The sequence below is a fragment of the Portunus trituberculatus genome, chromosome 23 (assembly GCF_017591435.1).
Source record: "Portunus trituberculatus isolate SZX2019 chromosome 23, ASM1759143v1, whole genome shotgun sequence".
Taxonomy (NCBI): Eukaryota; Metazoa; Arthropoda; class Malacostraca; order Decapoda; family Portunidae; genus Portunus; species Portunus trituberculatus.
In genome coordinates this window covers 14,547,863-14,619,951 of record NC_059277.1, presented here as the reverse complement: position 1 = coordinate 14,619,951, position 72,089 = coordinate 14,547,863, and the positions used below count along the sequence as shown (strand labels likewise).

At 40.1% G+C, this 72,089-nt stretch overlaps 3 protein-coding genes across 7 annotated transcripts in view; 1 reads left to right on the top strand and 2 right to left on the bottom strand.

Moving 5' to 3' along the window:
• The window catches only part of LOC123507941 (thioredoxin domain-containing protein 6-like), a 27,585-nt gene extending 10,643 nt beyond the window's left edge, over window positions 1-16,942 (bottom strand). The window contains exons 1-7 of the mRNA XM_045261299.1: window positions 16,740-16,942; window positions 8,846-8,954; window positions 8,402-8,505; window positions 6,529-6,600; window positions 5,294-5,410; window positions 4,553-4,640; window positions 2,641-2,763 (exon numbers count right to left, since the gene is read on the bottom strand). Coding sequence (XP_045117234.1) covers window positions 2,641-2,763; window positions 4,553-4,640; window positions 5,294-5,410; window positions 6,529-6,600; window positions 8,402-8,505; window positions 8,846-8,942 — 601 coding nt within the window. The 5' untranslated portion in view covers window positions 8,943-8,954; window positions 16,740-16,942. The remainder of the gene's footprint in view (window positions 1-2,640; window positions 2,764-4,552; window positions 4,641-5,293; window positions 5,411-6,528; window positions 6,601-8,401; window positions 8,506-8,845; window positions 8,955-16,739) is intronic.
• Window positions 16,943-21,408: 4,466 nt separating this feature from the next.
• Window positions 21,409-44,700, top strand: LOC123507935 (guanine nucleotide-binding protein-like 3 homolog). 2 transcript variants are annotated; one of them, XM_045261290.1, is made up of 10 exons: window positions 21,409-21,577; window positions 26,902-27,015; window positions 27,136-27,298; window positions 28,067-28,196; window positions 32,684-32,937; window positions 34,550-34,765; window positions 35,099-35,279; window positions 43,113-43,255; window positions 43,441-43,729; window positions 44,384-44,700. In XM_045261290.1, the coding sequence occupies exons 1-10, from the start codon at window positions 21,565-21,567 to the stop codon at window positions 44,660-44,662; spliced, it is 1,782 nt and encodes a 593-aa protein (XP_045117225.1). In that variant the 5' UTR covers window positions 21,409-21,564; the 3' UTR covers window positions 44,663-44,700. The 2 variants fall into 2 exon arrangements, with proteins under 2 accessions (XP_045117225.1, XP_045117226.1); XM_045261291.1 differs by having other exon boundaries at window positions 21,427-21,581.
• A 21,746-nt stretch (window positions 44,701-66,446) lies between these two features.
• The window catches only part of LOC123507929 (cAMP-dependent protein kinase catalytic subunit 1), a 697,649-nt gene continuing 692,006 nt past the window's right edge, over window positions 66,447-72,089 (bottom strand). For 2 of the 4 annotated variants that reach the window (XM_045261288.1, XM_045261287.1), the window contains exon 12: window positions 66,447-71,425. In XM_045261288.1, the coding sequence (XP_045117223.1) occupies window positions 71,300-71,425 (126 nt within the window). In that variant the 3' untranslated portion in view covers window positions 66,447-71,299. The remainder of the gene's footprint in view (window positions 71,426-72,089) is intronic. The other 2 variants (XM_045261286.1, XM_045261285.1) reach the window with 1 other exon arrangement.

The following is a 72,089-nucleotide window of genomic DNA, read 5'->3' as shown; positions in this document are numbered from 1 at the left end:
GTCCGTCAGACTTGTCTGTGACGAGTATCTGGACTGTGTGGCTGTTGTCACCTGTAGGTGGTGTCTGGGCTTGTGTGTACACCACCGGATGTGCTGTACACATCATATATTGTAGTAGTCGTAGGCTAGGGGTGTCAGTCTGACAGGTGTTAGGAAGCACTTGTCGTAGTAGGATAGTATAGTAATATATACACTGCGCGTGTTGTCCCAGTCTGTGATTCATCACCGTCTGTGGACAAGGCGTGCGGAGAGGCATTAATACTTCATAGAGAAGTGGGTGGAATTGTCCTTGTGGGCGGTTTCTCTAGGGGGGTATTAAGGCCTCGCCCTGTTACACATAACATCTACCATTTATAAATTCTACTTGGTTGGGTACAGGAGGAGAAGGAGTTGCTGAGGAGATTCCCTTACAGTGGGGGAAGTTATACACTGTTGGCGACCTTGAAAGAACCTGAGCGTTACGGCGGGTGAGTTATAGTAGTGGGGACTCTGTGGAGTGTTATATTCCCCACTAACTGTACCGTAACAAAGCTGGCGATTTTGCCAGGATAACACTCTAGTGAGCTGTAGCAGTTAACCGCAGCCGTGGCGTACGTAACAATATGTACGTATATATGTGTATGTATATATATATATATATATATATATATATATATATATATATATATATATATATATATATATATATATATATATATATATATATATATATATATATATATATATATATATATATATATATATATATATATATATATATATATATATATATATATATAAAGTGTTAAAAGCAGGAGTCCCGAAGTAATACTAAAATTATACTTGGCGCTTCTCAGGCCACATCTTGACTATGCGGTACAATTCTGGTCCCCACATTATAGGAAGGACATAGTTCAATTGGAGTCAGTGCAAAGGAGGATGACTAAAAAGATACAGGGAATGAGGGATATTCCCTATGAAGATAGACTGAAAAAACTTAGTCTGCATTCCTTAGAGAGACGTAGGTTAAGAGAAGACTTGATAGAAGTATTTAAGTCGTATAAGGGTTTTAACTAAGGGGACATGAATGTAGTTCTGAGGATCAGTAGCGGGGACAGAACCAGAAATAATGGGTTTAAACTTGAAAAATTCAGGTTTAGGAGGGAAATGGGAAGGAACTGGTTTTCAAACAGAGCGTTTGATGAATGGAACAGTCTCAGTGGTCATGTAGTCAGGGCTGAGTCAATAGGGAGCTTTTAAAGAAGGTTAGATAAATTCATGGATGGGGAAGATAGATGGAATTAGGTAGATTAAGCACACTGGGACTGCCTCGTATAGACCTGGCGGCCTTTTGCTTTTTCCCTCCTTTCTTATGTTCTTATATATATATATATATATATATATATATATATATATATATATATATATATATATATATATATATATATATATATATATATATATATATTGTTATTCTTATTCTTATTCTTATTCTTCTTATTATTTTTTATTATTTTTATATTTATTATATTTATTATTGTTATTGATTTTTTATTATTATTTTCATTATTATTATTTTCATTATTATATTTATATTTTTTGTATACATGTATTATTCTTATTCTTACTCTTGTTATCATTATTATTATCATTATTATTATCATCATCATCATCATCATTATTATTATTATTATCATTATTATTATTATCATTATTATTATTATTATTATTATTATTATTATTATTATATTTATATTATATGTATTATTATCATTATTATTATTATTATCATTACTATTAGTATTGTTTTTATTGTTATTTTATTAGTGATATGGAATATTATATTTTGGGTAGGAGTTTACTTTTATATATGACAAAATAAGTGTATGTACATATGTAATTACCCAATGTGTTTAACATAAATGGACCTTTTTTTCTCTCTTTTCATGCAGAATAGTTGTCTTTTTGTGTATCTGTAAATTCATATTATGGCCCATAAAGCTATCTATAGCTTACAAAGGGACATTTGTCGTGATAAACTATTTTTTTTTCTGTTAATCCATGTACATAAGACAAATATAATAAAGTGTGTAAAGTGTTTAGTAGTAGTATTAGTAGTAGTAATAATAATAGTAGCAGCAGTAGTAGTAGTAGTAGTACTAGTAATAGTAGTAGTAGTAGTAGTAATAATAGTAGCAGCAGTAGTAGTAGTAGTAGTATTAGTAGTAGTAGTTGTTGTTGTTGTAGTAGTAGCAGTAGTAGTAACATTAGTAATAGTAGTAGTAGTAGTAGTTGTTGTTGTTGGTGGTGGTGGTGGTGGTGGTGGTGGTGATGTAATAATGACAATAATGATAGTAAGTCTTTGAATTTACTGCACATTAATCAATCAATAGCTTGGTGTTGATGCTGCATATGTCTTCCTCTTCCTCCTCCTCCTCTTCCTTTCCTGTCTCCTACTTTACTTACTTGTCTTTTTTCCATTATTGTTCTCTTTCTTTATCCTGTAGCAAGTTAGAAGTGGTCACCAAACAGCATCGCAAGAAACAAAAGGTCTGTCTATTTGGATATCCCTTGTAATCCTCCTCCTTCTCTTCCTCCATCTATTCCTCCTTTTCTTCCTCCATCTCTTCCTCCTCTTCCTCCTCTTTCTATTCTACTCACCTGCAGCCACCACGTTGGAGAGGAAGGTCTCAGCCTGGTCGTGCGAGATGATGTGAGGCAAGATGAATAGAACACCAGTCTGTAGTTCCGCCTCAGATAGCTCAGACGCCGCCTCGCTGTCGTCTGCAACACATTGTAATAGAAGTAGTAGTAGTAGTAGTAGTAGTAGTAGTAGTAGTAGTGGTGGTGGTGGTAGTAGTAGAAGTGGTAGTAGTAGTAATAGTAGTAGTAGTAGTAGTAGTAGTAGTAGTAGTAGTAGTAGTAGTAGTAGTAGTAGTAGTAGTAGTAGTAGTAGTAGTAGTAGTAGTAGTAGTAGTAGTAGTAGTAGTAGTAGTAGTAGTAGTAATAGTGTGGGTGGTAGGGAAACAATCTGATGGAAGGTATGTACACCAGCGTGTGTTTTCCTACCACACACTCTACACATTTGTCTACAGAAGCATAGTAGTAGTAGTAGTAGTAGTAGTAGTAGTAGTAGTAGTAGATTTTGTAATAGAAGTAGTTTATTAAAAAAAAAATTGGTCATACATCAAATTCAACTTCAAAGAAAACTATGAAGAAAAGAAAAAAAATGTCTAATTATATGTAGTACAATTTAAATTATGCAGTGAGATGAACAGGTTGTCCATTTAATGTTTCAACAATTATTTCAGCTATAAATCATCAGAACCTCATGAACTTACTAATGAAACTCAGACAAGTACACATCCTCCTGAAGTAAGTCTGTATTGTTAGTACCAAAATTAAGCAGTGAGTAACTATGTCTACATGACTAACACACACACACACACACACACACACACACAGGATAGAGAGGTGAGCAGGGGTGGAATGGTTTACGGAAGTGATAAAATAAAAAGGATGAGATGGTTTGGTCACGTATTAAGAGAAGAAGACCAGGAAGTGATTGAAGGAGCTTGGCAAAGGGAAGACAGAGAGTGGGATGACGGGATGGAAGGCAGTAGGAATACAAGTGATGGGGGTGATGGAGGAATATATAAAAGATAAGAACAATACTGGAGAAGACTCGTACAAAAGCGTTAGCCATTAACTCTTGGGAGATGGTAAGAGGAGAGGACTGCCCCCTTTCTTCCATGGGTGACAGGCTAACAGTGTGAGTGATGTGTTTGTAGAGTGTGCGGTGCTTTGAACTACTCAGTGTGGGGATTGCCGGCATGCTGTATAGATAGATAGATAGATAGATAGATTATATTAGATTTCAATAGGTTTTACTGACCACAGTAATACAAAGACCAGATGAGATCAAATTATCAGAATTCAGGTTTTAGTCTATATAAAAGTGAAGACAATAATATGTACACACAATGGTGGACGATTCAGTAAAGCAAAACATGTACATACGCACGTAACAAAATATGCGAGCAAAGCAAAAATATTTATAAATTCATAAATAAAATAGAATAAGAACATGTTAACGCTGAACAATCCAATAGATTTTTATAAAGCTCCAACTAAATCACACAAAATATAATGCAACAAAACACACTACAGAATAAGTAAGCTGTGTACTCTAAACACACACACACACACACACACACACACACACACACACACACACACACACACACACACACAGGAGGGAAGAGAAGGAAAAAAAGAGTTTATCTAAGGAAATTAAAAAGTTTAGTTGGTAAAAGTTAGGCGGTTCTTAAAATTAATGTGTTTTTAAAGTTTTTCTTGTTATCCATCTGAAATTTCTCTCTCTCTCTCTCTCTCTCTCTCTCTCTCTCTCTCTCTCTCTCTCTCTCTCTCTCTCTCTCTCTCTCTCTCTCTCTCTCTCTCTCTCTCTCTCTCTCTCTCCCCAACACACCGTTCCTCCTTTTTCCCCTCCTACCCTCACTGCCCCTCCCTCTCTTCCTCTTCCTCTCCCTCTCTCCCCCTCTCCCTCTCTCACCCAAGTTGTGCAGCTCTCCCTCTACGTCGTCCAGATCCTCGTCAGGTTCGATCACCTCCTCAGGCTTCACCAGGGAGTCTAGCAGCACCTGGGGGAGTGGCTGGCTGTAACTGACTGACAGACTCACTCACTCACTCACTCACTGATCTATTGATTGACTGACTGACTGACTGACTGACTGACTGACTTATTGACTGACTGAATGACTGACTGACTGATTTTGCTGAGTGATATTGATTTGGTTTTTTTTATCTATTTTATTCTTTCATTTACCGGCTTGGTGGTATTTTATGTTCTTTGTAAGTCGGTTTGTTTGTTTATCTATTTTTCTTATTTGGTTGACTGATTTATTTATTGGATAAGTAATTTATTAATTTATTTCTTTATTTTCATTTTTCTTTTCTCTGTACATTTTTTTCCTCTTTCATTCCTTTCTTTCGTTACTTCTTAATTTATTTTATTGGGTTCATTTTCCTTCGTGTTGCATTTTTTTTCCTTTCATTCCACTCTCCTTCATATTCTTTCACTCATTTTATCCTTCCTTCCTTCCTTCCTTCATTCATTTCTTTTTCATTTATTTGTTCATTAATTCATCTCCCTCTACATTTACCAATGATTACCTTATATCCATCCCTCCTTCATCTACTCCCTCAGGTCATTCTCTCTCTCTCTCTCTCTCTCTCTCTCTCTCTCTCTCTCTCTCTCTCTCTCTCTCTCTCTCTCTCTCTCTCTCTCTCTCACCACGGGTCTGTCAGCGTTCCCTTTGATGGCAGCCACTTCCACCTTCAGCAGTCTCCTTATGGAATTCAGGAGGCGAGGACCGTCCGCCCCGTGAATCACATCCATAGCTTTGCCTGCCTGTTGGGGGGGAAGGAGGGCGCGGTAGGTGGGGATTAGTGGCGGGAGAAAAAAGAGGTGAGAAGGGGAAATAGTGGGGATGGTAAGGAAAGAGAGGTGGGAGAAGTTATGTGAAGTGGGAAGAATAAAAAGAGACTAACCTTTTCAATACTAAGACGGATTTTTACCAAGAATTTTTGGGTATGATTAGAGTATTTTATAACCATTAGGAAGAGTCTATAGAGGTCAGACGACTAATGACGAAAGTCTTTACTATTTTAATCCCGCACATAAGTTTCTGAAGCTGTGGGTATGATTAGAGTATTTTATTTCCATTAGGAAGGGTCTATAGAGGTCAAACGATTAATGACCAAAGTCTTTACTATTTTAATCCCCCACATAAGTTTCTGAAGCTGTATAAAATCACTAAATAGTAACCAGAATGAATATACGAATGCAGCATAGTATTGAAGGGGTTAATTTGTCTGGATGGTGATGTAAAATGTAGTTATGGTGAAGAGAGTGGGGGAATTTATAGAAAAAAGTAAAATTATATGGAACTGGGGTGGAGATAGGTAGGAAAGTGAAGGAAGAGAGGTTGGAAATTGAGAGTACAGATGTGGTGATGGGTGGGAGGAAAAGTAATGGGTAGGGATTGTGAAGAAAGAAGAGAATGGTGAGTACAGGGGGTGGTAGTGATGGTGAAAAGCATAAAATAGCCTGGTTGGTTAGGTCTCTCTCTCTCTCTCTCTCTCTCTCTCTCTCTCTCTCTCTCTCTCTCTCTCTCTCTCTCTCTCTCTCTCTCTCTCTCTCTCCGTTATTATATGGATTCTTTATGATTGTTTTCTATTTCTGTGTGTGTGTGTGTGTGTGTGTGTGTGTGTGTGTGTGTGTGTGTGTGTGTGTGTGTGTGTGTGTGTGTCCATCTGCCCATTTATTCGTCGGTTTGTCTGTTTGTCTGTTTGTTTCTCATTATTTTTTATTAGTTACATATGTCATAATGTTTGTAATGTTCATGTATGTTTACTCTCTCTCTCTCTCTCTCTCTCTCTCTCTCTCTCTCTCTCTCTCTCTCTCTCTCTCTCTCTCTCTCTCTCTCTCTCTCTCTCTCTCTCTCTCTCTCTCTCTCTCTCTCTTACCCCTAGGATCAGCCACGTTGGTTCTGCTTTTCCTCTAAACTTTTCCAGGAGTTCAATGCGATCCGCGTTTGCCTGAAAGAGAGAGAGAGAGAGAGAGAGAGAGAGAGAGAGTTGTCAGAATTATATAGCAAATAAAAGCAGCAACAAACTTTTCATAACTTACTTTAATAGCGAAATGAGTCTCGTTTCCTCTCTCAAATTACGTACATTCTCTCTCTCTCTCTCTCTCTCTCTCTCTCTCTCTCTCTCTCTCTCTCTGAAATGTAACTTTATCAATTTTGAACCTGTTATTCCTTCTCCTAAGGATATAAGGGCGTTTAAAACATGGAAAGATACAATAAGTCACCCTGCCTACACGTGACAGGCCCTGGATGAAGCACACCTGCCGTCTTTCCACCTGCCATCCTTCCTTTAAAGCTCCCTAACAATTCACCACTGACCACCTGAGTACTGAATCTGTTCCTTTCATCTACCGCGTCTATTTCAGTTGCATTTCCTTCGATTTCTTCGTAGACAACTTGAGTACTGAATTTGTTCTATTCGTCTACCGCGTCTATTAACCCATTCAGTTCCATGACGCATTTTCAGATTCATTCTTCTTACTATTTGGTGATTTTGTACAGACTCAGAAATTTATGTAGGGATTAGAATAGTGACGACTCGTGCCATTGATATTCTGACCTCCATAAACCCCTCTTAATGTCAATAAAATCACTTAATCCTACCCAAAACTCATGGCAAAAATGTATCCCAGTATTGAAGGGGTTAAAGTAGCATTTCCATCGATTTCTTTGTAATGTACCCTTGACTGGACACTTGAATGGGGACAGAGCGTTAGGAGACCCAAACACGCCACGGTACAAGAAGGTTAACAGGAATCACTCGTCTCACAGGAAAGACAGGACATACACTAAATTTCGATGTTAGTAAGATAGTTGTGTCTATATCAATACTCTTATGCCGTCGTAGAATCCATTATACTTGCAATTGAGTCCTAGGCCAGACATCATGCAATATTATAACCTTATCATGCAATAAAAGTTTTTACATTTTTCTTTGTCTCATGCCTGGCAAACATAATTAATAGAGTTGTGGATGTGAATGATACACATCCTGCCGCGAACATTTATTTGTAATCAGTGAACTGTAAAACACCTTTCTAATACTATTTATTTAGCTCAACAAATAGTTATGCTTGTCGTTTTCACACACACCCTTCCTTGGATTTATCTTTCATAATGATAATGATGATAATAATAATAATAATAATAATAATAATAATAATAATAATAATAATAGGATTATTATAGTATTAGTATGTTATAGTAAAATGTTATAGTGTAGAAGTAGTAGTAGTGATAATAGAAGTAGTAGTACTAGTAGTAGTAGTAGTAGTAGTAGTAGTAGTAGTAGTAGCAGTAGTAGTTTTTGTTGTTGTTCTTGTTGTTGTAATTACGACAATGATGAATATAACGAAAAACGAAACTAATTTCACGATAGCAGTATGGGTAACGTAGATAACGAAAGCGATGAAGTAGTGAAAAATAAGGAACAAAGTGTTTGGTAATGCAGCAGAGCTGCCTAGAGCTCTGAAGATTAGATAGTAAACTCACAGAGGAAACAGTTTACAGCTCTGAAGACCGTGAATGCAATAACGAATGGGAAATTCAACAGTCCAGAGCTCTGATGTCCATGTAAACAAAGGAACTCAAAGGGAATGAAACAGTCTATAGGTGTTCAAGGGGGAATAAAACCATTTAAACCTCAGAAAACTATAGATAGAGGAACTTAAAAAGAATGAAACACATCCAAAGCTCTGAAGGCGATAGACAAAAGAGCTTAAAGGGAATGCAAGAGGCGAGGAATGACTTACCGTGGCCAGCGTCAGGAATTCGTCTCCCAGCTCTAGCTTGATCCTCCTGAGATGTCCCGTCATGCTGGAGCAGGGGCCGCACCACTCGCTGTACACGTCCACCACTGCCAAGGATTAGCTGCTCAAGTCACGACAAGGAAGAGATCCACGTTGTCTGTCTTTCATTCTTTATCAATTCAACTGACTATGTATTGCTGTACGTTACTCTGTGCATCTACTCCTGTGTCTGTTAAATTATTTACTTACATGGCTGATTGTTTGTGTATCTATCTATCTATCTATCTATCTGTCTGTCTGTATAACTACTAATTTCTCTATCCAACCACTATTCTATCCCTGTATCTACCTATTTACTCCTTTTCTTCCGTCTACCTGCTCTACATACCCAACTACCCACCTGTGTTCCGCCGCCCTACCTACCACCCGCCTGTCTGCCCGCCTCACCCAGCAGTCCCGGCCGCTTGCAGGCATTGGCCCAGTCCCTGTCACTGTCCAGCTCAATCAACAGCTGCTGCGCCTCCGCCTTCTTTCGCGCCGCCATCTGCTGATCCTTCTGTGGTGGTGGTGGTGTTGGTGGTGGTGGTGGTACAAAAAAATATTAAGATACGAAGGTAAACAGGTTTCAAAGCACACACACACACACACACACACACACACACACACACACACACACACACACAGTTGTAAAGGTGTGGGCAAGCAATTAGTGGGCTACGGTACTAGTCTATTCTATGACTACATTATTTGGCTTCAGCTCATTCCTTTGTTTTATGGGTGTTATTGTTGTTGTTGTTATTATTATTATTTTCGTTATTATTATTATTATTGTTATTATTATTATTATTTTTATTATTATCATTATTGTTATTATTATTATTATTATTATTATTGTTAATAGTAGTAGTAGTAGTAGTAGTAGTAGTAGTGGAAGTAGTAGTAGTAGTAGTAGTAGTAGTAGTAGTAGTAGGTGTTGTAGTAATAGTAGTAGTAGTAGTAGTGGTAGTAGTAGTAGTTGTTGTTGCTGTCGTTGTTGTTGTTGTTGTTGTTGTTGTTGTTGTAGCTGTAGTTGTAGTTGTGTTGTTGTTGTTGTTGTTGTTGTTGTTGTTGTTGTTGTTGTTGTTGTTGTGGCTTTTGTGGTGAAAGTAGTTATTTTACCTATTCATTCATTATTCATATTATTACTATTTATACATTTGCTCTCATTATTATTATCATTATTATTATTATTATCTTTAACATTTTTATCATCATTATTGCTCTTATTATTATCATCATCTTTATTATTATCGTCATTATCATCACTATTACCATTCCTAAGTATAACATGCACATATACAGACAGCACTACACATTCCCGCTACAAAACACATCAACAACCATCACTACCTTGAAACTCACCTCAACTGAACACGGAGATCATATCCACTTTTATCCAGCACTGAAATCCCCTCTATTTACCCACCCGTCAATGTGTTCCTCAGCGGCTTAAGGGATCAGCGCGATGCAAACAAAACGCATCCCTCATTTCTCAACGCTGTGATTTCAAACGCTGTAACTTTTGTGTGTGTTTCCGGAATCCTTTGATATGGTGTGTGATAGGAAGACATTACACGCACACACACACACACACATACATACACACACACACACACACACACACACACACACACACACACACACACACACACACACACACACACACACACACACACACACACACACGGTCCGGTAGTTCAGTGGTTAGAGCGCTGGCTTCACAAGCCAGAGGACCGGGGTTCGATTCCCCGGCCGGGTGGAGATATTTGGGTGTCTCTCCTTTCATGTGTAGCCCCTGTTCACCTAGCAGTGAGTAGGTACGGGATGTAAATCGAGGAGTTGTGACCTTGTTGTCTCGGTGTGTGGTGTGTGCCTGGTCTCAGGCCTATCCGAAGATCGGAAATAATGAGCTCTGAGCTCGTTCCGTAGGGTAACGTCTGGCTGTCTCGTCAGAGACTGCAGCAGATCAAACAGTGAATTACACACACACACACACACACACACACACACACACACACACACACACACACACACACACACACACACACACACACACACACACACACACACACACACACACACACACACTTTCATCACTTTCATCATAAAACTGCAATAACTTCAAGTAAAACCTTTCAAATTATCAAAGAATCATGACAACATCCTTGAAAATCTCAAAAACTAATTCAACTATTACCCTGATCATTAAAATACCCCTGAGAACGACAACAAATTTCACTAATGCCTGTTCAAAGCAGGCGCACACACACACACACACACACACACACACACACACACACACACACACACACACACACACACACACACACACACATTAATCCTATATGTACCATTCTTGTTTTCCTTCTTTTGTTTACCTTTTCCCTTCTTTTTTTTCTTTTTTCCTAATTTTCACTTTTCATTCCTTCTTTCCTCCTTTTCTTCTTTTACAGGTATGATGTGGAAGCTATTTATATATATATATATATATATATATATATATATATATATATATATATATATATATATATATATATATATTTTTTTTTTTAATATAAGAGGGAACAACCAGCCAAGGGCAACAAAAACAATTAAACAAAAAGTCCCACCGAAATGCCAGTCCCTGAAAATGGTGAAGTGAGTTAGCTAAAGGAATAAGGCTAAATGTTTTGAGACCTCCCTCTTAACCTCTTCAGTGCTATAACGCGTTTTCATATTTATTCTGGTTAATATTTAGCGATTTTATACAGCTTCAGAAACTTATGTGGGGATTAAAATAGTAAAGACTTTGACCATTAAGCTTTTGATGTCCATAGACCCTTCCTAATGCAAATAAAATCGTCAAACCATATCCAAAAATCATGTTAAAAATGTGACTCAGTACTGAAGGAGTTAACCTCTTCAATACTGGGACGCATTTTTACTTTGAGTTTGGGTATGATTAGACGATCTTATTCACATTAGGGATGGTCTATGGAGGTCAGAGATTAATAGCCAGAATCTTCACTATTTTAATCCTCACATGAGTTTCTGAAGCTGTATAAAATCACCAAATAGTAAGCAGAAACACCTCATGGTGATGAAGGGGTTGAATGAGGTCAGGTGATAGGGTGACTGCTTGAATCACGAATAATAGTGCTCAGGTTAGGTTTAAAGATGTAAGCGTTCTTTATGTAATGGGCAGCCGTGGTACAGTGGAACCACGCGTGCTTTGGGGTCCGACGGGTCTCCAAGCGCACGGGTTCGAATCCTGTCCACGGTCCGAGTGTAGGTTGGGCTTCCTCACTCGGGGCAACGGTTTCCTAGCGGGTGGGCTTTGAGATAGGAGGTACGACAAAAAAGTATCCCCTGTAGCCCATAAATTCCCATGAAAAACCCACATGGTATAAATAAAAAAAATTATACTAAAAATCACACTTATAGTCTTATCTCCTGGAAGTAATGAGGGTTGGAGAGCAAGTCGAACGAAGGGATAAGGTTGTTCAGTCCACCCTCGCCTCGCCTCGTACATTACAGTGCTTAGCTGGAGGAGTGATGGCGTGACAGTAAGTAATAATGCTGGTATTATGAAATTGGTCATTGTTGATGCCAATTATACGAAAGTCATTAATACTGAAAGAAATGATACGAGCTGATGAATATTGATGATACTGACTGGAAACTGACGAAATAAAATAGCTACTGATTAGATGAAATTTCTCTCTCTCTCTCTCTCTCTCTCTCTCTCTCTCTCTCTCTCTCTCTCTCTCTCTCTCTCTCTCTCTCTCTCTCTCTCTCTCTCTCTCTCACCCTATTACAATTCAAACACGAAATAATAATAATGATAATAATAATAATAATAATAATAAAATAAATCACACAACCATCTATCAATTTCACGCATATTTCCCACATAGTTCACCTTTACTCTCCTTCCATTACCTGTAACCCTTCTGACCCTCACTGCCTTTCCCTTTCCACCAGGTTAGTGCGGAGAGGAGTCTTAATTCACCTTCTACCCCGCGATAATTGATAGAGTTAGCCTGCGCCGTATGGTATCAGGGACGGCAAAGGTATGTGAGTGAATCAGTATGGATGAGTCACTCCTGCATGCGTGGAGTGTATAGTGCAGAGACCTTGGGATGGAAAGCTTGCTGGAGTTCGGTGCCCATATTCATAAACGCCTTTATTATCTCACCGTGACTGTTTTCAAAGGTACCTGGGATGATTACTCGTGTTCTCATGGGTGTTTGGCCTATTGACAATGTAGAATGTCTGTTGAATTATCACTAGATTTATAAAACATCCTTGAAAACTTCAAAACATCATCATAAGGTAGAATTTTGGTTAAACTACTAGTGAAATCACGAAAACCTTCTTGAAAATTACCAATATCTTTCATTAGAGACTGTGTAAATTTGAAAACACCGTTGAACTTCAGTCACCTCCACTAGAGCTTGTTTAGCTATCACTTTCATCATAAAACCGCAATAACTTCAAGTAAAACCTTTCAAACTATCAAAGAATTATGACACCGTCCTTGAAAATCTCAAAAACTAATTGAGCTACTACCCTGATCATTGAAAACACCCTTGAAAACGAAAACAAATTTCACTATTACCTGTTCAAAGCAGTCAAGATGAGACGCCAAAATGTTTACAATATGCATCACACAATTACTCACGTCTCACTTCGGCTGATTTTTTTTCGGTTAAATAATTTTGCATGCTTCATTGTTATATAATGGCCATTACCGTTACAGGAGAGAGAGAGAGAGAGAGAGAGAGAGAGAGAGAGAGAGAGAGAGTGACTTTGTTGTACGTGTCCGTTATATTTCTTTAGAATAAGTAAAAATTATGAGGACATTAGTGACACAACTAGCAAATGAAGCATACTAATTTACTTGGCTGAAAAAAGTAATGCAGTAGAGTGAGAAATACGAGGGTAATTCTGTAAATAATCTATCACTTCTACGGAATACTGTATTGTAACGAGTGTGATCTAGAGGTGAGTGGTTGACAGACAAATAGACAGACAAACACACAGACAGCATGCACGTACATAATATAAAGATTAAACACGGTATTAACTGCATTCTTAGTTATAATTCTCTGTTGAAAGGAATTAGAACAAGATTAAGTAGTAATAGTAGAATTATAGCCTATACAGGGTGTTACAGAAATACTTTTTCTTTTATATAATTCGATTACTGATGTGTGAATAAAGAGGGTATGAATGATTTAAGTTCTTAAATCCCACTAATTCCTTTTGATAATGGGATTATAACTGAATTTACAGAATAAAGTATTACAGAGAATACTTTTTTTTTACATAAGAGTTAGATTGCTAATGAATGAATGAAAGGAATATGTAAATGACTAAGTCACCATGTATTACTAAGCCCTCTTGATACGAGGAATGTATTGAGATATACAGGGAGCGCTTCGGGATACTCATATTGTCCTATCTCTCACTTTCCAATAATAGTGAAGTTATACTTACTAATATTTATGGTAGGAATGTTATCAAACATATTTGCAGAATCTTTTTTTTTCACGTAAGAGAGGAAAACTGGCCAAAGATAACAAAAATTATCAAACAAAAGGCCCATTGAGGTGCCAGTCCCCGTACAACGTCAAGAGAGTTAGTCAAAAGAATGGGGCAAATGTTTTGAAACCACCCTTTAAATGAGTTCAAATCGTAGGTAGTTGGAAATACTGAAGCAGGCAGGAAGTTCTAGAATTACTAACTTTGATAAAACTTGGAAGTTTTTCTAAGGTCAGAAAAAGCTTTAACGACTTTACTCTCCGATCCCAGTACTCGTAATATTGAAGTTACCCCCAGCAAACTCTTGGTAGGAATGTGACTAAATCTACGGAATGGCATTGCACTTTTTTACTTTCTTTCTTGGGGATCAATAACTCAAACCTTTCAGTAGACTACATTGATTTTGTTGTATTCTATGCATTCTGTATGTCGATGAAAGAGTGAAAGATTTGATCAAGTTTTGAATTATAGTTACTTTTCTCAATGTGGGGGTTACGAATGATCTAGTTACTTCAACATAAAGTTATAATATAGATTAGTGATTGGATGAGTTTTGGAAAATTTCTGTAGCAGTTAGTTCATTATACTCTAGAAGTCATTAGAAGATTTAGTCAAGTCAAGAACTATCCTTTTATTTACCTATGGCTAAGAAGTGACCAGATACGGCAACAACGTATCTTATCCTGTTGTGATGAAATAATGGTGATTTTATGAGACTTGGAACCTATATAAAGTATTGGATGGATTATAGTAGTTTTGTAGCTCCTGCCCAGCCTCTTTTAAATGTGAATAGTTACATTCACTAAGATAAACTATGAGGGTTAATTTTCAAGGCTGATTCTACGATCTTAACATACGCCTACATATCTATTTTTTTTATTCATAGTATACAACTTGAAGATATTGAGATATAAAGAATTGAGCGAACAGTCATCTGTCACTTGAAGGCGCTGAAATTTAAGAACTTAGTCATCCACTCATGTCAGTTACTCAGACTCTCTTTATCGTGAAAGGTATGAAAAAGTATCAGTCCAACACCTTATATACATTATCAACAACGTGATTTACTACTCATATGGTAATATTTAAAAAGTACGTAGGGATTTTGTGCTACACTACTACACACTTCAGAGTCCGTTGTATTGGCGACGAGACAAATCAGTAGAGAATGTAAAGTGCGTTAAGGATCATAACAACGCACTGCAGTCGTGTTCCCATCTAGGATAACCTCGGCCTGGTTGGAAACTCTGCATCCCCCCTCGCCACGCCCCACCCTGCCACGCCCCGCTCATCCCGCCCCGCCCCGTCCCGCCAACACACTCAGGATGTAATCAGGTTTAATGGGTTTCCTGGTCAATTTGTGCGAGTGTCAGACTTCACCTGTACACCTTTCTGGCTTACTCTCGCCTTCGTACTTACAATGTTGATTTACTGTCCGTCCTTGTCTTTTATTCCGTCTTTCTCTGTTTCTGTGTCTCTGTGTGTCTTTTTGTCTCTTTCTCTATCTATGTATGTTTCTTTGGTTTACTCTCGTTTATATACTTACAATATTCATTCCCTCTCTGTTTTTGTATTAGTTTTTCTTCTTTTGTTTCTGTGTCTATCTGTGTTTCTGCCCGTATTTCAGTGTGTTTCTTTCTGTCTCTTTCTCTGCATGTCGGTCGGTCTATATGTGTCTCCTTCTCTGGTTTACTTTCGCCTATGTACTTATAGTGTTCATTCTGTCTCTCTTTGTTTGTCTCTGTCTCTCACTGTTTCTGTCTGTTTTTTGTCTGTTTTTCTCTGTCTGTCTGTTTCTTCTTCTTCTTTCTGTCTGTATTCGACTTTGACTCTGTTTCTGTCAGTCTCTCCTTTGCCTTTGTCTGTCTCACACTGCTTTCTCTCTCTCTCTCTCTCTCTCTCTCTCTCTCTCTCTCTCTCTCTCTCTCTCTCTCTCTCTCTCTCTCTCTCTCTCTCTCTCTCTCTCTCTCTCTCTCTCTCTCTCTCTCTCTCTCTCTCTCTCTCTCTCTCTCTCTCTCTCTCTCTCTCTCTCTCTCTCTCTCTCTCTCTCTCTCTCTCTCTCTCTCTCTCTCTCTCTCTCTCTCTCTCTCTCTCTCTCTCTCTCTCTCTCTCTCTCTCTCTCTCTCTCTCTCTCTCTCTCTCTCTCTCTCTCTCTCTCTCTCTCTCTCTCTCTCTCTCATCCAGTTACCTCCAACCTTCCTGCCTCACCATTACTTTCACAAAAATAACTGTCGTGTTTAGTCCACCTCACAAACATCTTCACCTGCATTATCCGCTATCCACATTGTAAATATTTTAAAGCTACAATAGTTAACGAAAGGGACGCAGACTTTTATATGCATTCTATTCACTCACTAACAGTCGTGATATTAATGATCGTATTCAGAAACGCCCTGCTCTTTCACTGCGACTATTTTCAAGGACTACAGAAATGATTATCCGGGTTCTCAAGAGTGTATGTCTTGTTAATAATGTATGAATATTGTTAATTTGTCACTTAAAACACAATAGCTCTTAAAAACCCGTGTCACTTCAACTAAACCCTATTGAAAGTAATCGAGGTGTGAGTGCACAGGAGTGTTTCAGAATACGGTTGTAAACATGCACAGTTCACGGCCAGACGAGGATATGGTAGATGGGAACAGACTCTTGACAACACTAAGCTGGGTTATGGCTGGGCTTTACCATAACAGACAAACGGTCTACGGCACGTGTTAGGAAGTATTGTTTAGGTCATTGGCGCCACCGTGCAACAACCGTGTAACTTTGGCTCTACCTGACACAGCGATCACTGGCGGTTCGAACACGCGTCTCTGCTGCTCTGAAAGTTTGGGGAAGGCTTTCATTATGTCTACAGAGAGGAGCGCTACTGGGAACAATAGAACTATGGGATGTATGAGCTCGTTGTGCCTGTACAGAGATATCTACTTCAAAATGCACCACTTTAAGAAAAAGAAATATTGACTTGTTTGGTTTGTACAAGGGAAAACTATTGGATAAAGTGCAGTAACTAAGCTACTTAGAAACTACAACAGCTTACAAAAATGATTGAGTTCCTTTGCTTTTACATGGAAAAGTTTGGGAAGTTGCTAAAAAAATAGTTTTATAATTTTTTTTTTTTTTTTTTTTTTTTTGCTTGCACAGAGGAAATACTGAAAATGCAGAAAATTACAAGCTAAGAACACAGTGAATTAGTTTATTTATACAAAGTGAAAAAAAAACTACTAAAAATATCATAACATTTTCAAAATACAGAACTACAAGAAAACTCATTGTTTATATATGTACATATAGAGAGAAGAATTTCTAAGAAAAGCACTTTAAAGAAGCCTTCACTGATGACTACATTGAGGAAATTACTGCACAAAAGTACTTTATGAACAAGTTTACCCGTTGTGCTTATGTAGAGAGAGAAATGTTGGAGGAAGAACACTAAGAAAATAACTGTAATCTTATCACCGCTTTCGTAAACAAACTGCCAACCATTTCCTGTATTTTTTTTTTTCTGAAGAAAAACTTTAATTTCAAATTTTTCGTATAAAGTTGCAAAGAGATGAGTTTAATTTTAGATCACTCGTGCTGTAGCCGTGACAAATACCAAAAATACTACGTGTTTTTTTTTATTTATTTAAAAAAAAAAACAAGACAAAATAGACTAAATCTCATTTTAATTTCCATATTAAATACAGACAAAGTTTGATTTCAGACCAGAGGCAACAGCACCAATAAACAGTCTGGTAATATTGAGTCCAAAAAACATGACAAACGGATCCAAGAAATAAAAATAAACATAAATAACTTAGATTAAATAATAAATAAGCAAACATAGTTTTATGGAAACGACATTTAAACTGACGCAGAGAGAAGAAATACATATATTCCTAAAAATAATTACACAGGCAGTTTGTTTAGCAAGGTGACGTCGTTCCTTTGCCTCACTCACGCATGTTGGGGAGAGTTACAGGTAAACTACAGTATTAATTAACTTGCCTTCATCCTGGAGGTCTTCTGTATCACTCTACTGACGATCTAATGAGAGTTTGATTGGTGCTACTCTTGGTGTTGTTTTTGGTGTTGCTTTTTGATGTGTCAGTGTTACGATGTTGCTCTTGTTGGCATTATTTAGGATGTTACGCCGTTACTTGAGGTACATTGATTACTTATGGCGTTGCTTGAGATGCTTCTAGAGCCGCGACTGTGATGTTACTCGATGTTATTTGAGATGTTACTGAAGGCTTGATTGTGACGTTAACGAGTCTCAGCTGATGTTGCTTATATGTTGTTACCTGTGAAGTTACCTTAGCCTCGAGTGTCACGTTACTTAAGGTGTTAGATGAGATATTAACTGAGCTTCGACTGTGATTTTTCCAGTGTAGAAATTAATAATCTTTGCCGATCGACGTTAACTTCTTCACCTCTTCCTTTCCTCTCTCCGTCTTTTTATCAACCCTCATATTTTACTTTCTCTCACTTCTTTCCCTTCTGCTCACTCACTGATTTCACACACCTATAAATCAACGTATTAATTCACCAGCACTTGCTTCACTGAGAGGGCGAGGTTAACACAACACAGACGTACACACACAGACAAACATACACGCACACGCCTTGCTACGTAGTGGTTGCCATGGTAACGGGGACGCTGTTGTTGTTCATACTAGATGTTATGATAAGGTGTGTGTGTGTGTGTGTGTGTGTGTGTGTGTGTGTGTGTGTGTGTGTGTGTGTGTGTGTGTGTGCGTGTGCCAGATGTCGTTTATTGGACTAATATAATGAAGTTTCTCTCTCTCTCTCTCTCTCTCTCTCTCTCTCTCTCTCTCTCTCTCTCTCTCTCTCTCTCTCTCTCTCATCGAAATTCATTTGCAGTCTTTTAATATTACAAGTATATTACCACTACATTATTGTATTAAAATGTTTCCTGGAATACGAACAATAATTCCCTGATTCGTCTCTTTCGATTTTCTGAGTATAAACTTATGTTACTTTTATGGTAAAACACTTCTTGTTGTCTGCTGGTACTTTGTCATTAGAACAATATATCACTTTAATGTTGGAGGGCATACTTGTGAGAGCATAAGAACATAAAAAGAATAAGGGAAGCTGTAAGAAACCGTCAGGCCTACACGTGACAGTCCCTTTATGAAATACGCCTACCTATTTCCACCTATCATCCCATCCATATATCTGTTTAATCTTGTTTTAAAGCTCCCTGTTGTAGCACTAATAACCTGATTTCTGGGTTCTTTTAATTCATCTACCACTAAATTTGAGAAGCAATTCCTTCCTATCTCTTTCTTAAACTTTTTTTTTTTTCAAACCTAGATGTTTCAAGCTTGAACCGTTATATTGTTTTATCCTGGTCAATGATCCTAAGAATTGTGTTTGCTTTCTTTTTGTTATAATCCCTATATCACTTAAAGACTTTTATCAAGTGCTCTCTTAACCTACGTATCTCTAAGGAATACAAATTTAACAGTTTGTTTCTTTTCATAGGGAATGAATCTCATCCCCTTATCCTTTTAGTAATTCTAATTCATATTTTAACAGACCTATATTCTTCCCGTAATGTGGGGACCAGGTGCAGCTCAGTCACAACATGCTGCTTGACTGTACTGTATATACAAGCATTATAGTTAATGGTTAAAACACCGTGACAGCAATGACGTGTTTGACCTGTCGTCAGTCGCCCTGTCGGCGCGGGGCAAGCATCATTCCTTTATTCAGTGTCCACTCACTTATCCACCCACCTCCATTAGCCCACTCATCTAGCCACTCACTCAACCTATCCACATCAGCCCACCTATCCACTTGTCTCCTATCCACTCACCCACCCACCTGCACACCTTAACCCGCTCATCCAGCTATACTCGCTCAACCACATCTTGCATTTCATATCGCATTGCATTGCACTCACCTCCCGCTCGAGTGTTCCAGTTACAACTCTAACATCCTGGCCGCTGATGTGATAAATGACACTGGATCTGTGCAGGGAAACAATGGAGCAGGTTGTGACAATGAAGGCAGAAAGGATATCATATGATGTGTGGATGGAGATTTTACTTTCACTTACTGAAATACTTACTTATATTGTTAATTCGGCTATTCGGTATTTTATTCCGTACAGATTTTTTCAATGAAGTTTATACTTATTTATTTATTCATTCAGTTATCTATTCAATCATTTAATTTCTCATCTGCTTATCTATGCATTATTATTCTAGTCATAGTTTAACAAGGATTCTTCAGTATTGAAAATTAAAACACTCAGCAGAATCAGGTTAATTTTTAGAGGCCTTTGAAAAAACATCCTTATTAGATGAGATTATCAGGGTATTAAGAAATAGTTTGTTCTCCTTTCACCATTATTCTTAAAGGCCACAGAATTGATTACCTAGGTTCTCAAGATTCTCCACCATAGTAATGAAGAAATCTTGTAAATATGTCACTAGAATCGTAAAAAAAAATCGCCTTAAAACCGTATTTCATTTCAAGTAGTCGTAGTGCGGACAAAAGTGTTTCAGAATACGGTCCTATATTCAACAATCAGTAGGAACATACGATTATTTTAAAGGTTTTATGTATACTTCCATGATCCTAGTAAGAATTTAGCATGGATTTTGTATCATAGGGAGAAAAATGTTACCCTTTGTCATGGTGAAAGAACAAATAATTTCAAAAGCGGGTTTAGAAGTGTTTCAAAATACAGCATAGCATATTCTCAGATGTGGTGTACCTTGGCGAAAATTAATGATCACAGGTTAAGTAAGTTATTATCGGTTTTCAAAGGTATATTCATGATTTCAATTATAGTTTTAGAAGGATATTGCATCATCAGTGAGAAATAAGGGACAATCAGTAAAAAAAAAAAAAAAAAAAATACTGCATCCTCTCAAACGAGTCACGGTAACAATTTTAACAAACTCCAAGAATGTGGTTTTCCGTAATAGTTCCATGTGGTTTAAGGACTACGCATCATAAGTGAGGAAACCTGAATATCAATTTCTGTATCGTTTTAAAATAATGCTAATGAAAGAAAAAAATTGTTGAATACTCGTGAATGAACCTGCTTAGCGCCGAAAACGGTGTTCAGAGACGAATGAAATCAGTAAATTAATTAGTGAAGAGGATGCTCTATTCTACCTAGACGAAGGAATTAAATTTTTGGTGAATACTGTTAGTTTTTAATTGTTTCTGTGTATAGGTATTGCCGTATTAAAGGCTTTGAAAAATAAAGGGATGAATCCGGCAGTGACATGTCTAAAAAGAATTTGCTGTATTTAGATGTAGGAACGAGTGTTTTTCTTTTATTTGTCTTCTAATATGAAAGACGCTGTAGTGGATGCTGCTTCTTTTCTTGTATATTTTCTTCCTACAGGAGTCACAGTTCCAGGGACCTCACAAACCCTAAGCCACCTATTTACCAAGATCAAGATATCGAGATCCGAGAGCCGAAGTTATCACATGTGTTTTGGTGTCGGCGAGGCGAGGCACGTGGCTCGCCAGCTTTTCGGGGACTCAATATTTAAGCTTCTCATTAGTTTAGCGCCGATCTATTCTGCTATCTAAGGCTCGTCGTCCGTCAGTTTTCACATCAAGGCACAATGGTTCTCAAAAGTAAGTGGTGTAATGAATTGTGGTAGCGGGAGTAGTGTGTTTTGTATGGTTGTTGCCTCGTCAGGATCAGAATATTAGATAGCTTAGATTGTTAAGTGACGTGATTGAGATTGTATTTGGTTAATACTGGGATATATTTCACCCTTGCACGTATTTATTTGAAGGCATAAAGGCAGGGAGGTAAGGAATGAAGGAAAGGGTATAACAAGGGTTGCCTCGGGGCAGAAAAGGACTATAGTGGGTGGGGGATTCCAGTGTTATGTTTGAGGCAGTTCTCAATACATTGATCAACGCACGTCTGTACATATTCACTTTGAGATATGGAGGAGAAAAGCAAGGAAAAGAAGTGAGATCTCGCTGAAGGCCATAACTAGGACGACCACGGGCCAAAATAGGTATGTGAGTGAGGACGTCCAGGTGTTCCTTGCCTACGCGCGGGTGTGTGTGTGTATGCTGTTATTTTATTTGGTAATGGTTCAGTATAGCTAGGCCTCCTTATTTTTTTTTATTTCCTTCCATACCTTTACAGAACACATATATAGTATGCATATCATACGATGGTACTAAGTGTGGGGGGAAATGTCACTAATCCGTTTGATGATGCAGTTGACTCAGGTTATTCCTAAGCCAGGTTTTTATATATACCCCCAAGTGGGACCTGTGACAAAAAAACATTTCATGCCATGTTTTAAAGTACATCACTACCATGCTTTACATAATCTAACCTGACCTAACCTAAGCTTCATGCTGCTAAGCTGTACCCTCCTCAATAAGATCAAATTGCTTCACAGGTTATGTTGGTTAGATTAGGTTTATGTTAGATTATGTAAAGTACAGTAGTGAAGCTTAGGTTATATTAGGTTTAGGTTAGAGGTTGAATTAAGTCAGAATATTTCATAGAATTTCATTGAAAAATTTTCTGGAAGAAGCCAGAAGGCCTGTGACTCAAGCTTTAAGACACTAAAACTAAGTTCTAATGTCAGTGGTCTTTGTGATCAAGGCAGGAGTTTTCAATTATGGCTATATTGTCCCATTGTTGTCTTTGACACTTCCACACCATATCCATTTTTTTTTTTTTTTCAACTTAAGTTCTTGTGTTAACCACAGCATCTGAGAGGCTGTTACAACTGTTTACTACTCTATTGCAGAATGCATATTTCTTTGTGTCCAGTCTTGGCTTCTGCTTATACATCTTTTTGTCATGTCCTTGTGTGACTACTCCACTATGTTGCATAAATAATCCTTCACACATTTCCTTCATCTAGTATTGTTGCTCATTTATCCAGAACTATGATTAACTGAAGTATTGTTGAATGGCCATTCACAAACCTATATTGTCTATTACATATTAGATTAAAGATTATAACTTTGTAATTGTTCTAAAACTTTCTGATCAGGGATTCCATTCACCTGCAGATGACACATGTTAAACTTACGGGCCTATAATTCCTTGGATCACTTTTATTCCCTTTTTATAAACAATTGTAATATTTGTCTCTTTTCATTCCCCTGGTAGCTGCAATGATAATGTAAATATGAGAGTAAGGGGTTAGGCAATTGCATTCCTTCTTTTTTTTTTCAGTGTCACTAGCATAACATGTGATATACAGTAAAACCTCAGCTCACGACCATAATTCGTTCCTAAATCCTTTTCGTCACCCGATTTGTTCGTCCCTTGAATCAATTTATCCCATAAAAATGTATTGAAATACCATTAATCTGTTCCAGACCAAAATAAAATCATACTTTTGTCCATAAAAGCCATTCAAAATAGACCATTATATATATATATATATATATATATATTTTTTTTTTCTTTTTTTTTTTTTTTTACGTAGGGAAGAGGGCCAGCCAAGGGCAAAAAAAAGAAAGTTAGAAAAAGGCCCACTTGAGCGCTGGCTCTCCAAAGAGTTCAAAAAGTGCCAAAACCGTCAGCCAGAATTAGGGGAGCAAATGCCTCGATACCTCCCTCTTAAAAGAAGACAAGTTGTAGAAATTCGGAAATACAGATGCAAAGAGGGAGTTCCAGAGTTTACCAGTGAAAAGGATGAATGATTGAGCATACTGGTTAACTCTTGCATTAGAGAGTTTGACAGAATAGGGATGAGAGGAAGAAGAAAGCCTTGTGCAGCGTGGCCACAGGAGGAGGGGAGGCATGCAGTTAGCAAGATCAGTAGAACAGTTACCATGAAAATAGCGATAAAATATAGAAAGGGATGCAACATTTCGGCGGTGAGAAAGAGACTGAAGACAGTTAGTCAGAGGAGGGGAGTTGATAAGACAAAGAGCTTTCGATTCCACCCTATCAAGCAAAGCTGTGTGACTGGAACCCCCCCCAAACATGCGAAGAGTACTCCATACAGGGACGGATAAGGCCCTTATACAGAGTAAGCAGTTGGAGGGGCGAGAAAAACATGAACGAAATAATTATAAAAAGCCTAAATTGTTTTACTTACCTAAATGCTATCAAAATTATAATAAAATGAATAAAAAAGAAAAGGTTATTTACTTGAGAGACTGGACGTTGATGGCATGATGGAATGGAGGAGAGGAGGATGGGGAGGAAGACAGACAAGATCTGAGGAGACAGTCATGAGAGAGGACTTTGGATGTGCGCAGCGTGCCAGAGCTACACAACAGCTGTGTAGCGTCACATGTCAGTGCTGCTATGTGGGGCCCCGTTATAGCAGAGAGGATAATGCCGAGGAAGCTACAGTAGAGTGTGCCGGTAACATCACCATGCCCAGGAAAAACAGGAGAAAATTGTGGTGGCACGGAGATTATGTTGTGTAATATTTTTCGTATGTTCCTGTTTCTATTTTCTATTGTGCTTATGTTTTGTTTTGTTGTGTGATAGCTGGGTTGGCTATCACACTGCCGGCGAGCCGTTTAACCGCATTCGTCCCCTGGGTCGATATATTGACAAATTTTTGGTCGTCTCCCGAATTGTTCGTCCTTAGAGACGTTCATCAAGCGAGGTTTTACTGTACATTTCCTTACACATCTATAAAACACAAGTTGATCATGTTGGATCTCCTTGGCTTTTTCTGCCAAATTCATGCAGGCCTTTGATGACTTCCTTGGGAACACCATGAAGAATTAAATTGTTCTTTCTATCCATTCTATCTTGCACTTCTCTTGTTACCTTTTCCAGGAACTTCTGATCAAAACTATCTCTATCACATGAGTCCCCTTCCTCACATATAAATCTATATGATTTGCTAAATTTTCCTTCACTTTTGTACATACTTTCTCCTTTACCTCAGTCTGCCCTTTCATTATTTTTCTTTCACCATCTTAGAAGAAATTACTTCCTTAACAATGTCCTTGATTTCACTGAACTCTGTGCTTATTTCACTTTTCATTTTTACGTACAGGTTACTATTCAAGGTTATCAAATCTTACTTAACGTTATTAAATACCTCGCTGGACTTGTCTTCAAGAGCATCCATGTGTTTCTTCACACTAGCAGTATCTTCTCTCTTAGATATATCAGTAATTTGCTTTACAATCTTGCTTACCACCACATTACACTTGGAGTAGTACCAGTGAATAGCAGTCTTGGCTTTACATCCCAGTAACTTACATACTACTCCATCAATATCTTTACACATACTATGATATCACATGTCGCATAAATCACATTCCAGGGCTTTATCATTATCATCACTTGTACCTTTCTGACTGGGCAAGTGTCTTATGTTTGTTTATGCACTCTGCCGATCAGCCAGTTGACTTTCCCTCCTGTTTCATCATCCATTTTTTGTCCTGAATCCTAACTTCCAGTTCTTTTGACTAATTTATATGCTCCACTTCTAGACCCACTCATAGTCATCACATTATATCTCCACACAGTCAAGAATCATGAGTATACCTAAAATGATTCAGGTATTATTAACCTCCTTGAACACGTCTGCTCTCGACCATGACCACCGATAATTGTAAAGCATGGTAATAATTTATTTTTGACAATAGTGATTTATTTTTAATCTTGGTGTGAAATGTCTAATTTCTCACGGGTCCCACTTGAGGGTAGATACAAAAATCTGGCTTACAAGAAATCCCGAGTCATCTGTAACATCAAGAGGGTTGATGACATTTTTCTTTCACTTCATACTATCGTATATGTATTGTATAAGTTTTGTGAAGGTCTAGAAGAAAATAAGTAAAAAATAAGAGGTATAGCTATACTGAATCACAATTGTATTACTAATCATCTTTAATTTTTTTTTTCCATAAGGATTACAATTCAGTTTAGAAAGTGTTGATATACACTGTGAGACTCATGCACAGACCAATGTGGTTACCAAGGGCAGGCAACAGTTATGCCAGCTCCGTGGCACATATGCAGTATGTAATGTAAATTATTAAAAGGGAAGTTCATAGATGTGATGTTCAGGCTTTGTGTGCTCAGGGATGAGAGACACCTTGACTTTTGTTCTGTTCGGTTATTGGTGGCATCATAACGCAGAGTGCTCACTAAACCTTTAACCTTTAGAAAATATGATGTGTATTGTGTTGTGCTAAAATATTATGCTTAGGAAAAATTAACCACAAATATAAATAAATGTACAATTTGAAAATGAATCAGCATAATTTTTCCTCCTCCCAATTCCTGCCTGTTTTGCTGCAGTGAAGGGTGTTAGTCTGTAAGCTGAAAGTGTCTGATTAGTTTTTTGTCATTAGTTAGGAGATTGTTAAACTGACACTTTGATATGGAAGAGGCACAGATTTCTCTAGGATGCAGAACACCTGACAGCCAGTACTTTAGGACTGTTGGGTAATACAGGCTTGGGTGTAAGGAGACCCATTTGTCCCTTTATGATGTGGAACCAAACCTGATGTCTCTTTGGGGAGCCAAGCAAGCTCACCATTGTGCCATAGGAACAAGAGAGTACCTAATTTAAACTTCATAGGTGTTTAACCAATCCAGGCAAAATAAGTTGTATTCTTATTTTTCTGATACTTGTGTTTGTGATGGCTTGTGTAATCTAACCCAACTACTGGCCATTCCAATTGTGAACTTTCACCACTGTAAACAATAAGACCATACAGTGTAAGTGTATTGGTTCAGTAAGATTACTTTAGATTTGACTAATGTTACTGTTGTGTGATCAAAGCAGTGGGACTTGTGTATTAGGATCTATTTTTGTTTAGAATTCTGCAAGTATGGTCACATCAGACCCATTATAGGAAAAGTAATAATGCATCTGCTAAGAAAGCCCGCTATGCATGCCCATTGGATGCATGACAGCATGAACAACCACTTAGTGCCTCCTTTGGTTTGAGTTTACAATCAACTGACAATCTTATTACTTTTCCAGAAAAGAAGACAAAGCGAATGACCTTGAAGCTGAAGTACAAGATCCAGAAGAAAGTCAAGGAACACCACAAGAAATTAAAGAAAGAGAAGAAAAAGCATCCAGAAAAATTCAGAAGTGAGTGTCATGTTTGTAATTGAGTGCCATTTGTAATGCAACACAGCAATAGAAATCAGATCTGTGCAGGACTTGAGTGAAAATACAGGGGCAGGTATTGTTATGAGTAATACTTTGCAGAGAATACTAAAGATCCCGGTGTGCCAAAGACCTTGCCATTCTATGACAAGGTGATCCAGGAGGCAGAGGCGGCCAAGCAGGCACAGGAGCAGCGGCGCGAAGAAGCCAAGCAACGCCGCAAGGAGCAGAGAGACCAAGCGCTGGCTAAGAAGAGAGACATGGGGTAAGGAATGAATGTTTTGTAGATATTGCTTCTCTTTTCTGTTTGTTTTTGTCTTTCCCTACAGGAGTTAGTGTTCTAAAGATCAGACTTAGGAGAAATGAAAGAGGCAGTGAAGGATTTCCTGGAGAGAAAGTTGTGTGCAAGATAAAAGAACAAATGTTTTTGATGGATATTGCATATTATTTCAGTCTGCTTTACAGGAATCTTCATTCTAAAAGCTTGTGAAAAACAATGTGGTAGAATTGAAAAGGTGGATTGCATATCAGCATATGTGCTAAGTGTTAGAAATGTTGTACTTTGTGCAGAACCTGAATTTAAGTTTTGTGTAACACCCATGCAATGCCATGCAATCTTAGTTCTGAAATTTCCCAAGCCAACTAAATAATCTTGATGAGAAAGTGTGGAGAAAAGGTGCTGAGGTGTGGATTGAGACAGTATAAGGACATCAATAGAGAGAGAGAGAGAGAAGGTATCAGAAGGGGAAGTACACAGTTAGAATCAGTCAAATGGGGAAAATGGGACTTAGTTGCAGTGTGTGGAGGAAGACATGAGAACAGTGAACATCAGGGAAGAGATCTTGTAGGATTGCAGTTAGTGGGAGACTCAAAAAAACAATCAGAATCTGTAAGGGAAGAAATAAGAACATATACATAATAATCAGCTATCTGGCAACCTGGCAACCTCACATCATTCATACTCCTAGTCCTGTCAGCCCCTGTCATGAAGAAACTACTACACACCGAATACAACAGTCTATTTTTTTTCCAGGAACATCAATGAACTGCTGAGTACCGCTGAAGAACGAGGAGCCAAATTTGAGGCCAAGCAGGCAGCAGCAACAGGGGATGACTTACTCAGTGACAGATCAGCCAAGGCATATTACAGGGAGTTCAAGAAGGTAAAGTAGTATTGATACTTAAATTAGTCTTATTAGGTGAAGGGAAGGAAGGGATAGATGTACACTACTGTATACTGTCTGGCCTTGCTGGAAAAGTATGTGGCAAGCTGTGTTATGCTTAGAGGTAAATCAGTAACATTAAAGTTAGTCTCAGTAGGTGCAAGATAAGGAACAGTCTCATCATGAAGGATCGGGGTAAAATAGTGTATGAAGTCAGTCCATGTGTGACTAGTTGTGCTATGCCTAAAAAGGTAAACTAGTAATATTAAAAGTTTTCGATGCATGGTAAGGAACAATCAACATGAAGGAACAAGGGTATAACTAGTGTATGCAGTCTGGCCTTATTGTGGAAGTATGTGGCCTGCTGTGCTGTGCCTAAGCTTCTGGGATGTACTAGGGTGGTCATGAGACTTCTTTTCCATGAGGTCAGCAAGGGTAAGTGGAGGTAATAGTATGAAGGATGTGTTAAAGTGGTTGGTGCATTGCCTGGGCTGCCATGTGTATGGATTAGTCAGCTTGAATATAGGTAGAATAGATAAGTGATCATGTGTTGATTGGGTGCACTGAAGCCTGGAGGTTTGAGAGGTTCATGAGTGTGTTGAAGGAAGATAATAGTGACTGGTGTAATAGGGATAACGCTAAGATTATCTTGACAATAATATTGGGTTATTGGTTAACCAATAGTTATTTTTCCCATATTATTAATATACCAGTATTGCTAATAATTTAGCTCCAAACTAGCAATAATCAGTAATTTTTGTTTTTGGAGCATGAGCATATTGACGTTCTAAACTTTCAAATTCAAATGTAGCTATTTTACTTAACTTTACTTTTCATTAACCCCTTCCCGGCAGCAGGGCAGATGAGTGAACTACTAAATAAAAAAAATTGTCTGTATATAGACTCATGCGACTTTCATCCATACATTTATATATAGTTTCCCAGCAATTGGGTACTCCAGATTGACATGTATATATAGACTCTGCCACAATACTGAACAAGTGACATCTATATATAGACTCTGCCGCAAAATTGAACAGACAGTTGAATCTCTTTGTAAGTGTTGTTTGTGTTTGATTGGTGATAATGTATGTCAATATGTTTATATGAATGTTTGGAGTTACTCACATCCAGAACTTGTGACATGGATGTACAGTATCCGCAAAAAGTATAGAGCGTCCCTCCCCCTCAAAGGAAAAAAAATACAAACATAATGAGAATGTTATGAAAATAAAAAATACTAATGTTGTAGTACTTGGTCATCTGTCCTTTAGCTTTAATGACCATTTGTAGACATTTTGGCATTGAATCAGATAGGTTTCTGAAGTAATCCAGCTCCATTTCTGTGGTCCACATTTTCAAGATCTTGTGGGAGAGCCACGATACAGATGATGTGTTGCAGATTGAGAGCCGATTTTTCATATAATTCCAACAATTCTCAATTGGATTTAAGTCAGGAGAGTTACCTGGCCACTCAATAAGCTCAACATTATGATCAGACAACCATTTCATCACTTTTTTTGCCTTGTGACATGGTGCATTATCCTGCAAAAATTTCTCACATCCATTAATTTCATAAAAAGGCAACATATGGTCATCTAGCACTTTGATATAGTTGTCAGCTCTCATTGTCATATTTTTCGGAAGGAAAAACAACCCTGCACGAACCCCTGTACCACTAAATGAACCCCACACCATCACACTGTCAGGATGCTTCACTGTTTTGTAGGTGTTCTGAGGAGAGCAACAATTGGAATTCTTGGGACGTCTAATCCTCCTTGGCCGTGGTCTTACACATTTGAAGGTACTTTCGTCACTGGAAAGTACCTTCCTCCACTGTTCAGCAGTCCAGTCTTTGTATTTGCGTGTAAACGCAAGTCTTTTCTTCACCATTGATGGTGTGAGGAGTGGTTTGGCAGCAGGCTTGTACGTGGGCAGGCCAAGCTCCTTCTGCAACCTATGTTGTATGATTCGTTCTGACACTCCTTGCAGCAAAGTCGGATGGCTTCTTTTGAGTTCACCTGCTGTAATCTCTGGATTATTGAATGTTTCATGTCGTAGGATGTTGTCAGTACACTTAGAGGTCTTTCTAGGACTTCCAGGGACAGGTTTTCGAGGTGGTACGACATTTAAAATTTCTTTCATCGACACATTTTCAGTCTTCCAGGCCAAAATACGAGGCTTTTCCTCCCCACTAAGGTTAGTAGGAGCCATCAGGATGAATTTCTCCTAAAACTGCAGCGCCACAAAGCATAACAACGAAAATAGGGGGTAGAAGGCAGGAGCAAAATGTAACACAAACACCCTCCATAAGAGCTCGATGAGCACTGAGGCAGAAAAACGCAAACTGAGTGCACTGAGTTTACCAGATGTGAAATTATAATAACCAGATGCCTGACAGCGGCGGAAAACACAAGTTCAGAGCGCTTTTTAGCATCGATTTCAATGGAGAGCGCTATATACTTTTTGCGGATACTGTAATTTACTTCCACTTTCTTCATATTTTTCACATATGTACTTGTTTTGTACTTATTTGTTTTTAGGCAATGTTGCTGGCGTATGGTACAGTTCTTTCTCTTTGACATGATAGGCTAATAATTCAAAAAATGTGTAAAAAATGCAAAAATTTCCAGTACAAGCAACCCCCACTTAACGAACGGGTTACGTTCCTAAAAAATTGTTCGTTGTGTGAATTTTCGTTAAGTGAACCTGTTATAATAAGTTTGACCCCTGACTTGAACTTCCATTGAGAGTAAACAAAGCAAGAGTGCATCATAGTACAGTAAAAGGTTTAATGAAAGTAAAAATTATGAAGTTAAACATTTAAGCAGTTTAATTTAAGACTAAGTCATTATAATGTACATTAATGTATGTATGTAGTAACTTTATAATGTTGATGATCTTAAATTAATGAAGGGAGGGAGAGTGGAGCGGGAAAAACGCTAGCCAGCAACCTGTGGAATGTAAACAAATGGCGCATCATTGTACTGTGTACAAAACTTATGTACCACATTTCCACAAGGCTTTCCATTTTATTCATTGCAGATTCACGAGTTTGGGTGGTTCTTTTAGCTTGCCAGGAAGATGCGGTCTCGCCAGCCTCCCAAATAGAGTCTGCTGACTTGAAAATAGTAGAGATAGTAGATGGAGTCAAGATGGTGGCGAGCAATGCTATTAGTTTTCTCGCTTCTTGTGTCTGTGAATAATATCCAGCTTCACTTAGAGAGTAAGAGACTTTCTGGTCTTCTTAGCAATGCTAGGCGACATTGCAGGGCGTTTTGGTGACATGTTGAGAGAAGGAAAACGAGCTGCTGCTGGACTCTGTTATTGTTTTGAACTAAGAGTGGGGTGTTATTGTTTTGAACTAAGAGTGGGAAGGGTAGTGGTGCGTTTTATCCATGAGACACTGGTGTATTCAAAAGCTTGTCAGCTTGCGTGATACAGCAGGGCTTTCAAAATTGGAAAAAATTACTTGGATAAAATTTCGTTAAAGCGAGTTTGGTGTTCGTTATACGTGCAGATGGTAGTAAAAGGAAACATTTGTTGTAGCGAAATTTCGTTGTGTGAACAATCGTTAAGCGGGGGTTGCCTGTATTAGCTTATGTGCGTAGCACATCCACCATCAACAAAGCACAAGTGGTGACCGGCCTTGAGAGGCAGTGTTGACCAGTGTTTGGGTATTTGAGATGCCAAATAATGATTTATTTTATGAATTTTGTTACTTGTAAGAAATCGTCTATATATATATATATATATATATATATATATATATATATATATATATATATATATATATATATATATATATATATATATATATATATACCACGCTACAACTCGATGCAGTAAAATGGGAACAAGCGTCTATGTATAGACTATCTGACAAAAAGTCCCGTTTTCGAAACGTTTATATATGGATCCCCCACCAGGAAGGGGTTAATTAAGAGACAAGATAGATAATGACTTTGAAGTCTTCTAAGATAAAGACAAAGATTTGGTTTTGTTTATTTTGTAAATAAAGTATGAATATTGTTGTGTAATATTATAATGAAATTTTCTATCAATCAGTTATTGGCTATTGGGCAATATATTTATCACCGATTATCAATTATTGCCAATAAGTTTGTTATCAATTTGTTGGTTAATCCCAATCATTATTTCTGCTATCACATACAACTATGGTTATAGGACATGGGACTGCAAGATGAGGGTGGGTGATTTGCTGTAATGACTTTTTGTGATTTCACTTAAAATCCTGTGCAAATATAGAGGACTTGTACGTTATAAAAGTAGATTGACTTAGAAACCAGATGCAAAGTTGGGAAAAGATAGTGTTCCTTATTTGAGGTGAGATTTGGATGACTTCTTTCAGCATTATCATTCAATGGGCTGTATGTGAATAGAATTTTCTTACTGAGCCCTGGTATACATATCCACTGTGAGAGAGAGAGAGAGAGAGATTGTTTACAACCCATTATTGCCCCCAGGTGGTGGAGGCTGCAGATGTTGTTTTGGAGGTGCTGGATGCCCGTGACCCTGCCGGCTCTAGGGTACAGCAGCTGGAGGCCGCCATCCAGAGCCAGCCGGGAAAGAAGCTGGTGCTGGTGCTGAACAAGGCTGACCTGGTGCCCCGAGCCAACTTAGAGGCCTGGCTGAAGCACCTACGTCGTGAACACCCAGCCATCGCCTTCAAGTCCAGTACTCAGATACAAAACTCTCACCTCGCACAGACCACCGCTAAGTAAGGCTGAACACACACACACACACAGCAGTCTCATGTGAGGTACCTTGTCAAAAGCTTTTTTTAAATCCAAATATACTGGTGTATTTACCTAGTTGTAGTTTTACAGGCCCTGGGCTTTATGCTCGTGTGGCCCCGTCTCCATATCTACACTTATCCAATCTTACTTTAAAAGTATGCACATTCGTTGCAGACACTACTTCTTCATTTAAACTGTTTCACATCTCAATACATCTCTGCGGGAAATATAGTTGGAGGTTGGAAGTTGGAGAGATTGCAGAGAATGGCAACAAAGATGGTTCCGGAACTGACAAATGACCTATGAGGAGAGATTAAAAGAAATGAATTTGCTTACCTTGGAACAAAGAAGAGAAAGAGGAGATTTAATACAGGTTTATAAACTGTTGAACGGTTTGGATGAAGTGGATAATGAGCAAATGATGTCGAGAGAAGAAAATTTAAATCGAACTATGAGATCACATAGTAAAAAGATAGGCAAGTGATTATGCTTGAAGGATGTGAAGAAATATAGTTTCCCACAGAGATGTGTGGAGGTGTGGAATAGTTTGAGTGAGGAGGTGGTGTCAGAGAGGAGTGTGCATAGTTTTAAAGGAAAGTTGGATGTGTGTAGATATGGAGACGGGGCCACACGAGTATGATAACCAGGCCCTGTAAAATTACAACTAGGTGAATATACACACACACACACATTACTAAGGAATATAAGAACAGCATTTTTATTCCTGGATAAAGGAATTATGGTGCCCCCTACTGAAATGAAGTTAGTGACTTGTCAGTCAAAATTGAGTTAGCACTTGCATCAAATAGGCAAAATGGTACTGTAACAAGTAGTATAGGTATCATACCTCTCTCAGATCTATTTTCAAAATGGCCATAATGTTGACAATAGATTCTATTAACATTTATTTATTTTATTGATGTTTATTTTTTTGTATGACCACTTTCCACATGGTAGAGAGACTAGTTCCTTAGAGGTGATGTGTGGCCAATCAGTTTCCATCAGAGAGATGTGTCATTACATTGCCAGCCAATGAATGGCTGCCAAAATGATAAGTAGCTGATGAGAAAACAGCATTTGACAGTTCGTAACAGGCCAGGTGCACCTAGTGTTGCTCACCTTACTCCAACCTTTGTGCAGGAGTGAGGCTTGGCGTGTGGGGTGGTGGGTTAGTGGGAACTTTAAAACGCCGTTTTCTCAATTTCTTGTTAGAGTCACTTACCTTACTTCAGCAGAGGGTGCCACAATTGTGACAATTCACCGAAAATTAGAATACACGTAATATTGGTTACCAAGCTGAAAGAATCCTATTTATCTCTAAGCTGGAGAGGATACAAATAGTGGCAACAAAGATGATCCCAGGCATATGAAAAGACATGAAAAGAGACCAGATAAACTAAACCTTCTAACTCAGGAGCAAAGAGCAAAGAATGAAGAGAGGAGACAATAGCAATATACACATAGACAAATAGAATGTTCAGTCTTTGAGGCCATCTCTTTCCTTCATAGTTTGTTTTTATTATGTACTTACATCTCTTATATTCTTTTAGCTCTTTACCGAGGATGATCAATAATGATAGTTTTTTTCCTCAGAATTATCAAGTCCTCCACGGATCTGCTGCAGTCGTCACGTTGCCTGGGAGCAGATGTGTTGCTGCAGTTGCTGAAGAACTACTGTCGCAACAAGGACATCAAGACAGCCATCACAGTGGGGGTTGTGGGGCTCCCTAATGTGGGAAAGAGCAGCCTCATAAACAGTCTGAAGCGCAGCAAGTCCTGTGGGGTCGGTGCCACTCCAGGGTTCACTAAGTAAGACTATATGCATAGATGGATGTTACTCAGGGCATGCAAGATTTTCATGTGGGACTTAAATTTACTATATCCCTGGTGTGGACAGAATCAGAATGTCAAAAGTAAAGTATATCACCTGTGGAGCTTATATAGTCAGAAATAGTAGCCTCGCCTGATTTGAATTCTCTATTACTATGTCCAGGCTGGTTTCAGGTGCTGGTAGTAGTTGAGGCTGGTGTTTGGTGTCACAAGCGGTGTTGTAATTTATTGTAATACACTTGACTTGATGAAGAATGTACAGTTGGTTCTCCTCAAATGTAAATTTCTGTAGATTGATTTTCACAATTGCAGGTCCATGCAGGAGGTTCATCTTGACTCCAAGATCAAGTTGTTGGATTGCCCGGGCATTGTGCTTCCTGGAGGAGACTCGTCTGATGCTGCAGCAGCTCTTAGAAATGCCGTCAAGATAGAGAACTTGGAGGACCCCATCACACCTGTTGACGCCATCCTGCAACGGGCTGACAAGAAACAGGTGCTCACTTTCTCTTTTCCTTCATATCTTCAGTAAGCAAGACACAGGCATACACACCCATTCACTATAGTCACTCATAGGAGTGAAAGGCACACCTCAGCAATCTATCCATCACTATGTCCAAAATCTAATCCACTATTAACCCTTACAATCCCACATTAATTCTGTTTATTCCCCCCTCCACGCCCGCATTTGCGAGGTTTTCTCTCTCTCTCTCTCTCTCTCTCTCTCTCTCTCTCTCTCTCTCTCTCTCTCTCTCTCTCTCTCTCTCTCTCTCTCTCTCTCTCTCTCTCTCTCTCTCTCTCTCTCTCTCTAAACATAATTAGTTTTGAAATATGAAAATCTAAGTTGAAAATAAATAGTAGAAGACAGCAAGAAAAAAGTATTTCAACACTTACAGCTAGAGAAGCAATGTGAAAGTCGAGATGTTGACAACAATAATCCCCTACAAAGTCGCACCACAGAAATGTGACAATACGGTTTAATTTTGATATATTATGTTCATTTTTCTTCACTTTTCACAGTTTTGTAATTTAGATAGGTTTCCATTACTTTATCAAACTCAAATGGACTTGTTTTACACACATTTTTCTCAATTTACATCTCTAGGAAACAATATCTCAGTTCATTCCTCTTCTGTGAGAGTACCAAAACAACACATGTGCCTGCCTCCTTCCATGACTGCCAGGCTGTGAGATGTACCATGTCTCCTTCACTCACAATTTGAAGATAATTGATGGCTAGTGAAATGGCAACAGTAACACGCCTTTTTCAATATGAAATGAGGCGGGAAAACGTGCGCCACAAATATACGTAAATAAGCATTTTGTCCACAAACGTACATATACATGTATGGGACGGTAAGAGTTAATGATGTATATGGACTTTATGAATTTCTTATTATTGTAATTTCGTGGATGGACTTTATGCATTTCTTATTTTTGTAATTTCAAAGTGTATTAAATGGATAATTTTGGGCAGTGGTGAAAGGTATGTTGATGTACAGTGTTTGTCATGACTCTAAGGCTATAGAGTAATTGAAATAGCAGTTGCTTAATTGTCTCTCAACAACAGTAGCAGCTTTTGGGAAATATTAAGTTGTTGATGTGGTCAGCTTTGCTCAAGTATGTGTTCCTTGAGTTCAGTTTTTGCTTTACTGTATTATTAGAACATATTTTTGTTCCTTAATATTTTGCTTGGTGTTACTTGCCAAGTGCTTGACTTTCCACACTTTATTTTTTTGTGCCGTGTACTTGTGATTTTCTTTATGTTGCCATCTCCTTTTTCCCAGCAAGGTTCCCTCTTTATAGGGCTGTGCCACCAAGATCTGCCAGAGCATTCATTAGCTCTATTCGGTTCAGACTGACACCTTCATTCCCGCCCAGTATTACTTGCTCAGGCTGGAGGATACGCACGCTCCAGGCAGTGCACTAATCAGTACTGTTGAGTATGCATGCCTTCATTGTCCACATCTACCTGGTAAAGGGGTACCTTGCTGGAAAGAACTGGTGGAGTGAATTACCTGGAGCTTACTTGGCTACAGCCTAAGCAAGCAACATGTTGGGCAGATGTGATGTGGCTAGGTTAGACTGTACAACACTAATGTTATGCCCCACAGCCCTATGAGCCACCTGAGGCTTGCTTGTTTGTCTGGGCAGAAAGGAGATGGTTAAAGATAACATAAATTTACCCAGGTGGAAAGTTAAACTCTAGTAAATCAAAGATGACAAGAAAAATACCCTGTAGGCAGCATAGGAAAACACATTCAACTTGGAAGCATATGCAGGCAACTCCGCTTAACGAACGGGTTACATTCCGTAAAAAAAACATTCGTTGCATGAATTTTCATTAAGCGAACCAATTATAACAAGTTTGACCCCTGACTTGAACTTTCATTGAGTAAACAAAGCAAAAGAGTGCATCATATAGTACAGTAAAAGGTTTAATGAAAGTAAAAATTATGAAGTTAAACATTTTGTTTAAGACAGTCATTATAATGTACACTAATGTATGTATGTAAGTAACTTTGATGATCTTAAATTTATGAAGGGAGGGAGAGTGGACCAGGAAAGACGCTAGCCTGCAACCTGTGGAATGTAAATAAAAGGTGCATCATTTTACTGCATACAAAATTTACTTACCACATTTCCACAAGGCTTTCCTTTTAATCCTTTGCAGAGTCACAAGTTCGGATGGATAAAACTTTGTTAAAGCAAGTTTGGTGTTCGTTATATGAGCAGATGGTAGTAAAAGGAAACGTTCGTTGTAGTGAAATTTCGTTGTGTGAACGTTTGTTAATCAGGGGTTGCCTGTATATTCTTTTACGCTTATGAGCAAATTACTTCTGTACATATTCTTTTTCCTGTTACTTGCTTGTTTTCTTTTTTCTTTTGTTTATTGAATATAAGTACAATATAAGACAGCAATACTCCACTTAACGAACAGGATAGGGGGTGTCAAAACTGTTCGTAGAGTGAAAATTCATTATGCGGACATAATTTTCCCGTAGGAAATAATGGAAATAGGGGGGGGGGATGTGTTCTAGCCTGGGCCCACACATACCACATGGGTTAAAAAAAAAATTATACGTTTTGCAGTGTATTGGGCCACCGGTGTACCACTACTTTTATGATGTTATATGAGTCATTGGAAGTTAAAGGAGCTACGTACAAATTCTCTCACTTATAGCTCCACAGTAATTTGTGCAGGAGCGGATCAAAGTTCGCCGCGGTGAGGCAGAGTCTAGCATATTGCACTAACGCAGGTAACATGTTAAGCGGAGCAGGAGAGAGTGGGACAGAGGCAGCCGATACCAGCACCAGGAGCTGGATCCAAGATTCTTTAACAACGTCAGAGCAACCTCCTGCCACGAAATGGCATCCATGAACACTTGGAAGGATGGTGACGAGGTTGTTATCAGGTTGCTGGGAACACTGTTACTGTTTTATATATGCATTTATGTTCACAAAACAACATTTCTATTAGCTTTTTACAAATCTTGCCCCCAAGAAAGGATTGTGTTTATAATGCATATAAGTGGAATCTTGCATGGAATACCAAAAAATAAAGCAGAGATGAGATCGGTCACAGACGAGGTGGAGACTCAGCTGCTTCTTCTTCCCTTTTAGCTTGCATGTTGCTTTCACAACGATATTAAATTTGTTTCCACTCCTCTTTTGCCTGCTATAATGGATATCATATCTTAGTATTCATGCCATGAGGATAACCTAGACTCCGTGGCACTGAGTGATAGTGAATACCACGGTATTTCATTAGTAATTCACTATCACTCGGTGCCACGGAGTTGAGGTTATATGAGCATATATGAATACTAAGATATGATATCCATTATAGCAGGCAATAGAGGAGTGGAAACATAAATTTAATATCGTGGTGAAAGCAACACGCAAGTTGCTAAAAGGGTCATAAGAAGAAGAAGAAGCGGCCGAGTCGCCACAAGTCTCCACTTCGTCTGTGGCCGATCTCATCTCTGCTTTATTTTTTGGTATTCCATGTAAGATATCACTTTATGCATTACAAAACAATCCTTTCTTGGAGGCAAGGTTTGTAAAAAGCTAATAGAAATATTATTTTGTGAACATAAATGCATATATAAGACAGTAACACCTCGAGAGGTGGTGTTCACAGCAACCTCAAAGCAACCTCATTACCGTCCCTCCAAGCGTTCTTGGATGCCATTTTGTGGCAGGAGGTTGCTCTGATATTGTTAAAGTTTCTTGGATCCAGCTCCTGGCAGCCAATGAGCATTTTTAGGTGGGCTACCAACCTCCACCCGCCAACAGCAATGAATCTTTGTGAATGCTATTTTATGAAGGTTGGTATGTGAGCAGGAGGTTGCTATGGAGGTTGTCTGTACCAACATAGACACAACAACACGCTTCTTGGATCCGGCTCCAGGAGCGCTAGAGACAGAGGCGGAAAGCCAGCCAATCACAGCGAAGCTGCTGCATTCGGTCCCTCACCCGGCAAATTCGCTAAAACGGATGTGGTTGTTTGTATATTATGCGGACTTTTTGGTCTAACTTTATATAGTACGTTAAATCGGAAATTCGTTAGACGAATATTTGTTAAGTGGGGTATTACTGTATATACATTATGTACAAATATACTCAAGATGGACACCAGCCTGCCGATGGTGTGATGAGATGAGCTGCTTGCCATCCTGTGTTGCTACAGTGTGGCGGGCAGGTATGTGAAGGTGCCACCCTTAGCACCCACCATATCACATCTGTGGGCATGTGGCAGACAAGGAAGGCAGCCCTAGCCCTCCCTGGCTTCACCATTGGTGAGGAGGCCACAACCTCCAGGCTGGGTGGTGGCCACAGTGACCTGAGGATAACTGTTGCCGGGAAGGACAGGAGGTAGTGCAGCAGTGGGTGACAGTTATATCTCCTGCAGTGGCAAACTCCTGACCATGGAAGCTGTCATTAAGCTCCTAGATGTCTCCTTGGGCTGGTGGTGTTGGGGAGACTGAGTGGCTGATAAACAGTGGTGGCAGTGTACCATGCCACCTGCTTCCTGATTCCCTCCTGTAGTCAGTGTGACTGGTGGGGGTGCTGGGTTGCAGTGTGCCTTGCTCCTCCTGCCTTCACCTACCACAGGCTCTGAGGCCTGTGCCGAGTCACCCAGAAATCCATCGTGGCTCTTCTGACGGCAGCATCATGTGCCTCAATGTTCACTACTCCCACACGGTTGGGTATCCAGTTGAGCTTTAACTGCTGCCCCTGTTTGGTGATACTTTGGAGGCTACCCAGAATGTGGCTGCTGGACCTGGAGTGAGTGTGTAGCACCACCTGTGGCATCCTGGCAATGGTTGCCGTGCTCCAGACTGCTGGATGGCCACCAACTTGATCTGTAGGATGGAGCAGTGGGTAGGAGTCCTTGCAACATACTCAGTCCTGCTGGTGATGGCCAGTCTCCTCCTGCCTCTATCCTGGTCAGCCAAACTGTGTTTGAAGTAGACAGCATTGTCAGGCTTGGCAACCTGAGTCATGGCCACGAGTGTGTGCTGCCCCAGCTCCATGGTGGTGCAGTGTGCCTTAGCTGCATGATAGAGAAGACTGCTGTGGAGAACTCCCACAGGGGCAGAAGGTGAAATTTGGGGGCAGGGAGGTCTGCCTGTCAGCAGGGTGATCTCCAGTAGCCACGTCATTACTGAGGGCATCAGTGCCAGCCATAATATCTTCTGTGCTGTGCCCCCTGTGTCACGTAACATCACCCTGGCAACACAGCAGGTTATGATCTGCTGAACTCTTGTGGTTAGGTGCACTAGGCTGGCCTCGCACTGCATGACACTTGGCCTCATGGCAGTGTCTTGTAACACCTTGAGCTGCCTCTGCTGGTAAGGGGAGAGTGCTCAACACCAGAGCAAGGTCAAGCCTTCCTCTGGTTGTGGGTGGCCTTGCATGTGTTGAGGAGTCAGATGTGAGGGATGTCCTCGAGCAGCATGGAAAGGTGATGGTCTGTTGCATTGGCTGGGGATGGTGACTGCAGCACAGGGTGGTGGGCACTGAGGTTACCAACCATAAGGAAGTTGGTGTGGATGGGAGGCAAAGGTGAAAAGTTCTCATGCCTCTTGTATATGTTATACGCTAGGAGTGGGAGGCCTACCACCTGCAGTTTAAATACCAGGACCTCCATGCTGTCCCTGCAGTGCACTGTGGTAGCAACTGCAGTGAGGGATGGTACTCCTCACTAGTGCCATTCAGCTGTGGGTGCCCCCTGTGGTGATGAGTGTGGAGTGTAATGCTCACTACCTGCCACTCAAAGTCTGAAGATGTTAATGTCTCCTGTAAGAAAACCATATCAAGATCCTCCTCAAATACTGCCTGTAGCTCCTGGTACTTCTTAGGATGCAGGAGCTCCACGTTCAATTGCAGGACTCTGAATCCCACAGGCTGGTCCCTGTAGCTGGCACGTCCTCAATAAATCAGCGTTCCATCTTGGTGGTTGTGGTGGTTGGCCGAGTAGAGAGGTAATGCAGGTGTTGGATCCCTCAGGTTGAGTGGAGGCTGGCAGTGGCTGTCTCTTGACCGGAGCATGTTAAGATCCTCCAGTCCATCAGGAGTATCGTCAGGGTTTGGCAAGCAGCTTCACTATCAGCTACATCATCCATGCAATGACGTAGTTGACCACTGCCATGTCTCTACACGGAGAGTGACAGGCATGTCATGGAGGGGCCACTCAGGACCACGACTCATCTTGCTGTCATCAGTGCTGAGGCTGTGGCTGCGGGGACATCATGTGTGTTGGTGTTCTGCCCAGCTGGGCATGTGTGTTGGTTGAGATGATGTGGTTTCCCAGGTTGCTAGATACTCTGGTGCAATCCCCCTTCCTAATCTTGGACTGGTAATGTGGGGCTAGAGGGGACACCTGGGATGGGCCACCTGGACCCCCTCTTCTGGCTTTGGCAAGGGGGGTGTGAGCTGGGGAGTTGGAGTCTGTGGGGACTTGTAGGTGGGCCCATAGTGATCTGACTTGAGGTGAGGCTGGGGCAAGGGTAGTGCTGTCTTTGTTGTTGGTGGGGCTGGCCATCATAGCTGGATAGCCTGTAGAGCCTTGTAGGGGCACTAAGGGTTCTCCACAGGTGGCTTTTCCTGCAGTTAGGGCACTTTGTGGTAGTTGGCTCCTTTACCTTAAGGCAGGTGATGCACTCCACTGTTGGGGTGGGACAGGCCTTACACACCATACTTGACAGTGTTCACACAGGCTTTCTGTGATAGGGGAGCAGGGAGTATTTGTCCCAGTAGTTAAGGTCCTGTTTGAAGAGAGGGAACCCTACAAACACAGTATGCCACCTGTGGGCGAGTGGGTAGCATTCCAGCATCACCCTCTGTCTCCTGTTGCTGGGGTTCAGGAGGAACACCCCATTCCTGCCACTGGCAACGTGGCATAGCAGTACTGTTAAGTCCTCATCCTTTGGCTTGAGGATGTACTTATCTTGGAGGTTGGGCTGCATCTCCATCCTCAGTCTATATGCTCCCCCTTCTTTCTCTAGGGCAACGATGGCCAGGTAGTCACTGCTGTGGTTCCCTGTGCTGCCCAGCTTGAACTTGGGCCTTAAAAGGGGTTTGCCAGTGGTGAGCTTGGTTGCTCCCAACAATGGTCCATTCTTGTCCCATCTCCTAATCATTGTCCTGCTGCTGTTCTTGCCTCTCATCGCTCCTGATAGACAGCTCGAGTGGGGCACAGTCACACTGGTGTTGCCCTCTATTATATAATCAGGTTGGAGGTTACGGACTACCCTTTTGCTTGTGTGCTCGTACTACTGCTGCTGCTGTTCTGTATGGCATTGGCAGTTGTAGTCCCACTTCTTCAGGCAATGTTAAGTCCTTATCTGGGATTGCTGACAGAGACTATCCCCTTGGCCTCTTACCTGAACCATCACTCACTGAATGTCGCTACTTGGCTGTTCACCACCAACATGATGAGGTGCCAGTAAACAACTGAATAGAAAGATCATGTGAGTCAGGAAGTGACCTGCCTGACCTTACTAAACCAGCAGAGGGAAGGACTGCCTCATCTCGGCCTTTCTTTCTTCCTCTCCCCATCTTATCATGTTTTTCTCCTGTGATGTCTATTCTTTGATAATAGTTTTCTTAGTTTTGTTATATTTTTGCTTCGTCACATCTCGGTCTTTTCTTGCTTCCTCTCCCTGTGAAAAATATATCAGATTCAGATTATGACTGAAAACAGTATTAACACAAATTTTAAGAATTTGCACATTTTATTTTTTAACTAGTTGATCAACTAAAGTTAATTTTCAGATGAAGCAGTAAATATATCCTGATGATATATTATATACCATTTCAGCTCATGATCTACTATCAGCTGCCATCTTTCAAGACTACTGAACAGTTCCTGGCTGTGCTTGCCAAGCGACTTGGGAAACTGAAGAAGAAAGGCATTCCAAACAGAGACACTGCTGCTCGTAAAGTCTTGTATGATTGGAACATGTAAGCAGAAATTCTGAGTACAAAATTTAGTGTGACTGAATTTAATTTTATGTGATTAAGATATAGAAGCAGATATTTTTTACACGTGCAATTTAATATCTTTAAAATGTGAAATGTGGAGTGCTAGGATCATACAGAATCTAAGCCCTTGTGTTTTTTACCTGATAATAGTGTTATTCTTGCAGGGGTCTCATCAAGTACTACACAGAGCCTCCTGTTGCTACCCAGGCTGAAGTTGCCTCAGCATTAGTCTCAGAACTGAGTCAAGAGTTTGACCTTGATAGCCTGGCATCAGAGGAGCGGTCCATGGTCAAGGCTCTACCGACACACAGACCCTCACAGACCATGGTGGTGGAGTCACTGGGGCCTGTTACAGAAGTGAGAGACAAAGAAAGAAGGGAAAATTATGACAGTTCAGAGATGGATGAAGACAGTGATGAGGAAGAGGAAGAGGAGGAGCAGGAAGAACAGATAGTAAGTTTATACTTAATGTTTCTTGGGCTGTTTATCAGTACAATGAAAGCGAATCCATGTCAAGTTGATGCAGATAGTGACACAAGGGTGAGGGACTTAACTGAGCATGCTGTTGTAGTGGACCAGGTGACAAGAGATGCATGTTGTTGGCATGGCAGCAGGACACTTCAAATACCCTTCACTCTGGGAAATGTTTGGAGCAGTTCTGTATGATTGGGAAGATAAGACATTGGTTACAAGTAATGTAGTAATATATATATATATATATATATATATATATATATATATATATATATATATATATATATATATATATATATATGTGTGTGTGTGTGTGTGTGTGTGACTCCAGTTATAGGTGATTGCATGGTCAGTCATTATTAGCACAAAGAGAGCAGTGGGAAGGAGGTTTAGATCATCCTGTGGCTGAGTTTCTCAGAGGGCTGGAATTGGAGATTGTTGTTCCCAGCCATAGTTATGGGTACTGCGAGTGACCTCTGGCCCAGTGTGGAGGCAACTGGGACCATCAAGAAGGCACTCTGCTTTCTGCTCATGAAAGTGACACACTTTTCTACATCAGCATTCACTGACTCATCGGTCAGGATATTAAGGGGTTGTTGTTCTTTCCTGCAATTGGTGCCTTTTTTGTTACAGTTGTCAAAGGAGGTCTGTGTCAACATGGACAGTAGGCCTGACAGCAAAATGGAAGATGCCACAACTGATAAGAAGGAACGCTGGGAGACAGAGCTGCAAGAGTTTGATCCATCAAAGATATCTCTGAAAAAGTTCCAAAAGAAAATGCAGAAGAAAGCACGGAAGGAGAACAACCGCAACAAGAAGCGTACAGATGAGCTCACAACAGCACTGGAGAATTTCTCAGGGCTAAAGGAACCTTCTGAAGATTACAATTTCAATGATTATTTTGACAAATAATGTAAATTTTATAGAAATATAAACTAAGCTAATACCAATCAGTTATTTTTTTGATAAATAGTTTCTAGATGTTTTGGACAAATTCTCCTTAACAATGTCATTGAAAGCACCCAAAAATGCTGATTTAGTGTAGGAAATTGACCCAACATTGATTAACAGGCAGTGGTGCCATGACAGCAATGACACCACTATTGTTCACATAGAATTGCGAATGGATATAGAAAAGCTATGTGGCAACCCACAGCCCAGTAATCAATCCCTCCCTCTGTGGTGCAGTCACCCTTACATCGTGCATTAGGGTACCCTTAAGATACACTGTATGTGACTTGCAGGATGAGTAAAGGATAGCAGGATGTCAATGGGTCAACAGCAATAGTAGACATGTTATTTACTACAAGTGGCCATACTAGTCATGGGTAAACTTGAAAGGAACCCTCTCTCATTCTCAACAGGAAGAATAGAACAGAACATAATAGAATTCTTTAATATGCTCAGACTTCATTAAGTATGGAGCACAGCTCAAAAAAAAAAAAACTATGAAATAATTTCACGACCAAAAGATACCTGGCAAAAACATGCAAATACAATACTAGGGGCCAAAAACCAGCTACAATTATCCACCTACCTAAAGATACTCATAATCGACCTAATAAACAATGACAAATTCTTTAGAATATTTACACTTGTACTCTGCATTAAGTCACCATATTTGCTAACTGTTGGCCTAGCCATGTAGCATCTGTGTGTATATATATATCCATCCCTCCACCTTACAGTGTCCTCATTAGTGCATTGAAGAGACATGAAATTCGTCCCCTATAACAATAATATTACATTTATTACAAAATTGTTCATTTATTACAAAACTTCTGTTTACTGATATCCATCTACCAACATTTACTGGTAATATATTATTACTAGTTCTGAATCTGGTAATCAGGATATGGCTGCTATTTGGTAGTTCAACAAGGTATGCCTTCATACCACAAACAAACTTAAACAATTTGTAATTACCACACAAGATTTTTGTGGACAAACTATGACACCAACTAGTGATCCACTGATTTTTAACCCCTTCCCAGGAGTGTACTACCAAAAAAAAAAATAATAATAATAATATATATAAATAGACTGACAATTTTCATCCATACATCTATATATAGTTTCTCCAGCAAATGGACATTCCAAATTGACATTAGCTATATTATTATGGAACATGCTACAACGTTCAAAACACCTATATATAGATCCTGTGCCAGGAAGGGGTTAACAGAGCAGGGCAGATTGTAGGACCAAGTATGCCCTGGTGTGGTGTGTTGGGTGCAATATGGTATTGTCCCACTTTGTGTGGGACTCGATACCATGCAAGTGAAGACAAACAGTAAAAAAAGAAAAGGAGGGTGCTACTGATTAAACCACTTACAGTGGCTAGTGGCTGCTGCTGTGAGCCAGGTGAAGCAAAGTAAATAGTCAGAGCCTTGCCTAACCCTTAGCTGTCTTAGATGGGTTCTGGTGTAAGTAGTGTGAATAGTAGCAGTGTCACATGGTTGCTGCTGTTATAGGTGATGAGCTCTAGTACTGGTGAGTCTCACTGGTCCGCCTACCTTTATAGGCCTAAACAAAAGACACGCAACATGCACCACGATCTCAACAGGAACAATTTTCCCCAATAGTGCATTATTTTAATTAACAACCCATACCTTTATACAGTCAACTCTCGATCATAGTGAGTTTGAATAATGCGATTTTAACTTAACGTAACTTGATATTTACAGAGCTACAATTACATAACATGATTTATTTGATTTGACGGGTTAATGACTTGATGACATCACATGCATCCATGGTGCTTCTGGTGGGAACCACACTGGGCCAGGATCCAAGAAACCTAACACTGAGTGGAGCAACTTCTGGCCAAGAAATGATATCCACGAACACATGGGGATACATTGTTGCCATGGTAATGAGATTGTGACCAGGTTGCCGGTAAAACCACCACCTGAAGGGGTGTTGCTGTCTCATATATACATTATGTTCACAAAACTTTTCTATTTTTACAAGCCTTACCACGCCACGCTTGGAAATCATAGTGTAGGACACGAGGTGAAAACACAGAAAAACTATCCACTCAGTGTGGGTTAGCTCTAGACTGAGGAGTGACGACTGAGAGAGAACAGTTCAGCATCTCTGAATTATCACTCAGTGCCACAGTCATGATTGTACATAAATACAAAGATAAGATATCCAATATAGCAGGCAACAGAGGGGCGGAAACACAAATATTTCGGTAAAAGCAACACACAAGCTAAAAGGGGGTCACAAGAAGCAGCCACAGATCATTGGAGGCAGCAGCTTTTCCATATTCTCAGGAATCTTGTCATCCCAGTCACATGTAGTTTTCCATAACTGCTGTATGAATAGTCATGCTCTGAATGTGACAGGTAAAACAACACATAGTAGATCAAAGATGCTAGCCAATACGTACATTTAATACATTCCTTTTTGGTCATCACCGCATTACTGGGGACTTTGCAATGATAACTGATCTTGAGAGGTAGACCAGTAAACTTCGAGCATCTTTACTCTCGCTTGATTCACTGTGGCTGTCTTTACTCTTTGCTCAAGTTCATTTTGTAAAGATTCACTCTCTTAGGTGTAGGTAAGCTTCAGAGATGGTTTTGATAGTTAAATCACAGTTCTTTTTATTTCTTGCTCCTTGTTACCAATCCCTTGCAAATTATAAATATACAAACCCCTCTGCATTTTTTTTATTTCTTTATTAGTCTTTTATAAGTAGTTGATTGTGAATATTCCCGAGATATCTCTTGATAGTTGCATCAAGGTGGGGGCATAGTGGATAAGGTGATGAGCATGGGATCAGGCAGACGTCAAGCGTAGGTTCAAATCCCACCACGTATCACCTTGATACTTTGCCATTTGTCAAGTGGTTTAAAGTTACCTACATGTCACCATGATACCCAGGTTTTCTAAGTGGTTACACCAAAGATGTGCTTGGGTGGTGATATGGGCCCTAATATGGATACCACTATAAATAAAATTGCCTGCGCCACTAATGGGTGGAAACTAACAGCGCTTCCCATATATGCTCTTCAAGTATGCCTACAGGCACTATAGGCCAGGACAAAAAAAAAAAAAATTAAATAAATAAAAAAAATCAAATTGTAGAAAATGAGAACAAGTTAATCCAAACAAAACTACTTTGAACATACTAATAACAAACTCACCATTAGGATATAAGGGATCCTTAGGCCACAAAAATCTTTGATTATCCTGATCTACATTTAACTTTACCATTTAATAAGCCTTTTCATGTCATTAATCCAGGCATATTTAAGCAAACAAAATCTTAAAAAGATCTCAGTTAAGTCTGTTACTAACACAGGTCCTGTCAATACACCACCATTTAAGCTAAGCTCTCGTTCACTAGCCATTGCAGAGCAAACACATACTATTCTTACAGTAATCATACTCTCCTTAACTCCTTTATTTATGGTGACTCTACCTTCTTTATGAATCCTCTCTGTTCCTGACCCCAAATAATCTTTGAATAATGAAAACAAGAGTCAGGATCCTCTACAAATTTCCTTTATAATTCTCTGAAGTGCCCTAAAGTTAGGAAGTTTGAAAAACAGAAGCAGGCAGGGAGTTCCAGAGTTTACCAGGGAAAGATATGAGTGATTGAGAGTACTGGTTTGCTCTTGCATGAGAGAGTAGGACAGAATAGGGGTGAAAAGATGAAGAAAGCCTTGTGCAACAAGGTTGCAGGAGGAAGGGAGGCATGCAATTAGCAAGATCAGAAGATATGTTAGCATGAAAATAGAAGATATTAGCTAAAGATGCAACATTCTAGTGGTGAGAAAGAGGCAGAAGACAGTAAGTCAGAGGAGAGAGTTGATGGGATAAAAACCTTTTGATTTCACCCTATACAATAAAACTATGTGTATACAATAAAACTATGTGAGTGGAAACCCCCCCAAACATGCAAAGAGTACTCCATACACGGGTGGATAAGGCCCTTGTACAGAGTTAGCAGTTGGGTGAGAAAAGATAGCAGAAATGCCTCGGAATGCCCAACTTCTTAGAAACTGTTTTAGCAAGAGATGAAATGAGGTGTAAAGTTTCCAGTAAGTGAAGGACAGACCGAGGATATTTAGTGAGGAAGAGAGAGACAGCTGAGTGTCATTGAAGAAGAGGGGATAGTTGTCTGGAAGGCTGTGTTGAGTTGACAGATGGAGAAATTAAGTTTTTGAGACATTGAACACTACAAAGTTTTCTCTGCCCCACTCAGGAATCTTACAAAGATCAGAAATCAGGCATTCTGTGGCATCCCTGCAGGGACTGTTAACGTGTTAAAGAGTTCGAAATCTTTGAAAAGATGTGAATAGATGGTATCATCAGCATAGGAATGGATAGGACAAAAAGTTCAGTTTAGATCATTGATGAATAATAGAAAGGGTGTGGGTGACAGGACAGGACCCTTGAATAATAGAAAGGGAGTGGGTGACAGGACAGAACCCTCATGAACATCACTGCTAATAGGTTTAGGAGAACAGATGCCATCAACCACAACCTCATTAGAACAGTCAGAGAGGAAACTTAAGATAAAGTTGCAGAGAGAAGGATAGAAACTACAGAAGGGTAATTTTGAGATCAAACCTTTATGCCAGACTCTATCAAAAGCTTTTGATATGTCTAAGGCAGTGGTTCCCAACCTAGGGGTAAATTACCCCAGTGGGGTAATGACCCCATATTTTTGGGGTAATGGATGTTTGGCATGGGATGAGGCAATCAGTTTACATTTTCATATAATTTCAATGAAGATTTCTATTAATTTTTTCTGCTTTCTATGTACGAACTAAAATTACTTCTTTTCGTATTATAGATTTGCATTATTGTATTGCATAGTTTCTATTTTGTCTGCTTTTGAAGTATGAAATAGTTACTTTTTTTCCTATATTACGAGTATTTGTTCATTGGGGTAATGGATGATTGTGAAATTGTATTTTTGGGTAATCGCTGCGAAAAGGTTGGGAAACACTGGTCTAAGGCAACAGCTAAAGTTCACTGAAATCTCTAAAAGAAGATGACCAAGATCTGAACTGAGTCTTGGTCATCCAGATCACCAATAGAGCAGCCTTGATGGAAGACATACTGGCAATCAAATTTAAGAATATGAAGTAACAGATGTTGAATAAATAATCTTCCTATTGAGGATAGCCTAAAAAGAAATTAGATAAACAAGAGTTTAAAGCTAAAGGACAGTAGCTTCAGGGATTGGAACAGTCATACTTTTTAGGAACTGGCTGAATGTAGGCTAATTTCAGGCAAGAAGGAAAGACAGAAGTCAATAGAAAGGTACAGTTTTCGAGAACATTAGGAAGGACTCCATCAGGTCCATAAGCCTTTCGAGAGTCTAGTTAACCCGTTAACTGCGTATTGGGCCACCCGTGTACCAAGCAAATGTTTCACTTGTTGCGTATTGGTACATCTGTGGTCCGAATATCACTTTCTAAAAACTATTACAAACTTGAGTATGTAAACAATTTGAGTATAAATTTGTATTTATTATGACTGCAGATACATTGCTAAGGTACTGGAAAATAAGATAAAAATTATAAGACAATAATTTCATTTGTTGAAAGAAAAAACGACTTCTGAATAACATGTAATGTTTGGTGACATATTACTTTAAAAACATAATCAATATAAGAATATAATGGAATATTAGATAATCATAATGTTGATCACTAATTACACAAGTCATGTTTTTCATTGACATTAAATACAAAGGAGTGGTTGAACCTCACTTTCATTGTAATAGGTGGATACTCTCCTAGCCTTGTTTGTGGCCATCTTGTATCCCTCAGACAGTGAGATTTTCTCATAGCATCCTCTGCATCGCTTCCTTGTATTTTTCATTGGTCCATCTAGTTCCTGTAAGGTATGTTTTTTTCTTGCACCCAATATATCCGAGGTCCTCTTCCCTGGTTTTGTAATTTCCTCAGGAATGTTTTTAGTAAGAGAGAGAATTACTGATTCTATGAAGGTTTTTAGGCATACTTGTTTTGCTGAGCTGTATTTATTGTATAGAATTTGAGCATTTGTCACTGATAACCCAGCAATCATTTCCAGAGCCAGCTTCTTGTACCACTTCCTTGATTTGTTGAGTGGCGAGTAGTAGGAATTGAGTTGATCAGCAACATCAACACTTTCTTTTTTTTTATTGTACTCAATGACACTTTCAGGTTTTACAATCTCTTCTCCTTTTCTGTTTTTCATTCCATTTGGAACTAAGTTATTACCTTACTCAGGTACTGTTGATAGTGTCAAGAATATATTATCATATGCTACAACCCATTCCTGGCACAGTGGTGTACCAATACACAATAGAAGGGAAAAAAAATTACTGGTCCACGATTCGGTATCCGTATATTTGTACCATGGATTTTTACGCTCTATACTAGAGGCCACGCTCTCACAATGATATATACCTCTTCTCTCTGCGAAAGTCCAATGGACACTGGCGTGGTCAGGTAATGAAGGTTACGCCCTGTGGGCGAGTGTGCTGAGTTGCCAAACGCAATTAACGTGTTAAGGCATGGAGAACATCATTAAGAAGAATTTCAATTGAAGGTATGAAATAGTCAGAGGGAGGAGGAGAGGGAGGGGCAAGACCTGAATCATCCAAGGTAGAGTTGCAAAGGTTTGAAAAAAGAGTTGAACTTTAGTAGGCAAGTTTTTTATTATTTTTATTTATTTTTATTTATCTATTTTTTATTTTTTTTTTTTTTGCCATTCCTAAGTAAATTTACTGTATAGCTGTTTTCTTCTGAGGAATATTTTACTATATCCTCAAACTGAAGTAACACCTCTTTGGCTTTATTACCTACTTCCTCAGGTACTGTGCTGACAGGACCTAATTCAAAGAGAGTATTTAAGTCTTAATCTCAAGGAACTCTTCACGACCTCTTTTTTTAACAAGCTGCACCTCTGCTATCTTAAGGATAGTTAATATCTACACATTGGGTCCATCATCAGATGCATTAAAGTGATCACTTAAGGCATAACTATATATGGAGGATAACAATATTATTTCATGCTATGTCATAATAATGGTCAGCACCTATCAGCAAGCTTAATTCCCCTTTACCTACTATCTTGGGGTCTGCTAGTTTATAACCTTTGCTCATCAACCAATCATGTTCTGCCAAACACATAGGACTTTCATAAAAGTGGCTGCCGAGTCTCAGTCTGGGAGGAAAAATGCCTGCTGTCATATCCTGAGGAAAACAGTAATCTATCCTTGTGACAATTGTGTTGATCAACAGGAAAGTACTATACAGTACACAAAAAATGAATTATAGCACCAATAAGCTGCAATACTTTTTGAACAGTAACCATATCAACAACTTCCTCAGACCCAAACCCAACAGCCTGTTTGGAGTAGACATACCAATCTACAATACTTGTTTTGCACTTTACACTGAGCCAAGAATGCCCTGGCTTATCACATAACTAGGGTTTGCACCTGTCGGCTTAAGTTTACAAAATTTTTCCTTGTGATTTTGTTGGACTGAAAATGTGGCTGTGGCAACTGGTTCTAATCTATGTGTCACTACATTCTTGTTAGCTTCTCAAGTTTGCATTTCCTTAAGAAATGCATTGGTGAGCTGATCTGTCTTAGCAGCACTCCTTCAAACCACAACATAATGTTTTCACACATTGGTGCAAGCAATTTCTGGGCTAATATAGCAGTGCAGAATTACTTTAACATAATACCATTAGTTTTGATGGATTTTAACGAATATTCGAAGGCTGCACATGGAATTTTTTTTAATTCATTATTTTATAATCTGGTGTAGCTAAATTAATAAAGCTGTTTATGTATATTGCATTATCTGATCTTCTGTCATGTGTGTCTTCGAACAATCTTAAGGCAGGTTCATAGCTTGCATCTTCTATACTGATACCACTTACTAATTAATGTTAAAGGGATCTCCTGTCATCTGCCCTCTAAAGTAGGTAAATTTCTGAATGTCACTTAAATTTTCTCTACCACGCGTGTGGAGACAAAGAGAGAAAAAAAGGGAGGGTGCTACTGATTAAAATCATACGGTGGTAAGTGGCTGCCGCTGTGAGTGCGAGCCAGCTCAAGCAAAGTAGCCTATACAATGAAAACCTTCTCTATCCCTTCACCTGAACTTAACTGTATTAGATGACTGGTAAAGGTAATGCAGATGGCTAGTAGCGGAGCCATGTGGTTGCTGCTGGTATTGGTGGTGAGTTCTAGTATTGGTGGTGCAGATGCTGATAGTGTTTGAGAGAAAGAACAATACGTATTGAAGTCCCACTCCGAGTCTTCTTCTTCTTCTTGGGGGTTTGTTGGGGCCGTGCAAGCTGTGTGTCACAGCCACTAGTGCCCCAAAGGTCCGGGATGCGGAGGTGATGTAGTCAGGCTATATGCGGTGAAGTTGATTTGTTTTATGTAGGAAGGTCCTGGTGAGGTTGAGTGTCTTGAAAGCCTGATAAGTATTTGTGCAGCCACCCAGGAGGTCAGTCAGTGTTGGCCTGTGTGGGTGAATGGCAGACAGTGAGTGGAGGAGGGCCACACGGTGTGAGTGGTGCCGAAGGCAGTGCAGCAGCAGGTGTTCTGGGGTGTCAGGCTGGGTAGGGCACCAGGGTCAGTGGGGAGAGTCAGTCATGCCCAGCCTGTGTAGGTGGGCATTGAGGCGGGTGTGGCCGATTCTGAGTCTGGTGATGGCCGTGTCCAGTGCCCGGTTGGGGGACTAGATCCACCAGTGGTGTCTTGTGTCCTGTCTAACGTGTCCAAGTGAGGTGTACTGTAAAGCGTCAGTTAATGTTGTGTCCCAGTGTTGCCAGCAGGCTGTCTTGAGGTCAGTGAGGAAGTCTGTCTGGTCAGTAGCTAAGTCAATAGGGGAGGCGTGGGTGTGTGCCTCTGCTGCTGCCCTGTCGGCCACAGTGTTACCCATGACCAACATGGGAGGGCACCCACTGAAGGTGGATGGTGTGTCCCAGGGAGGTCAGGTGGAGGAGGAGGTGGTGAATTATAAGGGTGAGGTGGTGGTGGGAGTGTGGGCGGTGGGATTTTACACTCTGGAGGGCAGAGAGGGAGTCAGAGAAGAGGGCTACGAGTATTGAGCAGGGGGCAGTAAGGGTGGTGGCAAATTGAAGGCCCTCTCTTATGGCAAACAGTTCTGCCGTGATGATGGAGGCAGTGGCTGGTAACCTCCAGGCAGTGGCAAGGGACCTGGAGGGGATGTATATGGCTGCACCAACTGATGGAAGGGTAGTGAGGCAGGAGCCGTCGGTGTAGATGTGGAAGTGGGTGTGGTACCGAGAGTGGAGGAGTGAGATGAATAGAGTTCTGCCCTGCACTGGGCAGCCGGTTTTGAAAAGGAGAGGGCTCTATCTACAAAGGGTGTGTGGGCTTGATAGGACAAGGGGCCATGAAGTGGCTCCCTGCTGTGCTGCAGGAGGAGGGAGTGGAGGGCATGACATCTAGGGGAGGAGGCAAGCTTGGTGTAGGTCCGGACAAGGAAGGTGGAGCGTCTGTGTGACAGGGAGGGGAGGGAAGCCTCTGCCTGAAGGGCACAGACTGGGGAGGACTTAAAAGCTCCCAGTGCAATACGAAGGGCTGAATTTTGTATGATATCCAATTTATGGAGAAGTGATTGTGAGGCCGCTCCATAAACCTCACATCCGTAGTCCAAGCGACTCCGGATATAAGTACAATAAAAATGGAGGAGAGTACGCCTGTCCGCACCCCACTTGACACCAGCCAGGGATTTCATTAAGTTTAGCCTTTTAAGGCATGAGGTCACCAGGTACTGTATGTGGCAGCCCCAGGTTAGGCGGGGCTATCCAACAGTAGGCCAAGGAATTTGTGATTTGATTTGAAAGGGATCGGGAACCATTGATGGTGACCACTGGAACGTTAGGTATTCGCCTTCTGGTGAAGCACAGAAGGCTAGACTTCTGGGCACTCACTGTCAGGCCCCAACGGGCAGTCCAAGAGTGGACAAGGTCAAGCCCACGCTGGAGTGAAAGTTGAGCCTCTTGGATAGTGGAAGCAGAACAAAGGAGGGAAATGTCATCAGCATAGATAAGTGCATGTGTGCCAGGAGAGGAGGGAAAGTCAGAAAGTAAGACATTGAAGAGTAGAGGGCTAAGTGGAGAACCTTGAGGAACACCCCTAGTGATTGGATATGACCTAGAGTAGGTGTTACCAATCGCCAGGGAGAAGGATCTATTTGTCAGGAAGGACTGAACCCAACTTAGTGGTGGACCAAAGAGTCCAAGGCGGGCAAGTTTCTCGAGAATTGAGTTGTGTGAGGCGGAGTCAAAAGCACCCTTAAGATCTAAAAAAGCTACTAAAGTGAATTTTTTGTGGTTAAATCCTTCCTGAATGTGATGCTCCAGCAACAACAGGGCATCAAGGGTGCCCCGGTGAGGGCGAAAACCGAACATGTTGGGTGGCAGAAGGTGTTTGCGTTCCAACCACCAGGTTAGTCTATTTTGAATGACATGCTCGAAAACCTTGCTAATGTTAGACAGGAGGCTAATAAGTCTATAAGAGGAAGCCGCCGTCGGGTCCTTGCCAGGCTTAGGAATAGGAATAGTGGTGGCAAGACGCCACACTGATGAGAATGTCCCCGACAACCAGCTGTTGTTGAGGACGTCCAGAAGGAGTTGCAGCAGAGCATCTGGGAGGCATCGAAGGAACTCGTTTGGCACATCATCTGGTCCCGTGGCCTTCTTAGCAGACAGTGAAAGTAAGGTTGAGGTGAGTTCCTGGGGAGTTATAGCGGTGCTAATTTCATGGCTGGAGTGTGAGGAAGAGAGTAGCACAGGATCTGGAGAGCCGAGTGTTGTGTGGATGTGGGTGGCAAGACACTCGGCTTTTTGGGCATCAGTGGTGAGGAGGACACTGTTACTAGTTAACGGGAAGGTTAGAGGGGGTTGTGGGTGGACCATCTTCCTGAAGAAAGACCAGGCTCAGGAGACTCAGGTGGAAAAGGACAGGGAAGCACAAAAGGAGGCCCACGCTGAGCGTTTCTCATCAAGAATAACATGCTTGCACTGGGCCTCTAGGTAATGAAAACGTTGACAGAGTGGAGGGGTCAGGTTCCTTCGCCACGCTGTAAAGACATGACGCTTGGCCTGAAGGGCCGCTGCACACTTCCGAGACCACCAGGGGACTCAAAATGAATAGGAGGGTGGGGGGGAGGAAGTGACAAGGTGAAAGAGGTGGGATCCCACAGTCACCAAGACTTCTGTAAGGAAGTGAATTTTGTCATCTGACAGGAGGGTCATGGGTGGGACGATTGATTTTAACTCTGTCATAAAGATACCAGGTCTCCCTTGTTGAATGACCAACGTGGTCTGCGTGAAGTGGGAGGAGGTGGTGGCACTGATGGGAAAGCAACAATCACAGGAAGATGGTCACTCCCCATGTAAGGGCCAGTAGTTATAGTGGTGAGGAGGAGTGGGCCATTCCCCAGGCACAGGTCTAGGGTGGAAGGGTTCCCTGAAACTGAGTCAATCCTGGTAGGGAGGCCAGGAGGTGTGAGAAGGGAGAGGGAAACACTATCTGCCAGAAAACTCGAGTGACGCCTGAACGGTTTCTCCGGCTCCTGGGGAGGGCCGGTTCCCAGAAGTCATGATGGGCATTAAAGTCACCCATAATTAATGCTGGGGAGGGAAGTTGATGAAACAAATGTTGAAATTCCTGAAGTGATATATCAAGACAGGGATTGTAGATTAGCAGAATGTTTAGTGGGCCTGAGTCAAAGGTGACAGTCACTCCCAGATGCTCTAATCCACCACCTGTGAAAGAAGGGATAGAGAGAGGGCTAGAAGGAAGGGACTGGTGGATCAGCAGAAGTAGGCCGCCTCCTACTTCGCCGGTCTCCCTGTCCTTCCTGTAGGAAGTATAGTTTGGAAAGGAGGGGGAGAATGGGTCTGTCAGCCACGTCTCACAGACACCGACAACGAGAGGAGAGTATGAGGAGAGCGTGGTTTTAAAAGTTGGAAGTTTCCAGTACAAAGATCGAGCATTCCAGAAAATGTAATTGGAGACAAGTGGATCACTCATTGCATGAGTGATGTGATGAAGGAGAGGAGTCCTGGCAGGCACCGAAGGAGGCTCTCGCTGAAGCTAAGCCCTGAAAGCAGGAAGTTAAAGAAATTGAGTGCTATTGGTGCTAATCCCTTAATAAAAGCAGGCCATGCAAAACCCGAAGCATGCTGGGGAACCTTTGGTGGATGGCATTGGTGTAGAGGGGTTGGGGGTACAAATTCCCCACCATCTGGCAAGTCAGTTCGGTAGGGGCCCTTGGGGATTAAGGAGGGTCTGGTGGTGTGTCGTGGTGTGGTTTGTGGTGGTGGCAGCTCCGTTGGGCCTTGGGTGAGGGAGGCTGGGCAGTTAGTGGTACCACACTAATAATGGGGCTCAGGGACTTGATGGGAGCAGGAGTGGGAGCAGGGATGGGTGTAGGGTGAGGAGCAAGGGTGGGGGCAGAGGTGAGGGTTTCAGGTGTGTGAGGGTGAGTGAGGCGTAGGGGAGAAGGTTGAGGATTGCCTGGTTTGGAGGGCGAGTGTGGTTTTAGAGCAGGGTTTGGTGGGCAAAAAATGTCCGGGAGGATACCTCTCATTTTTCATTTGACATCTAGGAGAGAATGGGCCCCGTCATGCTGCAGTTCTTGCAGCTGCACTGCCTGGAGGCGAGCCGGGCACTGTTTGGAAGTGGGACGGTGGCTGGGACCACAAAACAAACAGTGGTCCTCCCTGACACACCCGTCAGTGTCATGGTAACCACTGCATTTCTTGCAACAGGCACACCCATTGCAGGAAATGTTGCCGTGGCCAAACAGGAGGCAGCGGGTGCAGTGCAGGACTGGGAGGGTGTAGGGCTAACATGGTAGACCATGTTTCCTAGGGCCACCCTCTCAGGGAGGGGCCCACGGAATTTCAGGCGAATGGCCAGGTTCGGGACTGTCTGCCCGTCCTTGTCATGGTCTGGGAGGCGTAAAACATCAACAATCTGAGTGGGGCAGCCGTCTAGGATGGTTATCTGAGTCATGATGTTATGTTTAGTCATGTCAGGGGAAACAGGGTAAATTCTACCAAAGTCATAGGTAGGGTCATTGTCAGTGGCCACCCAGCACTTAATAGGCCACTCCCCCAGTCGGGTTACTGACTCTGGGGCCTGTTCCAGGTGATCGAGGTTGGCCACCTCAAACGTAATTCCTCGGCCACCTCCAGTGATGGCCAAGGTCTGCTCGATGTATTTTTTGGCAAAAATTGAGCCACACACAGCCCTGGAGACCTTAGATGGGTGGATGAAGCACCTACTTCCATCAAGAGAGCGAATGAGTATCACCTGCTTACGAGTGGGGGGCGGGCGTGGGGGCCAAGCAGACTCAGCAGTGCGAGGAGGGGTAGAGGCCGTCACACAAGCGTAGGAGCGGGTTGCACAATCCATAGCAGGCGTTGTGGATTTGACAGATTTGTGTGTCTTACCAGGTGATGGTGTTCTGGTACGTTTGATGACCGTGGTGGAGTCGTCCATGTGGTAACCTAGGGAGGTGGAGCCGGCGCATACGGGGTTAGAGCCCGGCTGGACCGCTGTTTTCACCAGAGGCATCACCTCCACAGCGTCATCCAGCTTGTCCGTAGTTGTTACTGTCTGCTCTGGTGGTGGCGATGCTTGAGCTCTGTGGGTGAGGTAGTTGACATGGAGTTGCTCGGAACCGACGTCTGGTCAACACGCTGGCTAGCTTGAGTCTCCACTCCACACTCCGAGTCACTGGTCCCCTTATAGGCCTAAACGAAAGACGACCGACATGCGCCTCAATCTTAACGTGTGCATTTTTCCTCAATAGATCATTATTCTGACTAACAACCCATATTTTTATATATACATAATGTACACTATTATACTATGCATTAGTTATGATTGGTATGGAGTGGTGTGGTATGGTGTGGTGCAAGGAATATACAGAATCCTTGGTGCGGTGTGGTGTGGTGGTGCTGTGGTGTGATGGTATCCGGTGGCGCAGTGGTTCCCAAGTCCCAACCTGTGTGGCAAGCGTACCACAATGCCTTCCAGGTGGTACATGAACACTTTCAGGATCATATGCGATTTGTAGCTAAATTTAATTCATTTCTCAGAAAAAAAAGAAAAAAAGTTATTGCCTTTCACAAGATAATCTGGCATCGATCAGCTGGTGGAGAAGAAACAGATGCATCTCTCACATTAAATCAAGCGGTGTTCTTTGTTGTTAATTCATTTGTGTTTTCTACTTATGAAAAATTGATATTCACTGGAACTGCCCGAATTGGGTTTTTCTGTTAGCAGCAGGTGGTTCGCTAACAGGGGCTTCACATTAAGAGGCTCGCATGTTTGTCTCGCCGGTCCCGGGACTCGAACCTGGGCCTTCTTGGTTATGAGCCGAGTATGCTAACCACTACACTACGCAATGTGTGTGTGTGTGTATGTGTGAGGATACATGAATGTATTTACCTAGTTGTAGTTTTACAGGGCCTGGGCTTTATGCTCGTGTGGTTCCGTCTCCATATCTACACTTATCCAATTTTTCTTTGAAACTATGTACACTCTTTGCTGACACCACTTCCTCACTCAAACTGTTCCAAGTCTCAACACATCTTTGCGGAAAACTAAATTTTTTTACATCTCTCAGACATCGTCCCTTCCTTAGTTTCTTACTATGCGATCTTGTGCTTCTAAAGTCATATTCTTCTCTCAGGATCAGTTTCTCATTATCCACTTCATCCATTCCGTTAATCAATTTATAAACTTGTATCATATCCCCTCTCTCTCTCTTCTCTACTCCAAGGTTAGTAGATCCATTGCCTTTAGTCTCTCCTCATATGCCATCCCTTTAAATTCTGGAACCATTCTTGTAGCCATTTTTGTAGTCTCTCTAATTTTCTTATGTGTTTCTTTTATGGGAGTCCACACAACTCCTGCATATTCCAATCTAGGTCTTATTTTAGTACTTATCAATTTCTTCATCATTTCCTTGTCCATATAGTGAAATGCTACTCCAATATTCCTTAGCAAATTATACGTATCTCTGAAAATTCTATCAATATGGCTTACCGGTTGATTATTTTCTTCCATTGTCACTCCCAAGTCCTTTTCCTTTTTTTTACTTTTTCTAGTTCTACTCCATCTCCCATCTTATAGATTCCCACTGGTCGTCTTTCACTTTTTCCCATTTCCATGACATGGCTTTTGTCCACATTGAATTCCATCTCCCATTTTTTGCTCCATTTCCAGATCTTGTTTAAGTCTTCCTGTAGTATTTCACAATCCTCTTTTGTTTAATGACTCTGCACAGTTTCGCATCGTCCGCAAACAGATTTATGTAGCTGTTCACTCCCTCTGGCATGTCATTTATATATATACGAGAAAAAGTATTGGTGCCAATACTGACCCCTGTGGCACTCCGCTGTCTACTGTTCTCCACTTGGACTTCATATCTTTAACTATCGTCCTTATTTCTCTCCCCCTTAAGTAATTCTTCATCCATCTCAATGTGCTTCCTTTTAAGCCACCCTTCTCCTCTAACTTCCATAGTAATCTTTCATGTGGCACTTTATCAAAAGCCTTTTTTAGATCTAAATAAATACAGTCAACCCATCCTCTCTCTCTTGTACTTTATCAACTATTCTAGAGTAGAAACTCAATAAATTTGTCACACATGACCGACCTTTTCTAAAACCAAATTGGCTATTTGATAATATTTTGTTGTCTTCAAGAAACTCAATCCATTGCTTCTTTATTACTTTTTCACACATCTTGCATATTACACTAGTTAGTGATACCGGCCTGTAATTTAAAGGTTCTTCCTTCCTTCCGCTCTTATATATGGGAACCACCTCAGCTCTTTTCCACTCCACTGGCACTGTTCCATTTTCTATTGAGCATTTTATGATGTTGTATATTGGACTTGCTAGTTCTTCCCTACATTCTTTCAGTATTCTGCCTGAGACTTCATCCGGTCCCATTGCCTTTTCCTCATCCAATTCCGTCATCAACTTTTTATTTCAAGCTTGGTTACTTTAATCTCTTTCATATAGACAGTCTCTCTATTACCCTGTGGTCTTTCAAATTTGGATTCCTTAGTAAAGACCTCATGAAATTTACTATTTAACAGTTCTGCCATACTTTTTGGGTCTTCCACCATTCCGTTTTCTCCTTTTAACCTTTCTATTGTTTCTTTTTGTCTTATTTTTCCATTTATGAATCTGTAGAACAATTTTGGTTGTTCCTTACATTTTTCGACAATGTCCTTTTCATAGTTCCTTTCTTCTTCCTTTCTCACCTTAGCATATTCATTTCTTGCTGTTTTGAAGTTTTCCTTATTTTCTGGATTTCTGTTTCTTCTCCACCTTTTCCATGCTCCATCTCGTTTCTCCTTTGCCCTAGCACATCTTGCATTAAACCAATCTTTCTTTCCTTCTTCTTTAGGTCTATATTTCGGAACATATTCCTGACCCCAGTTTTGTATATTTCCAAAAATAAGTTATATTTCTCTTGAACCGTTAATGAGTTTTCCATCTCCTCCCAGTTTACGTTTTAAAATAGTTCTTGAGATTCTCAATATCAGCCTTTCTGTAATTTAATCGGTCTCCTTTGTATGATTCATCTCTATCTTCCTTTCCTTCTTCTATATCCATTTCTAATATTACATGGTCACTCTTTCCCAATGGGCACTTGTATCTTATATCATCGTTAATTGGTATATCCCTTGTAAAAACTAGGTCTAATCTTGCCGGCTCATCGTTTCCTCTGAATCTTGTGTTTTCCTTTACTCTTTGGACCATCAAATTATCTATCATTAGGTTCAGGAATCTATCTCCCAGGCATCTTCCCCATACCACTTTCATAATTTTCCCAGTCTACCTCCTTACAGTTGAAATCTCCTACCAATATCACTTTTCTCCTTTCCTTAATGATTCTTGTAAGACTCCTTATTGTGTCATCTATCATGTCTCTATATTCTTGGTTAGTCCATGAGTTTGTTTTGGTGGCACATATGTTCCAATGATTGTTAACTCCTTTTATTAATATGCATCTTAACATACAGTATTTCTGATTTTCCTTCCCCAAACTCCACTTGATTTACCACTATCTCCTTCCTTAACATCATCATGACTCCTCCTCCTCCTTTACCCACTCTGTCTCTCCTCCATATATTATACCTTTTATCTATGTCTATTTTATTGCCTCATTTAACTTTGTTTCCACCAGGCATACAATATCTGGTTCTTCTTTCTTTATGTAATCTCTTAATTCTAATTTACTAGATAAAATCCCATCTATGTTTGTATACATCATTTTTAATCTCTTGTTCTTATCATTTTTAGTTAAACTTGCTCCATTCTTTTCTCTTCTTTCTCTTTTATATACCATTTCCTTATCCTGTCTCCTATAATTCTCCAAAAATGCCTTCTTCTCCTCCTCTGACCTTTCATTATTTTTTCTCTTGCTTCTGCCACCAGTTCATTGTGTCTCTTCCTTTCCTCCTCGTTTCTATTTTTCTTTATATATATATATATATATATATATATATATATATATATATATATATATATATATATATATATATATATATATATATATATATATATATATATATATATATTTGCAACCTTCTGTTTCTCTGAGTTTTGTTTTTCTATATAGTACTTCTGCTGCTGCTTGTGATTTTAGTAATATCTTAATTGGTCTCACATCTGTGTGTGTGTGTGTGTGTGTGTGTGTGTGTGTTTGTTTATCTAGTTATACTCGTACAGGGTTCGAGTGGGGCTCATAGTATCCTGTCTCCATATCTCCATTTATCTAATTTTTTTTTCTTTAAAGCTATGCACATTATGTGCTGTAACAACTTCATCACTCAATGCATTCAATTTTTCCACAATTCTATGTGGAAAACTATTTTCCAATACCCTTCACACACTGCCTCATTCTGATTTTCTTTGCATGCCCTCTTGTCCTTACAGCTTCATCTGCCACTAGCACTAGGTCTTGCTTGTCTATCTTTTCAATGCCATTAACTATTTTATACACTGTTATTAGGTCCCCTCTCTCTTCTATCTTGTAAAGTTGGCAGGCCCATTTCCTTCAGCCTTTCTTCTTATGTTAGGTGTTTTATTTCCGGCACCATCTTTGAAGCTATCTTCTGGATCCGTTCTAATTTTCTTATATCCTTTTTCAAGCTCGGCGACCACACCACTGCTGCATATTCTAACTGTGGACGTATCATACTCGTGATAATTTTTTCCATCATATCCTTGTCCAGGTAGCTAAATGCCACCTTAATATTAGCCAACATTTTATACGTTGTTCTAAATATTTTACTTATGTGTTTTTCGGGGCTCAGCGTTTCTTGTATAATCACTCCCAGATCTTTTTCTTTTTTAGTCTTCATTATTTGCTCCTCTCCTATCCAATAGTTTCATACTGGTCTTCTCTTACTCTCTCCTAATTCCATTACATGGCACACACACTCAACACACTTCCTCTTCTCACAGCAGCTGATTCACTGAATGTACTGCTGCGCTTCTTGGCTGCGCTGGTCAACCATCTTGCTGCCTGAAACTCCTCATCGTTACCAATTATTCTATTAGTTTCCTTTATCTGAGTAGCTAAATCAATGTTTGTTTCCTTTGTATATGAAAATAGAACAGGTAGGTATCAATAATGATGTATTGATGAGATGTAGCTACTGTCTATACATAAGGAAACACTAATTTAAGGCGAGTTCACGCCTGAAATTGTAAGTTGCTATAAATACCGACTGAGAAACACAAAGAGAAAAAGAAAGACAGGGCCAGAGGCTACGTAGCTTGAGTGGAGTTGAATAAAGAAGTATACGGTGATAATGGCAACATTGGGGGAGAATCTCCACGCCACGCCCTCCCGGCCATTTCTCGATGCGGCGAGTATAGTCGGAACACGTTTACACATAGCGACTGGGAAGTATTCAATCCTGACTTCGAAGAGTTCTTAGAGAGTGGCAGTGATCTCATCGTACGTCGATTTGCGTAAGTTTTTTTTTTATTCATAATTAATTTTCAGGGTGTCCTAGATGTGCTCTATTTCTGTCACCAACTCCATATTTTCTACATCTGGACACCACATTTTCAAATCTTTCTCTGTGACGTCACAACGTAAACAAAGTCGTAAATCAACTGAACAAGACCAACATATTGGTCTTGTTTTGCAATTTTTTTTTTTCCCAGCCACTAGGCATTGATATTCAGTCAGAAACTCTACCGACTTGCAATTTCAGTCGCATACGTGTGAACCCGCCTCAACATGTGAGAGTAGAATATTGATAATGCTTTAGTAATTAATCATGTGTGCTGTGCTGTACATTCTGTTGCTACTCGCATATTAATCACTTGTCAACTGTCCCATTTTCTCTTACTGAGGACATTGCTGACTGTCCTGTTGAACACACTTATAATAACATCAAGGGTCAGCTTAAGCGTCATGTTTGCAGCACCATTGCTCATAACCTTGACACTTGTTATGGGAATGGCAGTCCCAGTTCAATCCATTATGTACATGTCTCCCACACCAGCAGTGTCACCTATGGCAGGAAGAGTGCCGCCCATGACCTTGTTGCTATGCGTCTCAGGCTGGGTTACAGGTACTACTGGGAGGTCAGTGGTTCTGCTGCTGTGCCCTGTAAGCTGTGTCACAGTCCTGCAGGGCACACACTTGCCCACTATGTCATGGAGTGTCCCTTGCTGGTGCATTTCCGCCCACAGGGGAACTGGGACCTGCCACCAATGATAAGCTGGTTCTTCAACAATGACATCATCCCTGCCAGTGCCATCCTCAAGGATTTCCCACTTTTTGCTCCACCTTTGTAAATAATGTAAATATACTTAAGGTTGTTTATTTTTGTACTGCAATACATTAGTTTTCTATGAACATTTGTTTGGGGGATGGGTGGCAGGCTCCTCCCATCTCCTTTGTTGTACTTTTTTTTCAACAATAAACTTATCAAATCAAATCTGATTTAAGTAGTAATAGCAGTACAACACGGTGTCCTTTCTTATCATCATAATGTACCGTTTCCTGACTAGGAATAATAATACTCTTTATCTAAACACTGTTTCCTTTCTGCAGTATCGGCATGCACTTTGTCCTAATGAGTAGTATTTTCTAGTTGCAAGATCTTCAGTTGTCTAAACTTGTAATTACCTTGTTTCAATGAGTTACTATAACATGTATACCCAATTATTCACTATATTGACAACTTCCATTTTGATCAATTGACTTTACATATCACTTAGACTACCTTGACCTTTGCTCCACATGAATTCCTGGCATGAAGAAGCTGAGTTGAGAGAAAGTATGCGTGATCAAACCATACCTATTGAGAGGATAAGTTTCAAGACACTAATCCAAACTAGCATTCCATAGTATGAAAGTATATCATGTTAGTGTGGGTCCCTCAGACATGATTAACATTTAAGTACTAGCTGTCTGTGATCATGAAGAAAGTAATAATCGCAGCACACTCCACACTTGCAATGTATTCTATCATTATTCCGAAGCACATACATAATCTGAAACACTCCTGCGCCACAATCGGACTACTACGTACGTACAATACTTTGAAAAAGCTCGTTAAAATTACATGACTTAATGAACGTTTCTTTTTTTATGGCTCCAGTGACAGATTGACAAGATTTTCACAATATTAACTGAATTTCCACTTTTGAGGATTTGGTTTTTTATTATCTACAGGCTTCAAAAATAGTAATGGTGAAAAAGTGAAACGTTTCATAGTACCGAGGCCGAGCTAATTCAGAGAGACAATGTGTGGGGATTCTTAGCTATTCTCTTCCCTCTTGGTCCATCCATGATTGCATAGAAAAATGAAGAAGGAACAAATCATTAGCCATGGGAAACTGTAGCAGAGGTGAATGCCAGAACAAAACAAAACACCACCTCAATTAAATGTCTGACTCAGAATAATGATCAGGGCTGATAATATTTTTTGGGGATTTTGGTCCTCCATAATGAACAGAAAACTGATTTCACATTCTTACCAAAAAGCCTTACTTGCCAGGTACTAGATAATGCAAACACAAATGATTAGGTCAGATGATACAAATAATACAAATGATTAGGTATGTTAAGTGTCATAAGTTTTGGTCAGAACAGACACCAAGTCTATTTGCTACTCAAATGAAAAGAAAAAAATACTTCAGCTACCCAGGGAGCATCATGCTACAGCTCTGTTATTATGGTTGTTTGTCCCCACATGGCTAAATTACAATGCAGAGTCAATATGATGGAATGATAATAAATAAACTTACGCATATACTTCACCTTCTAAAGACTTGACGCACATATCCTCATCTAGACGACACACACACAGCAGCAACACACCCTGAAACTCACACATCTGGTATTCCACAACACACCGTGAAGCAAGTAGCCTCATCTACACACCACACACAGCAGCAATGCATCCTGCCACACACACACCCTCATCTGTTACTCCACAACACACTCTGATGCACATAATTTCATCTACACACCACACACAGCAGCAACACACCGACACACTTACAAACATCCTCATCTAGACACACACACTCTCATCTGGCACTTCACAACACACCCTCATCTGGACGGAGGAACACAAGCATCCAGGGACTTCAAGGTGTAAGAAAAGTGGTTCCGTAGTACATGTTTCATTTATTAACGTCTTATTCAAAATTGGCAACTACAAATCACAAAATATGAACTCAATGCAATTGGACTATGAACACTGAACATAGATTAAATACTCAAGGGGGATATAGTCTGGCTCAAGCTTCCCATGCAGGGACCGGCCACACTGACCATACAAATTCCTAGGGCCATATGCACACGCAGACACACTAATGCACGTTAGAGATTAAGAAAAATAGATACTAGCAGTTCTGAGATGTATATCATATATATAGTAACAATTATTAGGGGAGGGGGGGATGAATCAATGCTAAAATCACACATCACACGTCAGTTGGTCCTTACATGAAAAACATCAGTGTGGTTTTTCTTGGGGCCCTGCACGGGAGGCTCTCTTGAGAATGGAGGATTTTTTTTATACAATCAACATCAAGAAACCCACTAACGCACTTCAGACTGTTTTATTTGCCCAAAAATCTACTCTTTTTACAGTGACCACCGCACAATGCCGTCTTGCCACGGTGGACAGGCTTCTTTGGGCAAATGCAAATCTTACACTGAATATTTTCAACTTTAATGGCAAAAAGTGGTTACTTACATTAATAAAGGTTATTCTTTATCTTACAAACTAATTTAATCAGAAGCCCAAAAAATTAGTCAGCCTATCACAATTTGGTTAAAATGTCTCAAAATATCTACAAATCGTTCACATACGTATGTTGCAAACTTCAATTAAGTTAGGTTATGAATGACTTAATGACCTACAGGTGATTCATGGAAAAGACCACAGGAAAGATAATATAAAACAAAATTCACATGCCCGCGTTGTTCTGGCTCAATGTGCGGAATGTATGTAGTGCTCGGGTCGGGCGCTGCAGCTCCCCGCCGCTCTCACTCAGGGAAGGTTCCGCTGCTGCCGGTCGTGATGAAGGCTTAACACTGGCTATATGTAACTGTCTTAGCTATGATATATAAGTAGGAAATAGGTAGATTTATCTTTTCTCATTGTGTACAGTAACTAACCCAGCTGAATCAATTAAAAGAAAATAAAAATCATCCAGAAAAGCACGAGTAACAAAATAAATTACTGCAATAAGTTATGTAAAAGACAACGGATGTCCTGGGAAACAATTTTGAAAGGAAACCGCCTTGTACAAAGAAGCAGGAAAAGAACAATTAAAGACCTATGGCATAATACAGGAGGTCCAGAGAGGCTCGGGACCACACGGAACTGGCAGTGGCTGACCCGGAGAGGATCAGACGGACATACAAGCTTTAGCAGGACAGTGGAACCTCCAGGAGTCCACCTAATGTTAGTAAAGCAGCACAGTAAAAGGTCTCCAGCAGTATTCACTCTGACTGTCTTCTTGGGAACATCTTTGTGCTTACTCCCATTCTTCTTTTGACCAAATTCTTCATGCATGTTTTTTTCCCTCATCTTGGCTTTGATGTTTGTTTTGGTTATGGTTTGTATCAACTCAGTATATTCTACATTTATACATACAGTATTTTCAAATGGCCTAAGTTATTTCAGGGGATCATATATGAAAATCCGAAGACTAGCAACAACATTTGGCTACAGAGTTGCTATTCTAACAGTGGAAAACATGACTCAATTTATTACCCACAACAGCTCAGAGGATTGTTAAAATTTAGAGGTGGCATTATGGTACTAGATCTAGTCTACCTGGGATGCAACAGTCAGTAATGCTGGACACACGGGCCCCACCGCCCACCACCGCCAGGGTACCTGTCCTCAGTGCTCCTGCAAGGCTCTGTCAAGCCGCTCTATGCACGGGATATACAAATGAACTCCTTACAAAGAGTAATACAGAGCACCAGGTATTACTGTATAAAACACTCATAATGTACTGGTAATCAGCAACTCTTAATGAAACAATAGTTTGCATTTTCAAATTCAACAAATTTATAAGTTTAGCAATTACATGGTTTAAAATATATTTCAAACATCAAATATTACATATTTCCCGATACCTACAAACAAACAGTCTATAATAAATAAAATACTGAAACCAACCTCTAACTTGTTTTCTTATTAAAAAAATTCCTATACAAAGCTATACAGTATAGCTAACATGCCTGCCGTGGGGCCGAGAGTCGCAGGCGGTAAAAGTGTGTATGAAAACCTTTGCTAAAAGACTCACAATATCAAAGAATTTCCCTTTTAATACCATTCTTTGTTTTCCATTTTGCTAAAGTTCACAGGAGACAAACTATTCACAATAAAATTAGTAAACAAATGCAGGCAAAATCTTTTTCAGAACATCAACACATCAAAATAGTTCACCATTGAGCAGTATCAATTTTCATCACATGCACAAATCAAAGTACAGAGCCATCATCGTGATACAGAGCAAACTTTTTCAGCAGGTTCAACAAGTAAGAATCTCTGATTAAATGAGAGAGAGAGAGAGAGAGAGAGAGAGAGAGAGAGAGAGAGAGAGAGAGAGAGAGAGAGAGAGAGAGAGAGAGAGAGAGAGAGAGAGAGAGAAGAGAAGAGAAGAGAAGAGAAGAGAAGAGAAGAGAAGAGAAGAGAAGAGAAGAGAAGAGAAGAAAGAAGAGAGAAGAGAAGAAGAAAGAAAAGAAAAAAAAAAAAATTCATACATCCAATTTCAGAAGTCAAAATTAATTTTATTATATACAGAGAGAAATATGAACAGTACGTAACATTAAATCTACCCCAACAAAAAGTCACTTGTCTTGCACTGCACTCTAGCCACCCGCACACCTGCACACACCTGCTCACCCAACACTACCTGGCAATAACTGACAGTCCAGAACGTTATATGTGATTAAATATTGCCGTAAGACTGGACATTCCAACTCACATCAGATCTTCCCTGACACTGTGGGCTGAGGTCAGCGGGATGTACATGGCATATCATGATCTGCTGTTTATATATACATGTTATTATTATGTATAAAGACAATAAACCTTGGAGCTGCATATCCTTGTAACACTGCAAAGTACGTACATTGATACAGGGCATCGTTTTTTTTATTATAAAATATTGCACAAAAAAAGGATGCTTGTGAAGAATAAATTTGTGTAATTCCCCTGTTAAGAGGCTTTCTACTTCAGCTCAAGGCCTTTAATAATAATAATAATAATAATAATAATAATAATAATAATAATAATAATAATAATAATAATAATAACAATAATGTTTATAATAATAGGTTCCTAAAACTCAAAGAAAAAAAACATTAACTTTTACACTGTGCTTTGAGACTCACAGAGTCGTACAATATACAATATTTCAAGATTTCAAAAAGAGGAGAAAAATATTTGCTCTTGGAAATTTGTAATTTATAACTATATTTTCCCAACGGCTGCTAAAAACAAAAAAGGATTAGTTGATAAACTCTAATTTATACATATCTAGTCTTCATTTTGAAAATAGATGAAAAGAAGCCATCACACATCATTCTGATTTATCACATCAATGTGAATCGCATAGAAACACTAATCCAACATATATGTATCCTACAACTTTGCACACATGGACTTTTTTTTTGTTATTAACTTTGATACATACCTACATACATGCAACTTGGGGAAATCTATCCTTTTGTCATTCTTGTATTAAATCATAAAACTCTGTGAACCCATAAAGTGTACTATGTAATCTACAACGTGTGATGAGAGTTGGCTGCATTTTGGCATAGTTAATCTGGGGCATTGACCATGCATAGTAAACAAAGCTGAAGTCGATTAAAATGATGGCCAATAGGGAGACTCCGGGGGACTGGTGGAAGTGCTGGCCTGTGCTGGGGACTGCTCCTGCTGCCGACGCTCCTTCAGGCTCACCAATCTTAACATTAATGATCAAGGATATGTTTTGATTTCACTAATATACCTACAGTCCTTCATCTTTTCTGCTTACATTCACAGGATCACATCTTCACCAATGATCTTCTGAATCCCTTTTTTTTTGTTGTTTTCCTCCTTGATTACAAAATGTCAATATTGGTTGTTAACTCTCTGTTGCTATTGCATTGGTTATTCAGTCCATAAGATAAGAAAAAAATCTCTCTACCCGTCACACGCAACTGCAACAGAACTTTCTCTCTCCACAGAGATAGGCGGGCAAGTCTTCCTGGCCTGCGCCGCCTCGCCTCCACGTCGCCGCTGTGTCTCCCTTGTAATGGCTTTCTTCCCAATATGTTTGTCAACCCCACTCACCACATGACTAGGTTAGCTCCTGGACCCCAAGTGGCTGGCTAGCAGTGGCACGTCTCATCCAACATGCCACCTTATTTGCTAAAAATGGCACTTCCTCCCATCATTGCAGCATTGCCATTTCATCACTCCATCTTTGCTTGACATACTCAGTCTGGCATTTTCCTGAGGCAGCACTTTTTACATACAGATAAATAAATGTCTAATGTTACTTTTGGTCATCTTCCATGAAAACTGTTAACAGATTAAGAATGTAAGAGTGTCAGGTGTTTCTCCTCAGCCAAGAGTGGAGTGATGGCTTCATTACTGCATTCCATCAAGATGACTTCAAGTAACATTAGAGACACCTATCTTGAGTGGCACCTTCAATTAATCACCATACTGATCCTTGGCACTCATGCCATCACAGCCTGGGCTCTGGCACTGTCTGCTCATGTGTGAGTCACCAAGTACACAACAGCATCTCCCAACTCTGAGCACCTGCTGCATTTGCTTCGCCCACTGCCTGCCTGAGGCCTGACTGCATGGTACACATGGTGGTGAGCACACAGCCTTAGGTATACAGCAATGCACATGCACTGGGGTCTTTGGAGGGGAGTACTAAACTTGTACACATACACAGGGAGTTAGCTTAGCCTCTAGACATTGCAAAAGGCCTCTAGAACTCTGCAAACTCCTTGGCACATTTTTCCGTAGAGGAGATGCGGAGAGCCTCCTCCTCGTAGTCATCAAAGTTACTTGTGTCCCCAGGTCCTTTGCATTTTGGAATAAATGGCGCCTCAACCTGGAAGCAAATGTCTTGGTTATATGTGTGCCTTCAATCATGGCTAAAATCTGTTGTCATCCTCTTATACTAATTTCAATTCACTGAGTTCAGATTAATTCAAGTAAGTACCATAAATATATTGGCAGATAGAGATCTATATTCAAATAGAAATTAAAAAGGTAATATATCAAGTCTTTTAAGAACAATAATTGATAGTAAAATACTATAATTTCAACACAAGTACATTAGCATATTAAAATCTAAAAAATTGAGAGAAATGGATATTGGACACCTAAGCCTTTCTATTCTGTAATGAGCTCTGCCCAAGATGACTATTTACACCAATGAATAATTTACCAAGTTAATATATGGTGTTAGTGAAGAAAAATAGACAGCATGACCAAATATATGAATATTTTTATTTATTTCATATTTGTGTCAATGGAGTGTAAAGGAATATTTACAAGTCTGTTGGGAGTGTGTTGGAAAGGAAGAGGAAGACTTTAAGGTCTTTACAAACATGTATAATTTATGAAATTGAGAAAAAACTTACCCAAGGCTGTGACCTTCATACTAACATGATAGTAACAGGTTTTGCTTCCTAATCTCACCTCACACCACATTTCTGCCATTATACTGATCAAACTAAATACATAGACTTAGGTGCTGGGAAAATTATAAA

Coding starts and splice junctions, on each gene's coding strand:
- LOC123507935 (XM_045261290.1), top strand. Junction 27,299..28,066: donor GCTAAGAAGAGAGACATGGG/GTAAGGAATGAA, acceptor TTTTTTTTCCAG/GAACATCAATGAACTGCTGA. Junction 43,256..43,440: donor GTCTTGTATGATTGGAACAT/GTAAGCAGAAAT, acceptor TTATTCTTGCAG/GGGTCTCATCAAGTACTACA.